Genomic DNA, 66,176 nt, shown 5'->3' with positions numbered 1-66,176 from the left:
ACCCTAAATGTAAATGGGCTAAAAGCCCCAATCAAATGACACAGGCTATCAGATTGGATAATAAAACAAGACCCATCAATATGCTGTCTGCAAGAGACTCATTTTAGACCCAAAGACACGCCCAGATTGAGAGTGAGGGGGTGGAAAACAATTTACCATGCTAATGGACACCAAAAGAGAGCTGGGGTGGCAATCCTTATAGCAGACAAATTAGATTTTAAACCAAAGACTATAATAAGAGATGAGGAAGGACACTATATCATACTTAAAGGGTCTATCCAACAAGAAGATCTAACAATTGTAAATATCTATGCCCCTAACATGGGAGCAGCCAATTATATAAGCCAATTAATAACAAAAGCAAACACCTCAACAACAATACAATAATAGTAGGGGACTTTAACACCCCCGTCACTGAAATGGACAGATCATCTAAGCAAAAGATCAACAAGGAAATAAAGACTTTAAATGACACACTGGACCAAATGGACTTCACAGACATATTCAGTACATTCCATCCGAAAGCAATGGAATACACATTCTTCTCTAGTGCCCATGGAACATTCTCCAGAATAGATCACATCCTAGGTCACAAATCAGGTCTCAACCAGTACCAAAAGATTGGGATCATTCCCTGCATCTTTTCAGACCACAATGCTTTGAAACTAGAACTCAATCACAAGAGGAAAGTCGGAAAGAACTCAAATACATGGAGGCTAAAGAGCATCTTACTAAAGAATGAATGGGTCAACCAGGAAATTAAAGAAGAATTAGAAAAATTCATGGAAACCGATGAAAATGAAAACACAACTGTTCAAAATCTTTGGGATGCAGCAAAGGCAGTCCTAAGAGGAAAGTATATAGCAATCCAAGCCTTTCTCAAGAAACAAGAAAGGTCTCAAATACACAACCTAACCCTACACCTAAAGGAGCTGGAGAAAGAACAGCAAAGAAAGCCTAAACCCAGCAGGAGAAGAGAAATAATCAAGATCAGAGCAGAAATCAATGAACTAGGAACCAAAAGAACAGTAGAACAGATCAACGAAACTAGGAGCTGGTTCTTTGAAAGAATTAACAAGATTGATACACCCCTGGCCAGACTTATCAAAAAGAAAAGAGAAATGACCAAAATTAATAAAATCATGAATGAAAGAGGAGAGATCACAACCAACACCAAAAACATACAAACAATTATAAGAACATATTATGAGCAACTATATGCCAGCAAATTAGATAATCTGGAAGAAATGGATGCATTCCTAGAGAGGTATAAACTACCAAAACTGAACCAGGAAGAAATAGAAAACCTGAACAGACCTATAACCACTAAGGAAATTAAAGCAGTCATCAAAAATCTCCCAACAAACAAAAGCCCAGGGCCAGATGGCTTCCCAGGGGAATTCTACCAAACATTTAAAGAAGAATTAATACCTATTCTCCTGAAACTGTTCCAGAAAATAGAAATGGAAGGAAAACTTCCAAACTCATCTTATGAGGCCTCCATTACCTTGATCCCCAAACCAGACAAAGACCCCATCAAAAAGGAGAAGTACAGACCAACATCCTTGATGAACATGGATGCAAAAATTCTCACCAAAATACTAGCCAATAGGATCCAACAGTACATTAAAAGGATTATTCACCACGACCAAGTGGGATTTATCCCTGGGCTACAAGGTTGGTTCAACATCCGCAAATCAATCATTGTGATACATCAATAAAAGAAAGAACAAGAACCACATGATCCTCTCAATAGATGCAGAAAAAGCATTTGACAAAGTACAGCATCCTTTCTTGATCAAAACTCTTCAGAGTATAGGGATAGAGGGTACATACCTCAATATCATAAAAGTCATCTATGAAAAACCCACAGCGATTATCATTCTCAATGGAGAAAAACTGAGAGCTTTCCCCCTAAGGTCAGGAACGCGGCAGGGATGTCCACTATCACCACTGCTATTCAACATAGTATTAGGAGTCCTAGCCACAGCAATCATACAACAAAAAGAAATCAAAGGCATCCAAATCGGCAAAGAAGAAGTCAAACTCTCAGTCTCGGCAGATGATATGATACTTTATGTGGAAAACCGAAAAAACACCACCCCAAAACTGCTGGAACTCATACAGGAATTCAGTAAAGTGGCAGGATATAAAATCAATGAACAGAAGTCAGTGGCATTCTTATACACCAACAACAAGACCAAAGAAAGAGAAATTAAGGAGTCGATCCCATTTACAATTGCACCCCAAACCATAAGATACTTAGGAATAAATCTAGCCAAAGAGGAAAAGGATCTGTACTCAGAAAACTATAGAACACTCATGAAAGAAATTGAGGAAGATACAAAGAAATGGAAAAGCGTTCCATGCTCATGGATTGGAAGAACAAACATTGTGAAGATGTCAATGCTACCTAGAGCAATCTACACATTCAGTGCAATCTCTATCAAAATACCATCCACTTTTTTCAAAGAAATGGAACAAATAATCTTAAAATTTTTATGGAATCAGAAAAGACCCCAAATAGCCAGAGGAATGTTGAAAAAGCAAAGCAAAGCTGGTGGCATCACAATTCCAGACTTCCAGCTGTATTACAAAGCTGTCATCATCAGGACAGTATGGTACTGGCACAAAAACAGACACATAGATCAATGGAACAGAATAGAGAGCCCAGAAATGGACCCTCAACTCTATGGTCAACTCATCTTCGACAAAGCAGGAAAGAATGTCCAATGGAAAAAAGACAGTCTCTTCAACAAATGGTGTTGGTAAAATAGGACAGCCACATGCAGAAGAATGAAACTGGACCATTTCCTTACACCGCACACACAAATAGACTCCAAATGGTTGAAAGACCTCAATGTGAGACAGGAGTCCATCAACATCCTGAAGGAGAACACAGGCAGCAACCTCTTCGACCTCAGCCACAGCAACTTCTTCCTAGACACATCGCCAAAGATAAGGGAAGCAAGGGCAAAAATGAACTATTGGGACCTCATCAAGATAAAAAGCTTTTGCACAGCAAAAGAAACAGTCCACAAAACCAAAAGACAACCGACAGAATGGGAGAAGATATTTGCAAATGACATATCAGATAAAGGGCTGGTATCCAAAATCTATAAGGAACTTATCAAACTCAACACCCAAAGAACAAATGATCCAATCAAGAAATGGGCAGAAGACGTGAACAGACATTTTTCCAAAGAAGACATCGAAATGGCCAACAGACACATGAAAAAGTGCTCAACATCGCTCGGCATCAGGGAAATCCAAATCAAAACCTCAATGAGATACCACCTCACACCCGTCAGAATGGTTAAAATGAACAAGTCAGGAAACGACAGATGTTGGCGGGGATGTGGAGAAAGGGGAACCCTCCTACACTGTTGGTGGGAAGGCAAGCTGGTGCAACCCCTCTGGAAAACAGTATGGAGGTTCCTCAAACAGTTGAAAATAGAGCTGCCCTATGATCCAGCAATTGCAGTACTGGGTATTTACCCCAAAAATACAAATGTAGTGATCCAAAGGGGTATACGCACCCCGATGTTTATAGCAACAATGTCCACAATAGCCAAACTATGGAAAGAGCCAAGATGTCCATCAACAGACGAGTGTATAAAGAAGATCTGGTATATATATACAATGGAATATTATGCAGCCATCAAAAGGAATGAAATCTTGCCATTTGTGGGGACGTGGATGGAACTGAAGGGTATTATGCTGAGTGAAATAAGTCAATCAGAGAAGGACATGTATCATATGACCTCAGTGATAGGAGGAATTCTTAATTTCAGGAAACAAACTGAGGGTTGCTGGAGTGGTGGGGGGTGGGAGGGATGGGGTGGCTGGGTGATAGACACTGGGTAGGGTATGTGCTATGGTGAGTGCTGTGAATTGTGTAAGACTGTTGAATCACAGACCTGTATCTCTGAAACAAATAATACATTATATGTTAAAAAAAAAAGAAGATAGTAGGAAGGGAAAAATGAAGGGGGGGCATCGGAGGGGGAGATGAACCATGAGAGACTATGGCCTCTGAGAAACAAACTGAGGGTTCTAGAGGGGAGGGGGTGGGGGGATGGGTTAGCCTGGTGATGGGTTTGAAAGAGGGCACGTATTGATGTGTGATGAATGGAGCACTGGGTGTTATACACAAACAATGAGTCATGGAACACTACATCAAAAACTAATGATGTAATGTATGGTGATTAACATAACATAATAAAATTAAAAAATGTAAAATAAAAAATATGATTTAAAGTTTAAAAAAATAAAATAAAATAAAAGCACAAAATGCACTTAGCTGCTAATGATCTATAACGTCTCCCTTATCTCCCTTATCTCAGTGCCCAAGTTCGCTGGGTTGAGTAGCTAAATAACTGGTACCTGTTGGTGACATTAATTTTTAAAAAAGACTGAATTAGGTGCCTGTCTCACATGCCACGTGCACCTGAGGACTGCTACCATTCATCCGGCTCTGGCTGTGTGCCAGGCACGTGGAAGTGCTCAAACGAATGAACTCAGGAGGTACTCCTATTATTCCACCCCATTTCGCAGAGGAAGGAACTGGCTCACTGAGGGGAGAACTGACATGCCCAAGGCCACAAAGCTAGTGGGTGGACCGACGCGGATTCCAGTGCAGGCAGCCCACGAGAGCACTGTGCTCTTTGCCACCACACTCAGTGGCAGGCGCCCCGTGACTTGTCTGTTTCTGCTATTAGCCACTGAGATCAAGCAGGGCAGGGACATCGTAGTTCCTGGAAAAGCAGGTGCTGAAGAAACACTTGTTGAATGAGGTGTTTGGTGCAGAATGCCTGGCATCTGACCAGCCCTAGACAGTCTATCGGAGGAATGAGCAGCATTCAGGAGCCCTGCGTGTCATTTTGATAGACGGGATCACTGAAACTGCCACGGGATTTGTACTTTTTCAACAGATCTCAAAATCTTACAGGTGCATCTTCTCTTGGGGTCACCGAGGCACAAGAACAAAAAGTGGCTACAAAAAAACAGAGAGAAAGCCGATCTTGAACCTTGTCCCCTGGCCCACCTGCAGACCTCAGTGTGGACTGAGCACTGGGGTCTCGAAGGAACTTCAAAAACCTGGCTCAGCCGCCAGGTATCTGATAACTAAAATCCCTAAAGAGAGAAAGGGGATTATGAAGCCTCATGAGGAGCAGACGTCTTTATTTGGGGCAGAAAAGTGGAGCGAGAATCACAGGCCTCTTCTGCTCCACCTGAGGCGTACAGGAGTCCTACCTCATAGCAGACAGGTAAGGCAGACACATTTTTGCAGCCGAGCTGCAAATGCAGCAGGTGACATGCAGTAGGTGATGCAGGTGGCATCAAGGAGTGAATCAGGTTCAGTGGGTGCTAGGGGACAGAGAAGGGGTCAGACCATCCTCAGCTGCAGTCCCGACTGCCCCTCAGGCTGGTTGTTGCCAGGACGTGGATTTTCCAAGAGTAGTTAGAGTCCCGACTTTTATGTGAAAGCTCTCATCTTACATTGGCAAGTAAGTCCAAGGCAATTTAAATCCTGGTGGGAGTCCAACTAAATATTAAATGTCTCTGCAGGCCACCAGATTGCCAGTCCCTGAGCAGAATCAGAAGTCATGAATCGCACCAGCTTCTCCCAGATGGAGTCAGAATGTAGTAGTAACAGAGAGAAGCGGGTGAGGAAACTGCTGGTCCCTCTGGTGGCCAGAGAGCGGAGTTCCTTCTGGGCAGTCATCCTACACCGGGCTGCAAAAGGGTCTTTTGGGAAGTTGTTCCTGTCTGTGGTGTTGGCGCCACCTGGTGGACTTCCCAGGAAGCACCGCAGGTTTAGTCCTCCATGTTGACTCCTAGGAAGGCCAGAGGGGTAGTTTAAGGCTGGCGGTGACAAGTAAAAGCCAGAGCCAAAGCAAATCACCATGAATGAAATGCAAGCCATGTTTCAGATAAAGCAGAAACTCAAGGCTCCAGTGGGAAAATGAGGTGGGGTCGGAGGGGACAGCAGAGCTGTCTTGCTGTCTTCTCGTGCCACCCAGTGCTGCTTGACTGAGCTTCCGGTCAGAGCTGATAGACTCCGCCCCTCTTCCGTGCGGGGTAGGCCCCCAGAGCCCAGAGCGTGGAAGCCACCAGTCATCATCTCGAAAGTGCCACCCTTAGTTATTTGAGCCTAAGAGATATTAGGTAGGTGGGAATCCAAAATTAGTGTTTGTGGCTGAGTTCATCCTGTCTCGTGAGGATAAGGTCTGTGTTTACGGCATTTCAGATTCATTATATCATATGTGTTCTTCAAGCTATTTGAATATTTTCCCTTCCTCTTTAATTTGCATTATGCATTCACTTCCCATCCCTTTATTTTTGGAAAAGGTCAAACTGTTTCTACCATAGAGTTTCCAAACTGTGCTGCACCTTACCAAAAGGGTTTTCCTAAAACACATTTACTTGAGGAAACCTGTCCACTGTCTCCTCAGAAAGTGTCCCCTCCCACCTTTGGTATCAATTTACTCCATAGGCATTGCATTTGCTGTCAGAGCTCCATGCAATCTTGTAGGCTTTGTGTTTTGTTTCCGCTAGTGAAAGCTCCTTAACCACGGGGTGCAGGTTTTGTCTTCTGGGCTTTTCCTTGAAGGCTCAGCATAGACCCTGCACACAAGAGTGCTGGCTGTGGATGCTCAGCTCTGATAGGCTGAACCTTCACATCCACAGTCACCAGCACTTTTGGTGCCGTTATTGCTATGAGAGCAGGGGAGAAAAAAATCTGGTATGATATTCGGTTTTGAATACTCGCTTCATGGCAGTGTGTTGAGAGTATCACGAAGCCAGCTGTAACATTTTATTTTGGTGTTACATCTGTGTACTGCATAACAGTTCTAGATCTTTGGAAAGCTATGTAAGAAATACAAAAGTAGGCCCTAAGCACAAAAGACCTGGGATTTCTAGTTCTTCACTCCATCGCTAACTTCCACTTCCAGAAAAGGGCACTTTTGTCTCAGGTTTGAGATTTTCCAAGTGTAGGATGAGACGGCTCTGGAAGAGTATCACTAGCCAGCTGTATGGAATGGAGCATCTGCTCCCTTCCCACCCCTAAACATCTGCAGTTCTGAATGGGAGAAGCCCGAGGTGTTCCTGGATGGCATTTGGAAGAAGGAGTGGTGTTGTAGTGTTAGTAACAGATAGGCACCGATTCTGCAGGGCAAACAGTTGGGGGATGGGGGGCAGGGACCCGGCTGTACAACAGGTCGTGCAGAAGAGAATTCCAGGGATGGTTAAGAGAGGCAACCGGGGCCCTTGGAAACTCCCAAGAGGCCTCGCAGACTTCACTAGGCAGAGACCCAAGGAAAAAAGCTATCCCTGCTTGTCTCCAAGAATGGTGACTGTCAGTGGGGGATGGAGACAAAGGGAAATTTCTAGGGTCCTTGTAAGATTAGAAATCCTGTTAAGGGGAGTTTGTTCAGAATATGTGGATTTTCCCAATGACCAGTATTAATCTACCCGTTGCAGCTCAGGACAGAATTAAACTGGGAAACAGCCTCCAGTGGCTTTGAGAGAAACAGGGAACTACAGAGAGCACAAGTGTTTATAGCAACATCAAAATGGCTATGACGCCATTGCCCTTTGCATTACCCATTGCTTTTGTGAAGGAGGCTGGTCTGAGGAGCAGCCAGGACCAAGGCCTGCCAATTCATTTAGGTGTGCACTCTCCCACCTGCTTCCTAGGCTCTACCTCACCACCCCTCCCCCAAGGGTACTTATGGCCCAGTCCTCACAGGAGAGTTATAGACCGGGTCGGGAATCAGGGGGGAGCTGCGAGGAGCGGCAGACTGGAGCCAAGACACCTACAGAGGTGGAGTTCTCCAGAGACCCCCCCCCCCGTCTGGAGATGGCACCCAGGGCCTCTAGCACCTCCCGAGGCAGAAGATGCTCACAACAAGAGTGAATAGCTGGCCCAGGAACGAAGCCCAGTCGTCATAGCAGGGACTTGCCCACCTCAGGAAGTTGGGCTGAATCATCTAGTTTATGAGACGGCTCCCCGTGGGACCCAAAAGGGAGAAAAAAGCCATCGACTATGTGTACTGTAGATACACAGATACACACGTCGAGTGCCTCTCAGGTTAGGATTTGTGTTTTATGCCACTACCACTTGTTACCAACAGTGTTCTGACAGAAGAAAGACGCGTTCTATTCTGAGGGCTGCTGGTCTCTAAATAAGTCAAAGTGGCCAGAGGATTTAGGTCAAGGTGAGTTTATTGTCCAAATAGCATAACCTAATTGCATCCAAAACCATTTGCAAATCCATCTTTAAGCTGGTCAGAATAACAGGCCATTATTTTTTAAAATCACTTAACACTGAACAGACAGGACCTCTTAAAAGGCGGCTGACTATACCATGTCACCATCATAACCAGTAAAACATTTTTTCCACACTTCCAAAAGCCTTTTGTTTATACTGATCATGCTACTTTAGCACTTGCTAGCATCCCGACCAAATAAACACCCACACCTCTTATAGAGTACATTGTGAGAGAATAACATTGACTCGATATGGCATCACACTCATTTTAAAGCAAAAAAAAAAAAAATTATAATAATAATAAAAGAAGTCCAAGACGAGAAACTGTAACTGAGAGAGAAAGAGATCTGAGGTACATGGTACAAGGGTAATGAACATAATGGAAAAAATCCAATGGCCCAGTGATTTGCTGGGGACTTAAGAGTTGGCCAACAGTACGAAACAAAAACCAATCAAAAAAAAAAAATGAAAACTTTTTTTTTTTTTTTTTAAGGACAGGCACCTGTCAAAATACACTGGATACTGCAATGGCTACAGTCAGTAAGGCACTTTTTTTCCCCAAAGTAGGCTGCAGGCAAAGGAATAAACATTGCAGCGACAAGCGTGCATGTGTACATTTGCTGATGGCTTCTTGAAACCTGAGCCAAGAATCGGGTCTGATAGTCCAGCCAAGTCTAAAAGCAGAGAGACACAAATGTAGGAGAATAGCTCTGGCTGAAAACACTGTTCTGGGTTGTTTAGAATCCAGAATCATGAAAAGCCACGGGGTATGAGAAAGTCATAAACATCCTCCTGAATCTTCCTGCCCTATTTTGTACAAATGGGCGACAGCATGAGTGGCTCTTCGAAACTGCTCGGAGCCCACACCGCTAGAAGCCTGCGCTCATTCTATAGCTACGGTTTGTTGGCTTAAGGGGACTTTACTGTCTCAGCACTAATTTCCCTTTTAAAGCTATTCTCAGGGTTGGACTGTCTCAAAGATAAACAAAGAGGAATCCTTTTGGCTTAGAAGCCAACTGGCTTACTCAGACTTCCTCCCCGTTCCTACCTCCCATTCCCACACTACCAATATTATCTTCTTGAACTAGAAAATCATTATTTACATGATATAAGGTGCAAGTCTCTTTCTTCTCCCAGCCCTGCCCCTGTGGCCCATGGAGAGAAACTTCCCCCGCCCTCTTGTGAGCAAGTCGTCCAATCCTGCCTCATGCTCTTCACCTCCATGCTAGAGCTCCCCCGGGGCAGTGTGGAAAGGCCCGGAGGGTGCCAGACCACAGGAAAGCTACAACCCCCTCTGAAGAGAAGCCCATCCTGCCGGCAAAGGGCTGCTTCTGGCCCTGGGCTGCCTGGGAAAAGCAGCAGACCAAGAGTCTCCTGTACAGAGCACGGAGACCAAAGGGGATCTTGCTGTTGAGACGTGGTGAGCTCTTCAGTGGGGTTCTGGGACAGTTCCAGAATAAAGCCTCCTCTGAGACAAGCCCCCTTCTCTGAGGAGCCCTCCTGTCAACACGGGAAGACATTCTAAGGAGGGACCTACCCCCTGCTCCCACCTGCAGGCTTCTTGGCTGGTAGGAACCTGCATGGAATTGAATTATGCTTAGCATATATTTTTGGCATACTAGGACTTTCCCCCCTGGGATTTGGCCAAAATAGGGGAAGGAATAAAATTTGGCAGGCTTAGGGGAACAATTTAGCCCCCACTGATGGAGAAAAACAGTTAACAACAATGACCCAAAAAACCAAAAACCAAAAACACAGAGAGGAGGAAGAACAGAGAGAAAGACAACAGAGTAGAAAAAAGACCAGAATAGGTCTGGAACCCCATTTGTGGGAGGTGAGAAGGAGAAAAAAATCTGTGGCGGAGGGCTGAACTCCCTCTCACGAAAACTCCTACCAAGGAAACCAAGATCTAAGGGGAGGGCATCAGCTACTTTAACAAATCCAAGCTTCCTTCTTTTGTTTAAGGAGGGAGTAGGCAGAAAAGCCAAACAACCTAGCACCTTCCCATCAGCAACACCACACCTCCCATCACACCAGGCCCCGAGGACCAGAAGGAGAAAAAGATCAGAAGGCCCCGGTGGCACCCAGGGCTCCAGGAAAACTGGGAAGTTGCAGACTGCAGGGAGAGCCTGTAGGCCTGTTCCCTTCCTTATTCGTCCGGTTCTGTTTGAGCTTAGGGACAGTCACCATTAAGTGACTTTGTACCTTGCTTTCGTTAGGCTCCAAGACTCCCAAGGACTTAGGGACCACACCTCCTTCCATTCCCTGTTACTCCTCAAAGGCCTGAAAGAGCGTCCTATGCAAAGTGAGCTCTTGACAAAACACTGGCTGCTCAGCTTTCCTCTCCAAAACTTCAGAATTCACCACCCACTGTCCTACCAGAAACTCCCTAGAATTTTAGGGTTGTGCTAACTCACCAAATCCTGAACCCTTCCAAACATACTTCAAGAGAGACTGACTCATCGGAATGGCATCTCTGCAGAGATGCAGCCTCTTCACCTCCCTCCCGCTCCCACTCCAATACTCATCTGCCCTGTTTTCCCCATCATGCCAATTCAATGCAATTTAAAACCTGAAAACCACCGAGTGCCACTTAGCAGAGGGGCTGGCCGGCCGCGGTGCGAGACAGGTGGGAGGAGGCACCCTTGTGATCCCGTGTGTGGCAGATTCATGTGCCCACAGATTCAGACCTAGAAAAGCCTCTGAGATGATCCTAAACTGGGGATAGCCATGTCAGGGAAGGGGAAAGAGAGATAAGCAGATGAAAGTCCTGCTTTAAAGAAAGGGCCACAGAGGAGGATCTCCAAATAGCCTGCTGGAATTCTTTTCAATCTGTCTCCTGATACCTGGTCCCTAAGTGCAAATTATGACTTCCTAGTTCACTGCATAAATGTTTGTGCTGAACATCTGCCCTGGGGGATGGGGGGAGGGGAAATCCCTTGGTTCAATTGTATTTTTTCCATCATGATGAGGATACCGGAGTCAAAATGGAAGCCTAATGACCTTCATGACTGAAAAGGTCCCTGGGTGTCAGACCCAAGGGCCAAATCCACCCCACCCTCCACCTGAGAGGGGCTTTCGGCCTCCTCGCCGACTTCTCCTTTCCCCGCACTAACGGCTCCCAAGCAGAAACTATGCGGTTGTGAGGTATTATGAAAACAAAAATGTGAATCATTTTCTTTTGTAGCTATTGATTTTGTCCAGTAAACCTGAGGTAAAGAATGCTCTGTCTTTGAAGAATGTGATAAGAGAGAGAGAGAGAGAGAAAACCAAAAGGAAAAAACAAAAAACAAAACAAAAACAAAAAAACCATGAATACGCTACCAGAAGAAAAACTATGGAAGGGCTTTTCCAGTACGAAGAACTCCTATCTTGACCACCTACTTCAGGACTTGGAATTTAAGCAGTAAAATAATATATTATAAAAATGTTTATAAAATAGCAGCACACTCTGTGAAACATTACAGCTAGGTACTGTTAATGTGAATAAGGATGAATGATCTTAGCTTCTTAGCAGCGCAAAAAAAAAAATAATCATAAAAAACTGAACACAATAAACTGAAAAATAAGAGACCCTTAGATTTTTCTCCATCTTCAACCCTCATACTACGAAACAAGGCAGAATCTGTGTATAAAATAATTCTTCAAAGCAGCCCTGTTCTGATTTTTTCTTTCTAACTTAAAAAGGCAAATATTTTAATAGCTTCATTACCTGTCAATTATAATTGTGCAAAAAAAAAAAAAGTTGTTGCTCCAACCTCTTCGCTAACTGAATGCCTCTAAGAAGTGGAGAGGAAAAAAATTCAAGTACGCTGAATACAACTTTGCAATGAAATTAACGAAAAAACGGAAAAGGGAACAAAATGCCACACTCTGATATTCAGCTGTCTGTCTGCACCAGCAGTAACTTTTCTTTCCATGTCCAGAGGAGAAGCATATAGGTGGGAATTAAGATCCTTCTTTGCCACCGAAATGGTAACAGATCTTTGTTTGTAGGCTTTTTGGAGGAATGTTGTGATGGGAATGTCGGTGGAAAGGGATGTCTCTTGAGTCCCGGTAGGGATACCAGAACTGTGTACCAGAGAATGCCAGATACCAGAAGTGAATAGTCCCCCGACTTGGGGCAGGCAGGGAGGAGCACAGGAGAAGCAGGGAGGAGTCTATTCAGCATGACTTGCATAAACCATCCCATCTATCCCTCGGGAACAAGTTTTCAAAGTGCTTTTCGAATGGAATGGTTTATAACAATGCTAAACTGTGGACCAGACATGCCAATCAGCACCAAAAATCAGTTTTTTAATAAAGGATGCCAAGGTCACATTACCCTCTTGAATACATGAAGAGAAAATATTCCATTCCAGATCCCACCCTTGGTCTCCATCTCCCTCCATTTCATATGAGTTTTGGTTATGGCCCAAAGCGAGATTGCCCCTTTTGATAAAAATATGGTGGTGTCTGCAATGAACCATGTTTGGAAGAAGAAGCAAGATGTCACAAGCACATGAAACCCAGAATCCAATCACCTGTGTCCAACTGGCAAAATAAAACATCTCTTTTAGGTAGCAGCTACTGTAGACAGCAAGAGATCATAACTAGAGATTCAGCTATGCTCCGGACTTAGTAACAAACAGGTGGTCGAGAACAAAGGTGCTTCTACATCCAAAATGGTTCAATCAGGTTGAGAGATTGTTTTGTACTCCCTCCCCATCGTGTCCCTTATTTCTAATTCTTTCTTGAGTTCATTGCTTTGCAATCTAATCATGCCATAAATGGCATACGCAAGTTCCTTGAAATTATCCTACAAGGGGTGTGTACATGCTAGTTCATAACATGAAAAAAAAAAAAGCCTCCTCTAATTTGTTCCCATATTTGCAGGCGTACATTTTCTCTAGCTACTCTGCAGGTTTTTCTGTAAGCATTTTACTATTACTTTTAACATAATCAAACAATAACTGTTCGCATATACAAGGGATTCCCTTCTGTTGTACTTCAAATAGGCACCAAATGCTTTTAGTTATTCCGTTTTTATAGGACCTTTTTCTCTCACTTCTAAAAGATCTTTCAATATGATCTAGGTGGGGGCAGAATTTTTTTTGTTGTTGCTTTTAAAGTTTCATCCTAAAACATAAAGAACAAAACACAACCAGAGAGAAGGAGAGAGCAGATGTGAACGCTATCTCTCCCATTCGGCCCGACTTCGTCCTCACAGGTCAATATCCCTCACGTCCGTAGGGGTGCTGGCCTGGTCCAGTTCATCCTCCGACTTGGACCCGTCCCCCTGGTCCTGACGGAACTGCTGCAGGCTGTTGAGCAGCACCACCTCAATCTGCTCCTGGCAGGCTTTGAGGCAGTCCTAGAAGGAGAGGGGGTCAGACCAGAGCTGTTAGCAAGATCAACAGTGTGCACAGCATTTATGAAGAAAATATACACAATGGAAGCCTCGCGGGCTTCATGCCGGTTTCCCAGTAGAAAGATGTGCTCCGGCAGAGCTGTGGGACCACACTGCTCCAAGTGGGGTCCACAGCCGGCAGCATCGGCACCCCCTTGTTGAAAATGCAGAATCCCGGCCCATTCCAGATCAATCAAAACAGAATCGGTATTTTTAGCAGAAGCCCAGCTGAGACAAACACACATGAGAATCTGGCCAAGATGCTGAGCCCTTTACAGACACGCCGCACCCGGTAACCCCAGCGCCAACTGGGGGCTTTCTGCTTGTGGACTGTGGGAGGTGACAGAGAAAACGGCAAAGGCTAGCACCGCAGACAGAGCCACAGAGTCAGGCAGGTGTGGCACCAGAGGGATGGATGAGAAGAGAGTGCACTGAACTGTACTCAGAAACCGCGGAGGTTCTTAAAAAGAAAAACGCCCGGTATTCAGCTTTACTTAACCACCCTCAATTCTCATATTACTACAACACGGAATGTTGACAGAACTCTGGACTTTGCAACTGTCCAATTTGGGAGTAAGTAAGAATTTGCAACATTGTTTGATATTAGTCTATATTTGGTAGGGAAAATTCAGAGTAAGTTTGCCCCAGGCAGAAGCTTCTGGTTAGCGGGGTGCCGTGGAATGCGTGGCAATTCATGGGTGTCACGAGGGAGGGGCTGGCTCCTAGCGGCAAGTGGGCTAAAGAGAATCGCTCTTAGCAGATATGCTCCCCGCCTCTCCTCTGCAATGCTCTGTTTCTGCACTCAAGCAGCATCTACATCTGGAAAACATGTTAAATCGACTCCGCTTGCGTCTTCCCACAGCTTAATCTAGGCTTCCCTTGTTGTTTGTTTCACTGTGCAATTCTCACTGCCTGGAGGCTACTGTTTGCCAAGCACAAAAGCATTATCTTTATTTTCTGAAGATCTAAAATAAAGTTGGACTGAACTACTCAGGGACACAGTTTCCATGCCCCCCAATGTTCCATTCCTATCTTGTCCATTCCACGTTTCAAACTACAGCTTTTTACGAAACTGAAGATTAGGAACAACAGCCGCAGGTTGCTAAGGGCAGAGATGGAGTATCACCCAGCATGCAAGACAAATGAAAACAGGGAGATAGTATTTGCGACCCGCCCACCATACTTGCAGGGAGCAACGAGGTCATTTCACTTCTCGGATCTGCTCCCCAACTTGTAAAATAAGGATGAAAAACACTCATAGGGTAATGGTCAACTCTTGAGATGATGTATCTCAGGTGCTCTATTCAATAAATGAACCCCATTTCTTATGAATGACAAGAAACCCGTCCTGGAGTCTGAAAGAATTCTTTCGATTTCTTTAAGATGAGATATGGATAAGCATTTGCTCCAGATTGCTGAAGGCAAGCACCATGTGTCTGGCACTGGGGGTGGATCGTGGAACAAGACAGACAGAACCCAGCCTCAGAGATCTCTGGGCCACCCTGAACAAGCTGAAGGGTCAGGGACTGGCAACATCTCTCAGACTTCTGTGGCATGCCCTGGCCATATCCTCTACCCTGTCGATTGATCCCCTAACCATCGACAAGAAACCTTCCCTGGGCTCCTCCTCCAAAGCCCACGCCCAGGGGTTGTGCTTCCAGGTCACTCACCACTCGCCCCCGTGAGCTCGGGGCGAAGGCTAAAGGCATAACGTTTCTAAGGGCATTTCCATTTCAGTAGAAGATATCAGAAAACCCGAAAGCCTTACAATCGATAAAGAAAACTGATCTTAAATAAAGATAAAGCTGGTGTGGGCAAACAAGGCAAACAAACGACTATAGGTAAACAACTCTCAACTCTCCTTGGGAAGGTCGTGCATCAGAGGTGGACAGTGGGGCCCACGGTCAGTTTTCCTTCCAAAGCCAGAGTAGGTGGCTTGTTCTCCATTTGAGCACCATCTGAAGAAGCCGACTTGTTCTGAGAGGCCATGTTGGTGGCATAACACTATCCTCAAAAGCCCCGTCTCATGTCTCGGGCGCCCTCTGCCCTCCCTCATTCCCCTGAACTCCTCACTGAGAAATGAGGGGCTGCAGAATTGAAATGAATATTAGTTTCCTCTTTCTTTTTTCTCGCAGGGAATAAAGAGTTGAATCCAGCCAGTTGTGATGGGATGCCCCTCCGCTACAGAGGTCCTTCAGGAGCTGGTGAAGGTTATGTTTAAAAGGAGGCAGGGGGAATGGGTCAGAACCCTCCATACCACAGGGACGGTACCCACATGCTTGCCTCCATGGAGGACAAATCCTATCCAAAGCATAGGGCATAAAGAGCTTTTTTCCCCCCCCCGAAGTATTATTAACGTATGTGTTCTATTAATTTCAGGTGTGGCATAAAGGGCTTTTGTTCTCTAAAGAGGATGGCAGGATTCTCAGCTGATTGAGGGACTGTGTGTGTAGGGGAGGGACAGACAATAGCTCTGAACCACTAAATTCAAAAAGAAATGCCAGTCAGGTGTCAGCAACGAGGCCTCTTTAACAAGACGGTTTCCCATGGCACAGCCATTTGGTGAAGACTCCCTGACATGAAGGTGAAGGTCGTGTGGAAGACCCTGCCCACCACTAAGAGCCCTAGTGCCTCCGGCCGATTCTGTCCAGCTTTCCTTCCTCTGAGGCTGTATTTCGGTGCCAGGGGGAGGTCATCAAGGTCAGCCCACCTTCCACCCCAAAAATATGACTAACGCAGGACTCCATGATTATCACTGCATTAGCCACACCAGCATCCCTGAGAAAGATCGTCGTCCACACAAGGAGACAAAGCTCAAGAAAGCGAAAGGACCTGATCTGGGGCCATATTAGAGTCTTCGCTTTTGGGACGCCGGCGATTCTACTGTTTCTGGCATTCAGCCTTCCCTTCCAGCAGCCTGAAACCTCAAAGAATGGTTCTAGAAAAATTCCTACAGGGAAGGCTGGGACCTTGGACAGTCACTTCTACTGGACTTTCAGAGCCATGGGACTGAAGATAACATGCCTCAAGTGTCACATTTATGTAAGTTCCAGCCAAGAACACACATACCGGCCTTCCTGAATAAAATAAAGGAAGGTTTCATGTAAAGCACTTTCCTCGGCCCTGTTTTCATTTCAGTCTAAATCATGACTGATGATGGCCAGGCTCTTGATCTTTGATACCTCCTACTTGAAGAGATAAATGACTATAGCAGTTACCCCAGAAATGAGGGACCCTGAACTCCATCCCCGGCTCGCTTCTAGATTCACGTGGGACAGAGCGGGAAGCTAACCCTCTCTGGGCTCAATCATGTCCCTCACTCCTGGAAAGCTCTCTGGGGCCTCGGCCTACCACTCCTTCAGGTTCCCCTTCTTCACAGCTCGGCTATGATCAGCTTGAGTTTTAAGTGCAGATCACCCATCCTTAACTGGATAAAAAAACTTAAGGGCAAGTGTCTGTCTTGCAAGAACCATGTCAAACAGTCTACTCTGTGATGGTGGAGAAAGAGACATCATCACGCCCCCTTCCTGGAGACAGAACTCACTCCCTGTATTTTAATACCCTCCTTTAGCATTGTTAGGAACCATCCTTGGACTTGCAAAGAGCACAAGAATTTTCTGTGAGCTGATGGAAAGTGAAGGGAGAAGGAAATGTGTGGTGGTGCTGTTACCTGAGCCAGACATGCCCACCCCACACAGCCCCGTTCCCGCCCAAGGAGCTCCCACTCTCCCAAGCAGCAGGGCAGGATGGCACACGGGACTGGGGTGGCAGGAGCGGTGACCTGGAGAGGGGGAACGTGCCTCAAACCCAGCAGGGTTGCTGGTGCTGGAAGGTCAAGCTGAGAGAAGGAAATAAAGAGGGGGGGGGCCAGTTCAAGGGCCCGAAAAGAAAAGGAGGCAAAGCTGGGGAAGAGCAGAATCCATAGTATTTCCAAAGGGCAGAATCACAAGACGCCACACAGAGGCAATTACAGAGTCGGGGGATTTGGGGGTCTGAACGGCTTCTGGGGCTCAAACAGCCACACGCCCTCATTGTACGGCTAGAGAACGGAACTGAAACTGGCTTGTCCCCCGGTTCCTTCGAGTTAAAAGCTAAGCCTGGCTTTAAACGGGCAAGCCTCCAGCTTCAGAACTCTTTCCCCTAAGACCCTCTGCTTCTTCCCAGCTCTAAGGAAAGACATACAGGGCAGAGAATCTCCAAGAAAGGGAGACGTAGCCCCAAGGGACTGGTGGGCAGGGGAGGGGGGGGCACCGGACAGCTCGTCCAGTGAAAAGATGCTACATGCATGCAAAATGCAGCAGCTCTGGGACCTCTGCTTTCCGGCAGCCTCCGAAAGCACCGGTCATTGTGTTAAGATGCCCCGAATTAAGCTGATTAAAAGGAAAGCCATAATGCTCGTCTGTCAGCCTGGACAGGTGGCACTCCACAGTGCTGGAGGTCGGGCAAACCTCCAACTCCGATGATGATCGGCTCCCTCCCTGGCCCCTGCCCCCCAGCCCGGAGCCCTGACAGCAGTGTTTGTGATCTCCAGCTCGTTACACGGGCCTCCGACTTCCTCTGCGTGCTGGCTCGGGCTCTGCGCCCTGCACCCTCCTCGGCCTCCATGAATGGGCTGACGGAACTCCTACCATTAGCCCCCAGTGTAACTGCATCACGCCATTGTCACCACACACGCACTGCACTCAACAGGGGGACAAAGGGCTGAATGAGCCCCAGACCCGCGGCCAACTCAGGCAGAGACAACTTAGGAAACTATCTCATTCTTCCTTTCTTCACAGGCTGTTTGGCTTATTTCCTTGCATACCAAATGAAGCCCGCAGAAGAAATAAGGCAGGAGAGGGAAGCATGAGCCTCCAGTTCGATTCCGTCCCCCTCCCCGCGCCCAGCTTCCCCTCCGGCCACTCTTCACAAGGTCCTTGACCACAGGCCCCGTCAGGTCCACAAAGGACAGCCCCAGCCGTACAGGGGCCCTCAGGAGAAGGTGTGCCGTGAGCGGGTCGGTGCCTCTCACTGAGGAGGACAGAGACACAGGGCTGGGGACCCGGACCAGAGCATGTAGTCAAAATCAAGACTTCCTCCCCTGCACAGCGAATGGGTTTTCAACAGCTCACTGGCGACCATGATCCTAACATGCCAGGATGACCCTAACACAGGGGTATACTGAATCTTCTCTACGTGCTATTTAAGTACGAGACAGAGTTTTAACGTAACCAATGTAGAAAAGGAGGAATATAGGGACCAGGGAACTAGCGTCTGCCTCCATCAAATTATCTCCCAATAGCTTCACAGCAAGGTCACGGCCCGTGAGCCTGACTCTTGCGTTTTTATCAGTCTGTAAAACTGTGTCACGTGAAGGTGATGTGTTTTGCTCAGGACCTTGGTGTGTAAATTAAGGCTTATAGGGCTTTCCCAAAGACCTGGGGAGACCAAAGACTCAGAAACACACTCTAAGCCCATATGCCTGGCCTTTGTGTCCTCCGTTCCTTCCTTCCGGCTTCCCTCCCTCTCTTCAGCATCATTCCCAAGCCTCTGCCAGGGGCTCTGGATAAAGAGCACAGTAAAAGTTGGGTCCTGTTCAAGAGGCTCTATAGACAAGGAACGCTGAGATAAATGCTGGCACAAAGCACGAGCCGAGTGCCGAGGGGACGGAAGAGGAACCCCGAGTCTGCCCGGCGGAGCAGGGAAAGGTTCACCGGGGAACCAGGACGCTCGAGCCCTCCTCTCAAACTCACCCTTGGCAACGGAAGCCCCGGTAGAAGTTTCCCCAAAGCCAGCACCGCCTCGCTGGCTGGCGTCTGTTTTTAGCAACACTTATGACTGGGAGGAAAAAGTACTTAAAATATACCACCCTCTGAGACTTTTATTCCCTGTAAAACTGTCAGGCTTCTCACTCAGCTTTCTCTTTGGAATGAAGCATTTTGGTTTATTTTGGCAACCAGACGGAGCAACAAAGACCGACTTTCTCAGAGCTGCCTGGGTCCCTCCGATCAAAGCTATCTGCCGCTGGCTAGTGAGCCGGAGAAACTTGTCTGCCTGTCTCATAGGAATCCAGGGGACCCGCTTTCCCCAGTCCGACCCCTGACAATGCATGGAGAGAGAACACCATCAGCTCGAGGAGACCACAAATAGCAAGGTGCACGGGGCAGGCACAGAACTGTAGGGACACCAGGTCCTGGTTCCCATTTGTCCTATTCTGCTGGAGCCAGCTTTAATAGAACATGGTCCTGGGCACCTGACTTCTCCATGGGAGAGTTCAACACAATCCTGTGGGCATTTCAGAGTGTGGGTCTGAAAGTATATTGTGTGTGTGTGTGTGTGTGTGTGTGTGTGTGTGTGTGTGTGTGTGTGTGTTCTAACTGTGGCAAAATAAACTGAACATAACATTTTACCATGGAAACCATTTTTAGGTGTACGGTGGCATTCAGTATATTCCCTTGGTCATGCTACCATCTCCATCATCCATCTCCAGAACTTTCTCATCATCCCAAAGTGAAACTCCATACCCATTAAAGAACTCCCCATTCCTCCCACCCCCTGGGCCCTGGTAACCCCGATTTTACTTTCTGTCTCCATGAACTCCACTATGCGAGGTATCTCCTATAAGTGGCCCCACATATGTGTCTCTTCAGGTCTGACTTCTTTCACTTAGCATGTTTTCAAGGCTCATCCATGTTGCAGCACGTGTCAGGATTTTGCTTCCTTTTTAAGGCAGACTAATATTCCACTGCATATACATACCACATTTTGTTTCTCCGTTCCAAGGACATTTTCTGTTGCCAAGTGCCCTCTTCCAGGAGGCCTGCGTTTCACATTAGGCCTAGCGAGCTTCTTCCTCTGGGTTGCTTTCCTCCCACATTTATAGTTCATAACACTTCAGCATTCATTTGCTGATGATCTTCATGTGCTAGGATTTTGCATGCTTTGCTTTTGATTTCCCCTACAGTTGCCGAGTTCCTTGAAGTCAGGAGATCATCTCCTATTTTCCATACATGACCCACCCATCCCAATTTCTGCCTTGGTTCCATCCATTCCTTGTTCATCATGCAAGTCTGCAACAAGTGAGCCTTTAATAAATACTTCCAGAAATGAACGGAGAGTAAGTGCTTGCAACACATCACTTCTTGACTCACGAAATGGTAAATGGGCTCAGGAAGCAAAACTTGCCTCCCTCCAGATACTAATGCTTTCTGAATTCCAGTGCTTTTCTTTTCCTTCACTCAGCCTCAGTACTTCAGAGAACATGGCCTGACGGATGGGAGGAGACCTATAGCACTTGGAAGTCAGGCACAGGTGGCCAGCCTTGCCCAATGTTGCTCAAGCTTTTTTACTAAGAACATTCCTAGGGGGAGAGTGAGCAAGCCTCTGGGGCCCAGAGGTAAGCTTAGAACTCACAGAGGTCTCAGATTTTTATCTGAAAAAGTGCTACGGAGTTTACATTCTCCTCTGTTCAGCTTGGTTGTTAATATTAAAATGTTGAACCAGAGGCCCGCTGGTAAGAATGGGGCACACATGCATCTCCAGTTCCACAGCTGGGAGACGTAGGAGACCTCTAGTATCCATTTGACCCAGGCTGATGGCTTTTGTATCCATTTGACCCAGTCTGATGGCTACCTCGGATGCACTGGCTACATAGTATCTGAAAGAGGCAAGCGGTTTCCCTAGTATAAGAGGAGAAATGGTTTGCAGTCTTGAAAAGCGGCTGAAGCGACTCCGTGACACTTCCGGAGTGACCTCTGTCCATGTGAAACCAGTAAGGGGTGATAAAGGGACACGTGGGAGAAGGCCAGAGACCCATGGAGCCACCAGCCAGTCAGGGCAGGTCTAGAAATATCTGAAAGAGGTTACAGTGCCTGGGGGTCAAACTGTTGTCACTGACATCTTTGTCTCTGGGGGTTGAGGAAGAGCCTGTCTTAAGCTCGTTGCCGTTGGGAGTCCTTTTTGTAAGGCAGCCTTAATAGGAGATACTCAGAAAAGGAAGGAAGCTTATCATTTCTATAAACGTTAAGTTCTGACCCAGATTTGCCTCTGGAGGATGGGAAAAGCACTCTTCACATGAAGCACGCTGGAAGGGTCTTCGCCATCTGTGTTTCGGAAACCATGTAGTACATGGTAGCACAGGTCTTTGTGAAAAGCCTATGTTTTGGACCTAGAATTTGAAAAGCATATCTAAGAACTGCTTCAGAATAGGACCCTGGGTTTGTTCCATGAGGCCCTTCACCACCTCCCTGCACCACTTCCTTGAGATGGTAATAAAGGCCAAGGCAAAATACAGGTGGGGAGGTGAGAAAGCCAGCAAGCTGCAGCCTTAGGCTCTCAGAGTTGTCAACGTTCTGTTCAGCACCCCCGATGGGCCTGTAAGCCACGTTATCTCTTGACTCAATCTATTCCCACAGCAGGGCATTCGGAATCTCCCTGGAACATCCAGAGGGGGGGCACGGTGAAGTCCCCCTGCATCTTGAGCCTCTCCATGGTGACACATGAGGGCCTCGCAGCTGACAGGCCAGTTGTCTTCAAAGCAGAGGCCTTTCGCAAACAAAAAGAGTCAGGAGCTACAGCAAGAGCGGAGTGCAACGTTTCCAGGCGGGGAGCTGGAGCTTCTGGGTTCTAGCCCCAGCTCTGCTACTGCCCTCCCCCTCCTTCAGCTGGCTACCTCAGCCCTCTCTGCACCTCCCATGGAGAGCCTCCCGCTGGAAGACGCTGGAAGACGCAGGAGCGGCCTCTCTGACCTCTCAGAGCCACCCTGGCTCGGACCTTCTAAGGACTGCAATTTCCTACCAGCTGAATCAGAGCCTCACTTGACCCTGGTCTCTCAAGACCTTTCTTCTAAGGAGCTTCATATTCTGGCAAGCCTCTGGGCGGTCCACGGGGCACAAGGATGGAAAAACCTATAGCTAATCATAGTTCCTTGAATTACTATGGCTCTTTATTCTTTTAGCAGTACTTCTTAATCCATTACCACATTAAACAAAAGGGAAGTGAGAGGCAGGTGGGGTTGAGAGGTGTGTCAAGGCCAGACACCGTGCTCGAGGTGGGGCACCTCTTGGACCCCCACCGCCCCCAGCGCAGTGGAGCCAGGCTCCAGCCCTCTCTCCACGGTGTCTCCGCCTGAGTGGGTATAAGCAGAGCGCGACACTGTGGGGGAGAGACAGCCCGAGGGCACGAATATAAATGGAAACGAGCAGCCTTTCAGACCCACGGGGAAGCCCACACCACAAAGGAAAACTAGTAAACAGCCCTCCTCCCACCTTGCATCTGCTAGCTAGGCTCTTTTCTCTGTTTTACGGCACACAGGCTTTCAAACCCTGAGGAGGAAGCCTCATCTATTGAATGTTGTACTATCTTGGATGTTGATCTTGGAAAACAGAAACCGCGACCAACAACAAAAAAAATACCTCCAACACATTATCATCAAGCCAAGTGTCTCTTTCCCTGAGCCGAGAAAAGAGACATCTGGTTTTAACCAGGAAGATGGCGTCCACCTACCACATCCGTGTTGGTGATCTTGGCCAGCAGGTCGACCAGGGCATCGCCAGTGAGCGAGCTCACGTCCTCATCCTGCTGGAGTCCACAGATGGCAGCTCCCACACTTCCAGTTGCAATCATCGATGGCGGGTACATGGCGAACTTAAAATCTGCGAGGACGAGAGGCCGAAGGTCAAGGCCCGGGAAGCACTTGGCTCGCGGGGCTCCCCAGCCTGAAGGTACTCAGAAATAGGATGGTGAAAAGTCAGCTGTACAGGTGACCCCTCACCCTACAGACACGTCCTCTCCCGAGTCTTCCTTCACAAGACACCCTTTCTTTATTTGCCGTCACTGTGGCGGGCCCGGAGCCAAAATGGGGAGACGGAGGCAGAGAAGGTGGAGAGCTTATCTGAGTGCACATAGTAAATTCTCAGAGGGGAGATCCAGGCCCCCACAGTCCTGGGGTTAGCACGTGTGCAAGGGGCAGGAAGGTGAGTGGGGTACATTCTCCCCTGGGGGTCATGGCAGGAGGAGGGCAGGGACGTCTGAGATGAGTCCAGACAAGGTAACTTATGTGCCATACAAGTGAGACAGACCAAGGGATCTAGGTGGTGGCGGCAGGAAAAGCATAAGCAAGTAAAATTTTATGAAGAACAGTAATCCTGATGTGATCTTGCCCTATTATTTTGTGGACAGTCAACAAGGACTAATATGGCACAAAACAAAAGATGACTTCATTTAAAAAAAAAAAAAGGAAGCGAGAGAAGCAGTAATCAAGGGGATGAGGGCCAAGTTTCACACAAATCCCCAACTTCTAGCCCAATGCCAACGACCCTTAGAACATGAGGACAGAGAAAGCAGGTATTAACCAGTATTAACCACTGCATCCTAATCAGATGGATGACTTGGTTAGATTTTATGGCTCTTGGGCCCAAAGGTCCTATTTTCTTGCTGGAAAAAAAGAGTGGTTTGCTAAAGAGAAGTACAAAATGAGGATAAATTTAAGGAGCTCAAACACTCATCCACTTTCATTTCTCCAAAAGCAAACAGAGGGCATGTTCCTATGCTCATATGCTCCTCAGCTTGCGAGACCAAACCCCTCAGGTTCCTCTGAGTGCTCCCGCAAAGAGGCTGGGTGACCAAGATCACCTACTTCCCAGTTATCAGGAGGACAGAAGGACACCCGCACCTGACTTCTGTTGCTGCCCTCTAATAGCTGCTAATGACCCACGTGTACAGTCCCGTCTGAGTTATATGCCAGCTAATTCACACAACCACCATATAAGCTGCGCACAATTACCCCCATGTGGTGGATGAGAAAGGGTAGGCTTCTGAGAGCTGAAAGTGCCCTTTCCCACTCCTTGTGCTGATATGGTAAAGAGGTTACTCCAACACTCATTTTAGTCAGTCCCGGAGTGGAGCAAATCCTCCACAATGTGCTACCTCTGGTTCTAGCATTACTCCAGAGTTTACTGCCTATACTTGTGGGGGGGGGGGAGGGGAAGGGCGGAGGCAGGAGGGAGGTACAGAGGGGGGGCATGGGTCACACTTCAATTTACAGCACCACCATTAGACTGAGCTGTAAAAACAATGTGACATAACATTTTCCCTTCTTCCTGAACTATAAAAACAGTGTAACATAATATTTCCCCTTCTTCCTGTCCAATGCCCTATTAAGCCACATATTCCGTTAAAGCACTTTGATAGGTGACCCCATTGTCCAGCAGCAAGTTGGTGGTGTTCGTAGCAACACGGCTGATTCACTGAACCATGCACACACCTCCCATCTTGGCCGAATCCCATGAACAGAGCAAGCCTGGCCTTCTGTCATTCTGTCTTTCTCCTTGGCTTTCTTTCCTTAGCCCACTCACCATTTCTACCTCTTGAGGGATGTATATCACAGCGTTCTGCCCCAAGCCTGCCGTCCACTTGTCTACTAACTCCTCCCGTGCCTTCTCTATCCCCATGGATGGTGCCAAAGGCGGCCTCCCTGCATCCCGCTCTGCTGTAGGTCTCCTCCACATGGGCTCACAGGAGTGTTTCTCTGCCCAATAACCTCGTTAGCTTCCCCCTGTGACATTCATAATGCAGACAAGACAGCCAGCCCATGGCCTTGGGCCCATAAAGGACCTGGGTGGGAGCCTCTGGCAGGGAACGACAGGAGGATATCCCTGGCCCTCCCTTTCCTCTGTCCCAGGCCTCCGACCAGGAAGCACACCTCACACATGCCTAGCTTTTGTTGTCCCACTGCACGCAAAAGTGACTCCTAATTTTAGCAAACTAATTAACTTCTGGAAGCCAGGGGGTATATACGGGTGGTCCCTGGGTGCAGCAGGGGCTAAAGTTGCCAGAAGGACTATACCTCGCCCCTTTCTTGTTTTGCTAGGAAAATGCTGAGGGGCATCCTCCCGGGGATACTGTCGCCTGTGTCCCAGAAATGGGGAGCATTGCGCAGGCCGGGTAGTGCTCCCCCCACCAGGAAAGAGCTGCGGGAAGCCGGGTGACCACTACGCTGCCCCTCTGCCACCCACCGCGGTAGCAAAGCACAGTCTTCCTTGAGATTCCCGAGCAACTGCGAGGCTCTCCTCCGGTTAAGTCCAAAGGTGACATTAGCATTACAAGCCCGGTGTGACTGTGGGACCTTGGGTGAGTCACTTCCTCCCCCAGCCCCTGGCACTCCGTTTGTCTAATAAAGGGTGGGGTTGGATCAGTGTTTTTCTAGCTTCTAGTTGCAGCTCACTGTTGGGTCATGAAACCCGGTGGTGGGTTGTTTTTGTTGCTGTTTAACTGAACAGGATAGAAAGTATCAGGAAGTAATCATGTAGTAAGAGTAAATACTGTCTTGAGAAACTTTCGTAGCAGTTTGATGTCCATTTATGTATATCCTGAGTTGTGTTATAAAATGTATTTCTTTCTTCGTGGTTTAGGTCAAAGGCTGGCTAATCCCCCAGGCGCCTTCCAGCTCTATTTTGCTCTTCCTTAAGGCTCTAAAATGAGAACCACTCCCAAGAAAAGAAGCAAGCATCAATAGAACGGAGCATGGCTTCCACTGGCCGGGGAGTCACAAGGCCTCTCTCACCACAGAGAGCAGTGACAGTTCTGCACGACCTCAGGGGCTGCCCCAGGACCCTGCTCAGGGACACCCCCCTCTCTGTTGGTAGGGGAAACAGCAGAGAGAAAAACACCCGAATAAAACATCTGAAGGGTCGTGTCCTCTTACTAGCTCTACTTACCTAACCTCTGCACTCACCCATGGAAAGTTTCACCCAACCCACTCAGCCACTCCTGGAAACCTTAAACTCTGGCTACATAACTGGACTGAAAACTGTTCAAACTTACCACTTGGATGGGGCGGGGGCGGGGGGAGCAGAAAAATCAAACGTCATGCATGCATGCTATGACCAAGATTACAACCTTCCAGAAATAGATGCATAAAAACGCATATACGCCCGTGCATGTGACTGAAGTAGGAGGAGTCACAGAAAACGTATATAAACGTACCCACTGTTGAGATGGAAGAAATACAAGTAATTTTGTAAAACTTCCTCCTCATATTATTTTATTCCAGCAAAAGTAAAATACCAAGTAAAAAATCTCTCTGCAATCTCTACATCTCTTGGTCAAAAATACCAATGAGCTATATGTTGGGGCAAAAGGCATATTCAGGGAGTAAGGGTTTATCTTTAGCCTCCGAGGTGACTTCCTGAGACCCCTCCTTCCTCCGCAGCCTTGACCAGTGATGGGTTCCAACAGAGTCGTCACAAGTGTTCCTCCCTGTCCCAGGCAGCAAGGATTAATCCCCACCCCCAGCCCCGAGGTAAAAACGTAGGAACAGAACCCAGCACGGTGCATTCTAAATGGCTAGGTGCACACTGCATGGGTAGCCAGTAAAGACACCTGTCAAATGAGTAAATTAAAAAAAAAAAAAAAAATCTTAAAAAAAAAGACACTTCTCAAAAGAAAGGGGGTGCTCGAGGGGACAGGAGCAGGAAGATACTTAGGAGGACTCTCTGAGGACATGGGAAGCATGTGGGCCAAACAGCTCCAAGAACTGGAAGCTGGAGTATGGGGAGGCCGCTGTCCTACCACCGGCCAGCTGTGTGAAGATGGCCCAGTTACCTGACCTTTCTGAGCCTGCATCTTCCCACCAGCATATCAGGAGGAGAAGTGTACTCACCTCATAAGGTTGTTCTGAGGACAGGACTAATCCATGTAAAAACACAGTGCCTGGCTCCTGGCAAGCCAGCAGTGTCCTACCACTATTCTGACCATGGGAACCTTCTCTCGGACTGTGAAGGATAATCCTGACCGTTGGGAGATGCTGTTCAGCATGGGCAGGCATTAGGAGGAAGGTGTCCCGCATCCCTCGGCTACAGGCAGATGCTCACAGTAGGCCAACTGTGCCGAGACCGCCGGGAAGAATGAGGTCTCTGGGCTGCCTGGAGAAATCTTCCCCTATCACTTGTGTTCTGTGTCCCAGAAATGACCTCATCGAGTCCCCAAAGCCTCATGCTGGTTTGTCAGGAGTGGGAGAAACCGAGGGCCCTCATATGATGAATGCAAGAATCCCAGCTCTATTGGTCGCTTACTCATCCAAGTAGTAGTGGTGAGGTGTTAATAAAAACCATCGTAAAACTCATCAGTTTCAAAACGCTGCTTCCTTTTACAGGTGAAATCAATGAATTCTTCTTCTTTTTGAGCGGCAGGGGAGAGAGAGAGAGCATGTGAGTGCAATTGAGGGGGGCAGGAGGGGGCAGAGAAAGAGGGAGAGAGAGAATCTTAAGCAGGCTCCACACCCAGCATGGAGCCCGACACAGGGCTCGGATCTCACGACCCTGAGATCATGACCAGAGCTGAAATCAAGAGTCAGACGCTTCACCGACTGAGCCACCCAGGCACCCTGCATCGATGAATTCTTGACTTGTCTAATCCCCGATCCTGGGCCTGGGGTTAAGGCTGAGACTCTCGGACTGTGAACCCAGGGCTCTTTATAACTTACCAGAATGTGAATAGCTCCTCAAGCCACCTCCCACATCCCACGAAGGAATACAGGGTGATTTTCCTATCAGAAGTGCAAGAAAAGCCCCCCAAAGCAAGCCCTGGTCAGAGAGATAGGTCCTAGCGATGGCACCAGCAAGCTGTGTGACCTGCACAACCCACTTAACTTCCCAAGACCACCATAGGCACTCCTGGGGTCCGACTGGGCTCCTTAATCTGGACAAGGGCAGCGAGGGCTCCACATTTCATAGACTTGGTATCTGCACGCCTTGGTAAGATTTCACTGAAGAAAGAGCTCTGAGCTAAGCTGGTCTGAAACCACAGATTAGATGGCCCTGCACATAAGTTTAGCGCGAATTGTTTTGGCTATGGTGACGGAGACCTTGAAGTCCAAGAGTGACCGCTGTGCTTTGGATCACCACTAGGGGGCGAGAGAGACTTGCTCGGAGGCTGAAGAGAAGCAGGGACGCCCCAGTCTCTCCCCCTCCTCCAACCTGCAGCAAGGTGGAAGTTAAAAAGGCCAGGATCGCGGATGCTCACTGGCCAACCGATGCTGGGAGCAGCACACACCTCACCTACCACCCCCCGGAATAGGATGCGCGCGTGGGGCAGGAACTGCCACGCCAAGCTGATGGCAACGTAAAGCCAAAGGCCTCGGTGGGAGGAGGAGGGGAGGGAGACGGCTGGAGAATAGCAAGCAGCCTGCGCCTCATTTATTTTACAGTCAGATGGCAAGTGAGAGAACCTTGTCCCACTGCCTGTCCCCACGGGGTGCCCGTGCAGAGGAGACTGCCACTTCCCCTCGGCTCCACACCCTGTCAGCTATGGAGGCAGTGCAGGGGCTCAGAGAGGGGAAGGTGGTCTAAATTCTTCCCACCTGGCAACCACCAGGGCACACCCCCCTTTTTGGATAAGGGGCCGAGTGAGTCACCTACCCTCTCTGGGTCCCAGCTATGATTACACCTCATGATGGAAGGTCATGAAGCATCTTTAGGGAAAGCCTGGAAGACTGGGAACACAAGCAGTATTATCATCACTGGGGCTCGGACCTTGGGGTCAGGAGCCTTGGGCGGCACGGCTCACGGGCATGGTGCAAAGAGTTTATTAGCCCAGCACCTTGAGGTGGGGCCCTGGGCAAAAAGAGGGACATGTGGGGTGCCACGGGCCTGGGAGGTTAAGCACCTCCACCCCACCCCCACACCAAGTTCAAACTCAATGTCATTGGCTTTTCTAGACTAACTGGAAGCATCTGTTGAGCATGATATCATGCATCAAGAATCTTCCAGTGCCCGAGTGCGATCCTGAGTCATCTTCCACGGTCCTTCTTTCCTCATCTGCAGACCTGGGGGACTCTACCGTCAGGGCTACAACCAGGGAGACACTGAGGCTCAGTTCTGCTTCCCCAGGATCCAAAGCTCCAGGAAAGGGGACGCCAGGGGCCGGCAGCTATGAAGGTCTACTTCTCACCCCAGTGCCTCCACGGACCGCGACTGGCCCTGACAGGGACACCGGGCAGTTGCAGGCGGTCTCTCCCGCCAGAAGCCATTCTGAGCTGAGGAGGGAGGGGGGTAGGAGGGTGCCTCTCTGCCCGGCCCTCTTACCCTCTGGCTGGCAAGGAGAACTGCAGCTTCCCTCCCCTTCTCACGGCCCCTCTCTGCTCTCCTGCCCTCTCTCTTCCCCTTTCATACACACACACACACACACACACACATACACACACGCACTCCCCACACAGACTACGGGACGAGTGCCAGCTCATTCACAACCAGCTCTCCCCATCAATTGGCCACACCCCCCAGGGTTGGCGACCACCTCCTCAGGGCCCACTGTAGGCCGGCCAGACCCTGGCTACAGGTGCCTCTTCGGCTTCCGGGCAGAATGTTCAGGGCTGGGGGGACCAGGACGGAGCTGGGAGGCGCACAGAGCAGAGGGGACGGCCTCGGTGTCACCACCTACCTTTGGTTCTCAGTTACCTTGCGCCCGCTACTTGCCAGGCGGTCTTAGGCCCTCAACCATCTGTCACACCCTGGCCCCACCCAAAGCGCAGCATCTCTTCTAACTGGAAGATCTTTCCTCCAAGAGAAGCAACCTTTGGCTTTGATGCCGTCAGGCCAACTGCTATGAAACTCCCGACAGTGAGGACGCTATTTAACCCAGTCCTTCACACAGACTCAAGCACAGATCGAGAAAGAAAAGCCTTGTGAGACAGACCCATCCTTCCCAGACTCAGGAAACTTCTGAGAAGCGCCCGCCCCCGCCCCCTTGCTCTGACCAGTCCACACCTAAGGCTGAGTACTTGGCTTGTGGTTTTTATTCGGTTGGAGTTATTCCTTCTATCCTTCCTCACTTCCTGTCCAAGTCTAGCTCAAGTCTCCCAAAAGGCAGTCTTTGTGACTTCCCGTGCCACCCCTTGGGCCTCTGTCCTCAGGGCCCGAGGCCCAGGCTCCTCACCCTGGCCCCAAGTTGGCAGCCACGCCAAGGATCTAGGCAAGAAGATCAGAAGCGGGGGATGGGATCCCCAATTTTAGAGAATGGGCCTTTACAGAATCTGGGGATCTACCCAGGCCTGGGTAATCCCACCCACCATCTCCACCCCAATCAGAGATGAGAATGGAGGGATGGGTGGACAGACCCCAAAAGATCTGTCAGTCAAGACACAAGGTCAAAGCAGAACTCTGGCTAACAGCTGGGCAATGGGGGAGCTTAGGGTCAAGGGGTCAGCTGTCCTAGGGCCAGAGAAAAAAAGGACTGGTTGACCCCTCCCCCACAGTGAATCATGACAATGGAGAGGAAGGGACAGCCCAGGCCTGGGAGACAAAATGACAAGTCAATGAGGGACTGACCTCTAGGGCCCCAGGCCAGACAGCAGAAGAGAGGAAGCAAAAGAATGGTTAGGCTACTGTCTAAAAGGCAGCAAGGTATACACAGGGGTTCTGAACAACAGCCCCCTCGGGGATACGGGCAGGGCAGCTCACTCTCCCACAAAGGGGCCCAGGGCACATACACATGTCATGGGACCGGTCTGGATCTGGAAGGGCAGCACCGCAGAAAACCAGTGGGACAAAACCCATGCCCGAGCATCCAATGTGCATGTCAGGGAATCCTACATTCCAGCCAGTGAAGGCAGAGCAAGGGGTCCTGCTGGAATTGGATATAGTTACAAGTGGGAGACGGTGGCATTTTCCCACAAGTAGGACCACAACACACTGTCTACACATTCCTCGGTTCACCAAGTACCTCCTTGCACGTGTCTCTTTCTGATTTTCCTTTTCCTAACCACCCTGAAAAGGCTGTAAGATCATGTATCCCCCAGATGTGTTTTGCAGATGGATGCTGAGGTTCAGAGAGGTTAAGCAGCCTGTCCAAGGTCAGCCAGTGAGAAGTAGCAAAGCCTGACCTTTTGACTGAGAACAGAGCATATACACTTTTGCATACTGTGTGATCCCTCTGTACTCGCTCCTGAATACCATGTAACAAGACAGTGAAAGGAGTTAACCGCCCCCCCCAGTCCCAACTACAAAATTCAACCACCTTTGGCAAACTGGGGCTAATCCCTCTGCACCCCAGCCCTCCCCACTCTCCCACCAAACCTCCCACCCCCAAACCAAAGATCTGCCCACATGGTCAGTTCTTTACCTATGGTGCCTCTCCCCTGGATGATTAAGGTTCCAGGGTCTCTCCCATGGCCACTACCAAGAAAAAAATGGTAGAAACTGGCCAAGGTTCAGTTTAATGAGACAGTGTCAAACTACTGCCTTTAGTTTATTAGGGAAATGCAAAGCAAATGGGCCAGTAAGAACTATGTATCAATTGTGGGATCAACAGGGTGGGTGGAAAGCTTTTAATATAGAAAAGCCAGTTGTGATTGCTATGTTAAAGCTTGCAACCAAAATCAAAATACCAGCACTTGAAGCGAGGGCATCAGAACCTAGTGCTCAGAACGTGCGTCCTTGCTGAGAGCCAGCCAGGTTTACTCCCCCGTCCAGCAGAGGGAACAGCTGCACATATGTGCCCTACAGTAAAAAGAACTCCTTTGGCCTCCCTTACTGCTTATCAGGGCAAGCCGCGTACTTATCTTGACAGTGTTCCTTTAACCTATATTTGCCCCCACCCCCCAAATTTCCTCTTGGGCTTATCTCCAAGCCATCCTTTTCCTCAAAAGATTAAAGATTTAAACACAACCAGACAGCAGTATATATAATCTTCAAAGAGCACTTTAGACATCATAAAGAATTATTTTAACAGGCACTATTTTTTTTTCCCCTTAACCACACCTGTCGTCATAAACCATTTATGAGTTTAGCAGAGAAAAAAGAATATACCAGCTCAGATAAAGTCAGGAAAACACAGCCGGGGCATGAAACCTGGTACTCTAGGTTACCCGGGACCACCCATCTCCTAAGCCCCCCAGGCCCACGCCAGGCAGTACCCCCGCGAGCCTCCCCTTGACCACCCCCCAAAGGGCTCTTCAGCCTGTGTCCACCCCTCCCAAGGCCCGCCCCTCCGGCTCCCGCCTGCTCCTACCAGTGGCACACAGAGCAATGAAGGTCTGCGCGTGCTTGCGGATCAGAGACAACTTCTCACTCGGCTGGGGCAGCTTACGAAGGATGTGCTCGATGAAGTCGTGAGGAGTGACGGCCGCCAGGTTCCACTTCAATTTCCCCAGCACCACCAGCTCCCACTCCTGAGGAGGGAGGGAGGGAGGAAGAAGGAAGAGTAGAGTATAAAACCCAAAGGCTGACCTAGTGTCCGGGCAGTGGGGGGGGGGGGGAGGGTATGTTGGGATCCAGACCCATTTTAAGGATGCTCCTGAGGCCGCCGCTGGATGGGGAGGCGGGCGCATTTGTCCAAGTGCCCCCCAAAGCTTGGAAATTGTTGGCGTCTCTTCTTAGGCTTCCAGTGGCAGGCGCGACAGGCAATGAGGGCCCAGGTAGCTGTTGCCAAGACTCTATTTTATCCCATTTCTTTTCCTCTTCAGCTTCCCCACCCCTGGCCAACCCTGACTTGCAGGCAGTGCTGTTGCCTGCCCACCCAGAAAGCTGAACCTCAGAAAAGATACTGCCAAGGTCATTGTGGCCCTTAGGTAGTAATTTATTGTCTATGTCTCTACTGCTGGATTAATAGTCTTTTTAATCCTCATGGAAAAATGATGCACACAGATAAAGCTCAAAATAAGGTTCCTGGGCCCAACTCCTTGGCAACCAATTAGCTAACTTGTAGTTGGTGCCAAAAAGTGCCATTTTTCTCTGCTTTAAAACTTTCCCCTCCACACCAAATGCAGAAGTCTTGGGGAAAGGACACTCAGCCACAGAGTGCCCTTTCACCTAAATGTTTCATAGGTCTTTGTCATCATGACTGAAGGACCCACTGGATGGTCATTAGCAACCCCATGTTGCGGGGGGGGGGTGATTGGGGCAAAGTGAAAGTGCTTGTGCACAGTCAACGGAATCCCTCCGTTCAATGCCGAGGGGGAACAATGCAACCCCATCTCTCGTGGGCTTCTCACCACCAGCCCACTTCGTGAAAAACTTCTTCTCTCCCTTATTGGGATACATTTGGGGACTTGTGTTCAAAGTAAAACAAGCCAAAAAGGAAACCCTAAAAGTATGTGCAATTAGAGGGAAAACGGATCTGTCCATTAATTGTCTTCAGAAGAAAGAGAGGCAGAGACCAGCGTGCATGTGCACCCTGCTCCCCCATTTGCCCTAAAAACCCCCAGGCTCTCTTCCATTTGCTAAGCCACAGCAACCACAGCCCCCAGACCCCTCCTGTAGCACCAAGTGGTTGTGTGATCTGGAGTGACTCCCTTCCCCTTGCTGGGCCTTAGCTTTCTCTGGTGTAAAATAGGACTCCTCTGGATCCCAGCCTCTAGGATAACGAAATAGGGAATGGGAAAAAAGGCAGGGTTTTGCGGAGCAATATTCATTAGCTTGTCTGGTCCTGGAAAAAACTGGGGTGTCCTGAAGAACACCACGGTCCACCATCACGTTGAAACAAATGAACCAAATAGAAGATTCATTTTCCTGGTCTCCCATGAGAAAACAAACTAGTAACGAATTCTAACAATTTTTCCTTTACATTCTTTTAAGTCTGCCTTGGCTTTTTACAGAGGGTTGGGATGGGAAAAAAAAAAAAAAAGACAAAATTATTAAACAACCAGTGTCTTCTAAGATGGCTTGAAATTCCAGCCCTTTCTTCTCACAGGGGAATGTGAGTATGAACCACTCGTCTTGGACTATTATTAAAGGAAGCAGATCTCCTAGAAGAAAGCACCTTTCTGGGCCTCCCGGACCAAACCAGAAGCAGCTGAAATCTGGCAGTGGTTCAAAGGTGAAGTCATTCATGCCCCTCTCGACATTCCCCGCAATTCCTCCCCCATCCTTGCACATGTCTGCCACTAGATGGCAGCACAGCCCCAGAAAGGAAGGCCTCTCACAAAGAGCTCAGTTCTAGCAGCCAGTCCTAGCCCTGTGGACTTTGTGCAGGCCTTGCCAGTACGGAGGGGGAAGGGGGGGCTAGAAGGGGGCCCCCTTTTCCAAACAGTTTAGAGAAAGGTGGGCAGACCACGGAAGGTGGGCCTGGGAGCCACTCTACCATTCCAGACTGCTGCAACATGGACGCCTTAAGTGTGAAGCTGCAGGGAAAAAGAGTTAGATGGGGCGGGGGGCGTTCGGGAGGTTTGCTGGCAGAAAACCAGAGTCAAGAGAGGACCCCTGTCATCGGACAGAGGTCACAGCCTCACTGGAGCTAGGAACCCAGACCTCAAGATTCCTCCAATAAGAGGCCACATTGTGACTTGGCTCCAAAGTCAATGAATTGATATTTAGTGAACAGCTACTATGTACAGGTATCTTGAGAGTTTACAGATAGTACCTTTGAACTCCGGATTCTTAGGGGACACATCACAACACACTCTTATCATATGAAGACCTTCCTACCATGTGAGAAGTCGAACTATTCTGTCAGAATTCAGTGGTTGAAAATTTGGAATTTAATTAAAATGTTATCACTGTGTCCCAAGTCTCCCCTACACACACACACACACGCACGCACCCGCACACACAACTGCAAATGAATTTCACCCACAGAAATGTCTCAGGCGATCTTATTCATGGATGTATCCTCAGTGCTTAGCACAGTGCCTGGCACACAGTAGGAACACAAAAACATTTCATATTAAAAGCGCTGATTCCTCCAAGTGTGAAAATTCCAGCGGTGTGGTAATTTGGGATCCAAAGGACTCGTTTGGGGAGCAGTGGGTAGAAGCTTATCAGGGGTGGAGAGAGCAAAGAGGGAAGGATGCACAGAAAGGGGGGAAGAAAGGAGAGGGTCATTACCAGCAGCTCCTGAGGCTTGATGGAGTTGTCAGTATAAATGCACAACTTCTCCGCCGTCAGAGGGATGGTCTCTTTGAGCTTGGAGGCCAGGAACATGCAGACAGCACCCAGGAGCTGAAGATGGGTCTTAGGAGTTGGGACTCCAGCCAAGAAGCGGTCCAGGTAATTCATGGCCAAAGGGAAGACCTCCTCTTCACACTTCTGTTCCTCGCAGACCTACAATGGGAGCGGGGAAAGGGTTGGGGGGAAAGGGGGTGGAGGGAATAGTACCAGGAAAAGACAAAAAAAAAAAAAAAATGAACAGGCATAACCTATGGAAACAAGCAAAAATATTTAATTTTTGAGTGGGGAGGGGGAGGGGAGTAGAATATGTGATAAGAATAAAAATGAGGAAAACGGGGTAAATCTAAAAAACCCATCGGCGCTGGGGTATTCCCCAGCAACGTAAAAAAAAAAAGAGGTGAATTGAAGATCCGACCCGGGAAGGCAAACACACGCGCAGTAGCCGCCCGGCTCTGCGACGCTCCCTTTGGCTACTGACTTCTTTGCTCACTCTAACTCACTCACACTCTCTTTTTTGGATTTCGTCATCTTTTCAAAAAATCAATAAAAATATTCTGGAAGCTCCGGGGGTCTTCTTCTTGGTCTCATTCGGACCCTCGGACCCTGCTCTATCATTCCCGACAATTGGAAAAAATGTCCGGGGGGGTCCCTGCAGCCCAGGCGCCGCTATTGGGGGGGTGGGTGGGGAGAGGTGGGGAAGAGAGGGGGAGGGAGAAGAGGAGGAAGAGCCGCAGTCTCGGCGGCTGCACTCGGAGCATGGGGAGACGGTTTCAAAAAATAATTAAAAATCGAGGAAATATCCTAGAAAAGACCTTTTGGCGTGAAAACCCCAAAGAGGATCCAGGCTTCCCGAAACGGAGATTTCGGGTGCCGGAAAGGTCTGTATCTCGACCCCTGGGGCTTTGGATCCCGAGGGGAAACTTGGAGGGGTGAGCGCCGCGGCGGGAGTGTCTGGCTGCGGCCCACAAGGGCAGAAACTGGGGATCGTGGTGACGAGCTGGGGGAAAACCGAGGAACGGGGAGCCACCGGAGAGAGGCACGGGGCGCTCTGACCTCTCCTTTAGGGGTGCCCCGACATCCCCCCCTACACACACCTCCTCCTCCCCCCCCTTCCTACCCCACCCAAATCTCCGCACCGAGGAAACTGGAAAGCCAAACTGTAAGTAACCTTCGTGAGGTGGGGGTTGGGGGAGAGGGCACTATTACAAGTGGGGTGGCCGGCATAATGGGGTGCGAGGGGGGAGCGGGCGACGTTTTCCAGCCTTTCCAACCGGAGTTTGCAAAGCAACATGGCGAAACCACGGCAGGTCCAGAGCTGTGCATACGTGGGCACACGGCTTGCTCGGCAAAGATTTGGAGCAAGGGTAAAAAAGTGGTTCTTTTGGGTTCCCCTAAAACACACGTTTCTCCATGGCGACTTCCGGGGCTCCTGAATTCTCCGTTTCTCTCCTCCTCCCTCCTCCCCCTCCCTCTTTCTCCCCCCCCCCCTTAAGTGCCAACGCGGAGTCGCGACCACATGCGGGGACCTGAGGCTAGGACGAATTTGCTCTGGCCTTTGGGGGGGCTGCTTTTTTTTACTTTGGGGCCCCGATTTCACACTCCTACTCCCTTCTTCACAGCACGGAAAGCAGCCGCGGCTTCGCAAAAGACAGGTCGGGATGGGGGTGGGAAGAAGAGGCAGCCACATGCAGGCACACGCGCGCGGGATGCTCCCCCACCCCCGCCCCAGGACAGCCTCATTTTTCCCAGATTTTCCTCCTCCCTCCCCTTTCACCCTCCCCTCCCCCAGTTAGTCTTGCATCCTGCAGGGAACAGAAATGAAGCCACGCGTCTCGCCAAAGGGCGCGGGGTAACCACGCGCACGGGAGCGGGGCGGCGAGCGCGAAGCCTGCCCTCTCCCAGTTTTAGGGTCCCTGCGCTGGGGGGTGGGGGGGCCGAGTATCCGGACGGGGACAGACGGAGTCTGTCTGCAGACCTACCTCCAGCATCCAGGTGGCCACCATCCTGCGCATGTAGGGCTGGATGTCCTTCTGCACGCATTTGAAGTAGGAGCACTGGGGAAGGTAGCGCTCCTCGATGGTGAGCAAGTTCTGCAAAACGCGGTCATCGTAAAGCAGGTTGGCGTCTGGCACGGCCCTGCGGACCGGGTCCACCTCGCAGCACAGCAGCTCCATGGCCAGCCGGGTGCCCGCTCGCTTCCCTGCTTTCTCCGGACTGGAAAAGTTGGGGGTTTTTTGGAGGGGGGAGGGGAGAGGGTTCCCCTTACCTCCTTCCTTTGGCTAAATAGGGGGTTTTCGAGAGAAAAGTTATGGGGCAGAGAGAGAGAGAGAGAGAGAGGCTGGGGGAGAAGAGAGGAAAGGGATGGGCGGTGGGAGAGGAGAGCCTCGGGGGCTGCTAACTCTGCCTGCCCTCCCCTTCAAACTTGTCTCGCTCTCCCCTGCTCGCTCTTCTCTGCTCTGCGAGGCAGTGACGCAAACTGGCTGGGCAGTTAGTTCTCCTCCCTCTCGCCTCGCTCCCCTCTCCGGTTCCTCCTCCCCTTCCCTCCCCTCCCGTTCCTCCCCTCCTCCTTTCAATCTCTCCCTCCCTCCCTCCTTTCCCCTCTTGTTATTAAGGAGAACAGCAGCTGGCCCGACCTAACTTCAAACGCGGTCCCCCGCCCCCCCACCCCTCTCCTTAGCTCTCCGAGGCCCTCTCCCTCTATCCAGCCCCGCATGCCAGGGGCCCCGGATAGGGGAACCCACAAAAAACACACCGATTCCTATTTATTCCCTCTAATTTCGCACATTCTGTGGGTGTATCATGCCAAATTACGACCCTCCAACTTTGGCTTTCTCAACATTGATCTTTCCACTCCTGCCCATGTATGTAAGATCCAAGAAATGACGGGTAGATCACTTGAAGATGGGGTAGGCTCATGCAATTTAGAAACAGATCCCTTAAGTGAAGACTAAGGAGGGCGATTTTGGAAAATAGCAACCTTGGATATCCAGAGATAAAGGCTCTGTCCCGGACGTTTGAGTTCCTGATCACTTCGAGGCTGTTTCAAAAGCCCGATTAAAGGGGCCAGAACAACGTCCCCCCTTCCCCCACCCCCGCATGTGTGTGTGGAGAGGAAGAAGAGGAAGGGGTGGGTGTTAGGAGGGAGGGGGCGGCTTCTCCGACGTGATAGAATGTGACCCTAGAGCAGAAACCCTCCCCTTCTTGGGGGCGCTACAGGCGCCACGGGGAGCAGCGGAGAGGCGTCCAGCGCTGCCGCAGGCCTTGGTGGTGGTGGGGGGGGGGGGGATGCAGGGCTATCATAGGTTGCTCCGCGGCCCGCGGCCACGCAGGAAAAACCCGCTTCCTTGCCCCTGCATCTGCTGACAAGCCGCCCGAGGTGTCTGCGCCGAGCGTGGCCACACTGATACAGCTTTCTAGGAAATAGCCCGGGAGGGGGAGGGGAGGGGGGCGAGGGAGGGATTAGGTTTGGCTCCCCCCCTCTCCCCCTGCGCAAACAACACCACCCCTTCCTTTCCCCGGAGGCCCAAGACTTCCACCCTGTGTCCTTCGCTTTGCATCCTCGCCGACCCCTCCGGGTTCACGCCTCACCCGCCAGCCAGGGCTTTCTCCCCGGCAGCGGGATTGCGGTGGAGACGCTGCCGGCGCAGTCGGCTCTGACATGTGCTCAAATGCATCCCCGGGTCAAGGCTGCTTTTACAGGGGATATGGTGGCGTTTCCTCACCTCCTTCCTCCCTCCACCCCACCCCCCAACTTTCAGTGTTATTTCACTTTGGGGGGAAGGGGACAGAGCCCGGCGCCCCCAGCAAGTTGGCCGAGCTGACACGTGCAGGGAGCATGGCGTGGGTCAGGGCTCGGGACACGCCGTGGTCGGCCGAGCACCTCCTTCACCGAGAAAGGGTGCCCGAACCCGGGCGTGGAGAGCTAGCGGGGTGGGGGGGAGGCTGGGTGAGCTGTACACTTGGTTCCCTGAAAGGAGGCGGGGGAGTGGAATAGAGAAGGAGGGGAGTGAATAAACCAGAGGTGCTAGCGATTAACTCGGGCCCCGGGGCCAGCCCCTTTAAACGAGGGTGGGGCGGAAGGGGTGGGGGGAGGGAAGGGGGGGATATCGCTTTAAAAGGGTGAGTAAGAGTTTGGGGCGCCGTCTCCCCTCCCTCTATTTGCATAGCCAATAGCTCTGGGGCTCCTGCTACTGCGCGCTGATTGTTACCGGGCAGATTACTTTTTTTCTTTTTTTTTCTTTTTTTTTTTTTTTTTTTTTTTTTTTTTAGTAGGACGCGTTCCCCGCTACATCAAAAGGAAGCCAAGGGAGGGCGGAGGGAGAGTGGGGACTGGGGCGGGCGAGGGCTCGGGAGAGGCCGGGGCGCCTGCGACCTTATCAATAGCCGAGAGAATTAGTATCCAATCTACCGTAGGTAAAGAAAGGGGAGGGAAGGGGGAGGGCGAGGAAAATGTCTAATTGCTGTGGAAGCCATTAGCTTTCGGGAAGAAAAAAGCTCACTGAGAAACCCAAGTTGCAACTCAAAATGAAACAGTCCTGCCCAGCGGATGACACTCAGGCTGAGTACAGTGTTCCTCGGAATAGAGTCGGTCCCTAACAATTACCTATTGATTTTAGTCAACTTGGACTTCCCGACTCAAGCTTGAGTCACTCCGGATAAATATATTAACTTACATTTTAAGACCCCATAAAGGAATTACTCAAACTTCACCTCAGCCACCTATGAGCCGTTCAAAGAAAGCTGCTGGGGAGGTTGGGGGGGGGGGGCCGGTGGGGGTGAGAGAGGTATTTTTAAAGTATAAATCGAGCCCGACAGGCAAGGACAGAAGTCGGCAAAGGCTTCCAGCCTCTTGACATCACTTGATAACTAACCCAGCATGGTCTTTCTCTCCACCTCCCTGCAGGAAAAGCATCCCCAGCCCTGGGGCTCCTGAAGTGGGGAGGAGAGGGGGAGGGGAAGAGGCGGGTGGTCGTCCTCCGGGCCTGGCCCACCCTGGGGAGAGAGCCTGGGTGGCGACGTCTCAAATCTCGGAAGCGAGCCGAGGGCCCTCTCGCCCCTTCCCTCCCCTGTACCCCCACCCCTACCCCCGTCTGGCTTCCCGGAGAAATTCCGGCGGGGCGCGGGACTGGGGGAGCTGTAGCCGCGAAGGGGAGGGGCGCAGAGGGGCGCGGGCAGATGCCCCCTCTCCCCGCGGCCTCTCCATTCACCCAGGCCCACGAGCGCGGACGCTTCCCGCGTGGCAGGCTCGCCTCAAGTTCCCCCATTCACTTCCCCTTCCTCTTGCGGACTGTTCCCGAACATTAACCTCGCATCGAATCCGTCCCCCAGTCGGGTTTCAGTCTCCAAAGCATGGGGTGGGGCGTGAGAGGGTGCGGAGGTTGGCAGGAATGTCTCCGGGAGGCTTGGACTGGAAACTGAGTTTTCCCTTTTGGTGGCCACTCCGACCATGTGTTAAAACCTTAATTTTTGCTTGTTAAAAAGCACTGCGCCTAGCACGCGGGAAAAGGCACGTTGCCTTCTGGGCAAACGTGCGCGTTTTCTTTGAGTATAGACTCAGGTTTAGAGGGAAAAAAAAAACCCAAGCTCCTGTGCTCTGACTTTTAAGTCAAAACTGGTCACTGTGGGAAAAAAGGGGGGGAAAATGTTGTTTCTTCCTTATCCCTTTTTCGCCCTCAAGAGAAAAAAAAATCCTGTCCTTTATAGGATCAGTGATAAACTTTAGTGAACATAAGTTTTATTGGACTTTTATTCCCTTACGTGCCGGCTCCCCACCCCCTATTCCCCGCGTTTTGGAGTTTCGGTTGGAAAGTGTACAAAACCCTGTAGGTGTAGGGTGCAGCCGGGTGTTGGGTGTTTATAGGCACATTTCTGCAGGAACCTGCAAACGCTAAGCACACATACTCCGAAGCTCACCTGGCAGATGCCGGCGGGCCAGGTGATCACACTGTCGGCTCAAAGGTTCAGAGCCGCGCGAGTTCGAGCCCCGCTGCCTCCGCGCAGGGGCGCTCCGGCAGGGTGGGGGGAGGGGAGTGAGTTCAGGCTCGGGAATGGGGACCACCGCCCTCCCCCTAAGTCCTCCAAAGAGTTGGGCTGGGTCTGTGTTTCTCCACTGAGGGATGATCAGGCAATGAAAACCAAAAACCCGACGGTTACTTAAAAGTAGGAGGCAAATGTCCTAGTCTCAGCTCCTGGCTCCCGGGATACCAGAAAAGAACTAAAGAAGGTACAGAAAGAGAAATGGGGGTGGATGGGAGAAGGGGTCACAGGAAGGGAATGAAAGCGAACTGGAAAAACGTGCGAAAGGAAAAGGACAGTTCGGGATGGAGGGCACAAGGCAAGGAAGGTGGGTGGGGACAAGCCGACGCAAGGCTTCCCAACGCCCGGGCCCTGGGACTCCAGGTGTGAATACGCTTCCGGGACTCTGTCGCCGCGCCCCCCCCACCGGTCGCCTCTCTGGGGCGCTCGGGATCCAGCGGGGGGCAGCGCTGGGCCCGGCCTGTGTATTAAGACTGCCCTTTCGGTGTGTTTCAGCTCGGACCGGGTCTGTGTGCCTGAGGCAGCAGATGCGATAGGCGTGGGTCAGGAAGGCTTGCGCCTGCCGTCTGTTCACCCACCTAGCATCTCACTCCCCTCCCTTGGAAAAAAAATAAAAAATAAAAAGACCCGAACTTCCCCCTCTTCCTGTCTGATTCAGCTGCAGGACACGCCTCACGAGGCCGAAAATAGCTCTGGAAATGCATTAGCTTTATAAAAGTGAATTTTCCAATAAGATTTGGGGCGGGGGGCTCCTGGCTCGCGGCGTCGGCGGGGCCCTGCCTCCCCAGAGGAAAAGGAACCGGTCGTCTCGGTGCTTCGCCCTCCCCCCGGCGCAGCCGGGAGGGGGCCGCTGGGCGGCGGAATCGCGCCTCCGCTCGGGGAGCCACCACGCGGCTTTTTCGCGGAATTTTGACGTCACCCACACGTGGGGGGAAGGGGCTGGGAGAGCGAGAGGAAGCGGCGGGGGAGGGGGCCGGCGGGCGGGGGAGCGGCGCGGGGCGGCGGCGGCGCGTCCGGCACCTCGCGGTGGGCGCGCGAGCCGCGAGGCAGGTCCGCCGGCCACGCTCGGCCCCGCGGGGCCGGAGAGGCGGTGCGGGCCTGCGGGCGGGCCGGGACTCCCACCCTCCTTCCGCACCCTCCCCTCCCCGCGCGCCCGCCACCGCCGCCTGCCACCCCTTTGGAGTTTATTTTTTCACTTTGAAATCGGGAGCAGCTCTTGGCTGCTGAAAAGGCGCATTTCTGGGGGTCGTGGTCCAGTTCCGCTCCATATCGACATCAGACTGAATATCGCGATGCTGGTCGCGACGCACGGCCACTCAGCTTTCGACCCTGTCTCCAGTGAAGGAGACGAGAATGTGCTTTTTCTGTTCGGGTCCTGAGTTCTGCGTTTACTTTCACACCAGGAGTTTTTTCACGCGCTACATATTCCTCCCCGCCCCCTGCCCCATTCACTATTTAAACACTAGCTAGGTTGGTTGATGCTCTAATAATTACATGTAAGATCTATCTCCCGAAGATGGATATGAGCGATATTGGAAGAATTTTACTGTGCGAGGAGAAAATCCGTCTAGAAATCTGCTTGTCCAGAGAGTTCCACAAATAGACGGGCAAAAGTGCAGGGCGACTCCCCTCCCGCTCGCTGGGTACCCATGTGGTGTCCGTACTCATGAAGAACCTTCTAGACTGCAGGAGCTGGAAACTCCAACTGCAGAGAGAGCCCATGCACCTTCAGTTTCCCCTAAATTTGGGCAAAGTCTTTTTAATCTTTCAGTCTGGGGGGTGATATCTAAAATATGTCATTTTCTGAACCCACAGTGACAATTCTGATTATATGCTGAAATTTACAAGGAGCTGCAGTGGGAATGTTTGGGAAAAAGGAGTAAATGTGAACTGGCTTTTCTCTCAATGAAGTAGACTGTTGCAGGAATCAGATGCAGAAAGCTGGGGGCTTCTTTGAAAATGTGAATTTGAGGTGGAATTACTTGTTTCAAATGTAAAGGAGAAGCTTTCTGTTCCAATCAGATATGAAGTGTAGAAGTGTTTCTTTTTTCAGATGACAGAGTTTGATTTTGAGTATTACTTTCTTCATTCGTTTTAGTACATTCCCTCTATTTTTAACTTATTATTTATTTCTTTTTCGTTTAATGGTTGCTGATCTGACCCAAGACACTCTGTTTTGTATCTTTTGAAAAAGAAGAAGAGTTAAAATTAGTGGTAATGTCAATACTTGCTGTTGAAGCTCAGTCTGAGGGAACTGTATTTAAGAGGGCTTGCTTTTTGGTGCCTGGTTTGATGGACACTTGGTTTGTGTATACAAAGGTAAAAAAATAGAATAAATTATTGAAAAAAGAAAAGAAAGAGCCAAGGGAAGTGTTTTAAAAACTTAAAAGATGAATGTCCTTTAAATTTTGCTCCTGCTTAATTTCAGACACCTAAATTGTGGGAGGTCAGGTTAAGCGCTTTGTAGATCTAAATTCTTAGTAAAATGTCGAGACTACCCCCACCAGAAATTTTTTTTGAGCAATACTCATTTTTATTTGTTTTCTAAACACTTCAATTTTGTCCAAGTTCATTCATTCTCTTTAAAAATGTCCACCTTCCGGGTGTGATTGAATATTCTTTTGATTTCATGGTTTTATTCAGCTGTGTATCAGTTACAACCAAATCGAAGCTATATAAAATATTTCTAATAAATATTCCTTATTTCATATTTTATTTTGCAATCTTTAAACACAAGGATTGCCAGCATCTGTTAGTATAGTTTATAACATAATTCTACAACATGCTGAGTTCATATTCTCCAAACTTTTATGAACTAATTAATAAAAACCGGAGAAATAGTTTTCTTGTTGGGGCTTTTTGGGATTTTTTTTTTTTTTTTTTGCTGGTGGCAAATTTCAGGAGGCAGATTGAAAATTTTTCTAAAATTATTTTCTTGGTGGTCCTTTTGTTGGCATAAAAAGGAATGAGTTTTAAAATGTGAAGCAGGTTGTTTTTAAAATTTTGTAATCTTCAAAATGTGTACTTCTGGAGAGATACAGTCTTTCTATTTTAGGGTTGACCTGAAAGCAAGCAGTTTGTATAAGTGTGTTAGACAATCCAAGCTAGGTTGGATTTAGACTCAGGAGGAATGCATTTCCTCTTTGCTCAGCCTTAAGTAAGGGCATCTGCTTTTACATGAACTTGAAACAAAGTCTGCGCCTATGCATTATGTAAACAACTTAGAAAAGCACAAATCCAGAGCAGAGGGGTTTATGTGGAAGGTGAAATTAGAGCAGAAAATCCTAATTTATTTCTGCTGTTAGTCATCTCAGTTCATACTTTCATTGTGGTCCCATTAACTGTAAACCAAATACTTCTTTCTTTGTGATGTACAGAGGTGAGTTCCTTCAAGCCCTATTTAGTGATGATGATGATGATTCCTCTCTCTCCTTTCAATGAGTGTGTGAAACTTCACATTCTTTTCTTTAAAAATTGTTATCAAATTGGAAGAAAAAAAAATATGAATACTACGTTAAGTTTTTGTCCTGGGAAGTAACACCAAAAGCATTCAATTTTGCACTTTTGAAAATAAAAAGTCACCAAAATTTACTCTACCTATTGCTTAGAGGGAGAGAAAAACACACACGATTAAAAAGGAACAAGAAAATTCTTTTGCCTAACTTACAAATGCTTTCCTTCATCATACCTACATATGTTTCCTTTTTGAGACCAGCCAGTCAGTCCATCAGGCAAATTCAGAGACCCAGGACCAAAAAATTCTTTTCTGGTGTCAAGGAAGATGTCCCGAAGCAAATGGTTTGGGTTAGTCTACATAAGGTTTCAGATGAAATGTCTGACATCTGGCCACCAATTATTTCAGGATCATGAAACATTATTTAAAAAAAATATATTTTGAGAGAAGGGAGTCTAGACCTGTACAGGCCATTTTGTGTGGGGGTCTTCCTGAAATCATTTAAACTCGGGAAATTTAGTTGTATCAAGTAGCAGTGCGTGAGATCTCTACTGTGTAATTCTAATAAACTGGGCGAATAGTTTTTCTACCCCCCACTTCTAAATTTATAATCTTCTAATTCTTCTCTTTTTAAACAAAATGGTGTATCTTATTTAAAATTTCCCTAACAAAATACTGAATAAGGCTCAAATTTACTTGCCTTTATACAAGGTAAGTTCATATAAATACTCTTTGTAGTGTAATTACCAACAATTTTTTGTCATCCAGCAGATGATTTAAGTAAATCAGTAATGGCACTCCAGTGAAATTGGCTACATTTGGGATGAAAATCATACTTAGCTCAAGAAATTGAAGTCTTACCTTCCATTTAGATACTTAAGACTTTACCTAGGCTGCCTGTATGTTTCACTCAGTGGAAATCTTTCAGCTTTAGGAAAGCCTTGTTCTCTACTATAGATTAGATACAGTCTTGCTTGGAAATAGGGGAATGTACTATAGGACCTCATGACATTTTGTCCAGTCACAGAATATGCCTCTGTGTTTAGGAGTCTGTGATTGAAATTCTATATAGTATCCATGCTGAGCGATCACATATGTGTTAAACTGATGACATCATAGGTCTGTGCACAGATACATCAAAGCAGGTCGGGGGCATGCTTCAGATTTGTAAGGTAGAATTTTAATGGTTTAAATGGAGTAGTCAAATATGCAGAGATTTCTGTGCTTTGGAGAATGCCTTTAGCTTTTGTGATGTATTCCTTCATTTTTTAAAGTAAAAACTGAGTCCTTACCATGTGCCAAACAGTGTGCTAGGGATTGGGAATGTCGTGGACATAATAGTTAGACACTCACTGAATGTTTTGGAAGGCAGGCAAGAGGGAAAAAGAGTTGAAGAATACAGTCCCTAACCCTGAAAAGCACATTTTCTAGTGATTAAACATGAGAAATGAGTGCTTTAAATATAATAAAACTATAGAACAAAAGGCACAGAATGAGATGCCATGTTTTACGCATCTTACACAACCTACTGAGCCAGGGATAGGAAATTTATCTTCTCTCTAAAACTCGGTCCAGTCAAGTACTTATTACTTGAATTGCACAGTGTTTTTTACAATGTTCTTAAATTATTCTCAAATTATGTTCTTAATTTGTTTATACTCTGTTGGGACTAGTTGGTTGGATGTCTGGATTACATGTTTGGGGTTTGGTTAGTCCTTTTAAAGTTGCCAAAGATGGAGCTGCTTTCTTGGTCCATCTGAGAGCATTCCTTTCTTAGAGTAGCTGTATTTCCCAGAGCATCTGTTTCTCGTCTGAATGAATCCTCCCTGAATCCGACAGGGTATCGATTAGTGTTTCACTCCTTTGGTTAGGAAGTGGAGGTCAGAGCAGATCATTTACTTGTCCCAGAAGTCCTCCAGACATTGACAGAACAGAATATAGACCTCTAATTAGTAGCTTGGATGTCTTCTAAAATTGATGCAGAAAATATTGCCCTTGCCACAGCATCATGTTGGTGAAATGGCACTAGGCTAGAATTCAGAATATTTGCACTCTGGTTCCTACTTTACCACGAAGCAGCACTGTGACCTGCAGATGCCTTAAATGTTTCTATTTCTGAAGTTCCTCATCTACAAACTTAGCTAGCTGCAGTAAATGATCACTAAGTTCCCCTTTGGCTTTAAAACGTTTGTTATGTCCCCATGGCTTTATCATCAACATCATCATCACCATCATCAATAGGAATTTTATCTTCTAGCATCTTTTATATATTTTATGTTTTACATAACAATTCTTAAATTGTGAATTGAGGCATAGTCTCACTCCCTAAGTATCTTGGGAAATGTTAACTCATCCCAGATCGGAACCTTTTAAATTCAGTTCCCTATATAGGTGAGCACTTGGATGCCTGTTGTCAGCCAATAGAGAATGATGTTTTCATAATCCTAAGTTGATAGAATAAGGTGGCATTCTTCAAAAAAATATATGGAATGTAGGGGTGCCTAGGTGGCTCAGTTGGTTAAGCAGCCGACTCTTGATCTCAGCTCAGGTCTTGATCTCAGGGTCGTGAGTTCAAGCCCTGCATTGGGCTGCATGCTGGGTGTGGACCTAACAAACGTTGTGTGTGTGTAGGTGTGTGTGTGTGTGTGTGTATGTGTGTGCATAATGAAAACATATATGGGGAATGTAAAAATATATGGAATATATACTTGTTCCAGAGTGCTTAAGCACAGAGTGCTTACCCAGAGTGCTTACCCAGCACAAGGGGTAAAGCAACCAAATGCTTTATTCCTACAACTCAAACACAGCCCCCATTCAAGCACATATAAACATATCGTTTTGAATGGACCCTAACTTGCATGTCCTTCTTTAGGTGACTAAGTGACAGCTCAGACCCTTATGGGCATCTTTAAAAGAAGCATTTTCTGAGCTAATGGAGCTCATGCGCATCAGGTGGCTACTTTGGTGAAAAGGGATTACAGCAAATTTCCAGAGTCACCGTCTTTACACAGGACATCCCTCCTTGCTTTCTGGCATGTCCTAATAAACTAGGAATAAGCAAATAAAACTTTCTGCTGTGTTCCACTTTTCTTCATCACTTTTCATTGCTTTGAACATGTGAAAAACTTCATTCATTGGGATTCTTTGTACTCCAATGAAATCTACTTAGATTTAAATTATTTGCTTTATAACATTATGTGTTTATAGACATGTTTCCTTCTTAAAATGTGGCTACAGAGAGAAACTTGAAACTTGTGATGAATAAACAATTACACTTGGAATAGTTTCTAGACAGTGTTCTACATTATTTTTTTAATGTATGATATATGATGTCATGAAGACGGCACTGGACTGAGGGATGGAAGGGGTGGGTTCTAGTCCCCATTGTGCTACAAACTGTGTAACTTGGGGCAAGATTTATATGGGATGACAATATTTTAGGGTTGGAAGGGAACTTCGTGGGTCTCTCAGTCTATACCCCATCTATCACAGAGGAACCTCTTTAGTGTCCCTGCCAGATAAAGATGATGCCTTTGATCAAACATTTCTGCTGATGAGAACCACATGTCCTATAAGGTATCCTCATTGTCTATTATATGTATATACATTGCTTTCTTAGGTTGAACAAAATACTTCATCAGCATCTAAACTTAGCAGCATTGGTGTCTACTTACTATTGATGGGCCTTGAACTAGGTCCTTTGCTATATAGACTCTTCCCAAGAACCGTGTACCATTAGGATCCTGAAGGATGATAGGTTAAATGACACACTGAAGGTCACACAGCTAGTTAGGGGCCCAGAACTTTCTGCTGCCTGGCAATCTCTGCCCACAAACGGTGTCTTTGGCCACTGACACAAGGCAGATTGACCATCTCTGTCATTTATGCTGACGGTTGGCCAGATATCAGAGGATGTCATCCCTTCACCCATTCTCCCCGAGGTTAGGTTAGACTACCCTTTCTCTTCAGCTATTCAGTTGGATGCTGGCCCCTCATTAGCAGGCTGTCCTCCTCTGGATCTGACTAGTTTGCTGATATCCATCTTAAAGTGTGATATCTTTCTTAATGTGTGGCTAATGAGAAAGAACAACATGGAGCAATTTCAGAAACCTGCAGACCATTAAAATGGTTACAACAAAACACACTAAGACCATGGACCGCCATTTGCCTACCCTCACCCACTTTTCTGGTACCACTTTTCTGGCATCCCCAGTGCTTTTGAGGCAGACTAGTCCAGACAGGTAAGAGAAAATGGTCATCCCATCTTCTGGAGGCTGATCTTATTAATGAAATCCAAAATTGCACTCCATTTTCTCATCCATAAATTGGGTGAATTAAACTACAGATGATCTTATCTTATGTTGTGTAGCCCTAGGGAACAAAACTAGTATCTCTGATAAGACAGTAGGAGGAAGATTTCTGCTCATATAGTGAGCTTTCTCTGCAATCCATTCCAACATGGCAAGGGTAACCTCCAGTGATTAAATAAAGGGCCTCATTAGGGCTGTTACAAGGGGATTGATGAATCATTTATTTGCTCTGAGCCTAGGTTTCCTCATCTGTAAGATGGAGATAATAGTATCTACCTAGCAGAGTGGTTGTAAAGAGTAAAGACAGTGTGCTTAGCCCAGTACTCTGGCATACCATAAGTGCTGAGATCAAGTTAAGCGAGGTTTATTATTATTGTCAAACTGTACTATGTCATGTTCTCTCAGAATTGGTTCAGCTCTAGTACATGGGATTATTAATGTATTTCATACACTCTATGAAATCATGAATATTTCTGTACCAGATCTCACCTCTGGGGTGTCTCAACCCACTTTTTACCACCACCATGGATCAGTTACTCAGTGGCTGTTGCCAACATGTTTTGATCACAAACCGGTCCATCCTAAACTCCAAACTACCTTGTCCTCTGAGAGACATACGCCAAGAGGTAATCTTATAACCTGAATAGAAAGGACAGGGGAAAGCCCAACCACACAATCACAGAAGTGGAAAGAACCTTACACATCAAGTCTACCAAAGTGAGGTAGTTGGTACCTGGAGGAGCATTGTGTATTTTAATGGTTTGAGGTTTATTTTAATAGTATTAAAAGAAAATGTAACATATCAAACTCATAATTTGGCAAAAACTATAGTAGTGTTTAGAAAAAGGATCAAATTTTTAAAAATTAAGTTGACAAAGTGATATATAGATATAGGGGTTTAAAAATCAGGACGGTTGTATACAAAAATTGAAATTTGGGAAACTCCAAACTCCAATTCCTCCTTGGAAAACTAAGGGATAGCAGCTCAGTTACACCCACATACATATAGGATGTTAGTGACAGTGCTGGGACTAAGGTAGCAACTCTCATTTTAAAAACTAAAGAAGGTAAGGCTTTGCATGGATCTTTTCATTTAAGCTGTATCATTAAAATTTCCCTAATCTTTCTGTTTCTTCTGTCAGTATTTTATTGTGTTTCCAAATTTATTCTGTTCTCCAACTGGCCTTAGATACTTATTGCTCATTTTAATTTAAGTTTTTAAATTTTTATTTATTTATTTGAGAGATTGAGACAGAGAGGCAACAGAGAGCATGAGCAAGGGGGAGAGGGAGAAGCAGTGCAGGGCTCGATCCCAGGACCCCGGGATCACGACCTGAGCCAAAGGCAGATGCCTAACCAACTGAGCCACCCAGGCACCCCGCTCATTTTAATTTTAAAGATTTTCCCTACTTTGAACTTATGGACTGGGTGCCTTGTTTTTTTACCAGTCCATAACTGCCTGTGCCTTTTGCCTCTCCAAGTAGGATTTTCTTTTGTCCTGTCACCTTTTCAAACTTCTCTGCCTTTTTAAAGGCAGAGAAATGTCATTATTTGATTTATTTAGCAGTTTTCTGGGAAAGCTCCAATCTCAGGGTTTGTCATTGTTTTACCTGACTCAGAGCTTGCTCTCCATGAACAGCCTTATTCCCAGCATGTTTGTCCAAAACAATCAGTGGCAGTTGTTTAACATTTAACAGTGGGCAATACCCATTGGGGTTAATAAGAGGCTGGCTAAAAAAATTAAAAGGAAACACTGGAACATGTGCTGTCCATAGGGACTTTGAAAAGCTCTGACATGTTCTTGGGAATCCAGAAGGCCACATTCATGTGTATGGCTTTGCATGTGCCCAGGAAACACCTGAGAAAGCCCTAATTACTTGCCACCAGCTGATCTTGAGCCTCTGTGCAAAAAGAAAGCTAAGGTAGATTTTTAAACTGTCTGCCAGATTGTTGAAGGTGTGCACACACATACACTATACACTAGAGTCCCTTGGTAAAGGCTCAGAGACATATTGGTTCAAGGCATTTAAGGAAATCTTTGTCTAATCATTATTTGACCATGAAGCAGGCTAAACAGAGACTTCCGCGGTTGGGCATGACCAAGAATACAGATTTTACAGAATTAATCCAGGAAAGTCACTAAGTAAACAAACAGCAACAAAAACAATAAACCTAGTAGTGCATGTGTGAGAGTGGTGGTGGGGGGGATCTGATTTGCAGAGTTGCTACCTTGTATTATTTGAAATGTCTAGTTTTCATAAAAAAATTATGAGACACACAGAAAAATAGGAAAATATGGCCAATACACAGGGTGAAAAACAATCAATAGAAATCATTCCTGAGGTAGCCCAGATATTACATTTATTAGACAAAGATACTAAATCAGTTATTTAAAATATAAATATGTTCAAAGCACTAAAGGAAACCATTTCTGAAGAGTTAGAGTATAAAAAATAGAAAATAGCAATAAAGAGAAAAATTATTAAAAAGAACTAAATATAAATTCTGGAGTTGAAAGTATAATAACTAAATTGAAAAATTCACCAGGTGGCTTCAACTACAGATTTGAACTAACAGAAGAAAGAACCAGTGACCTTGAAGATAAATCAACTGAGATTACCCAGTCCGAGAAACAGAAAGAAAAAGGAAATGAAGAAAAATGAGCAGTCTCAAAGACCTGTGGGGTACCATGAAGTATACCAACATTCACATAATGGGAGTCCCAGAAGGAGAGGAGTGAAAGGGTCAGAAAAAAAAATTTGAAGAAATAGTGGCTGAACACTTCCTAAATTTATTTTAAAACATTAATCTAGGGACACCTGAGTGGCTCAGTCAGTTAAGTGTCTGCCTTTGGCTCAGGTCATGATCCCAGGGTCCTGGGGTCAAGTCCTGCATCAGGCTCCTTGCTTAACAGGGAGCCTGCTTCTTCCTCTGCCTGCCACTCCCCTGCTTGTGCTCTCTCTCTCTGACAAATAAATAAATAAAATCTTTAAAAAAAACACATTAATCTACATATCCAAGAAACTCAACAAACTCTAAGTAGAATAAACTTAAGGATAGTCATACACCTACACACATCAGAGTCAAATTTTCAAAAAGACAAAGAAAGAATCTTGAAAACAAGAAAAAAGCAATTCATCATGTACAAGGGATCCTCAATAAGTTTAAGAGCTGACTTCTTATCAGAAACCGTGAAGGCCAGAGGCAGTGGGATAACATGTTCAAGGTGCTAAGAAAGACTGTTAACCAAGAATTCTCTATCTGGCAAAATTATCCTTCAAAAATAAAGGAACAGTTAAGACATTTTCAGATAAACAAAAACTGAGAGAGTTTGTTGCTAACAGATCTTCTGTACAAGAAATACTGAAGGGAGTTCTTGTGGTTTAAATGAAAGGACACTAGATAGTAACTCAAATCCACACAAATAAATAAAAAGCACTGGTAAATGCAACCACATAGTAAATATAAGAAGCCATATAGATGTAGTGTTTTTTTTTTTTTGTAACAACTTTCTTCTACTTAATTTAAAAGCCAACTGAATAAAGTAGTAATTATAAAAGTGTGCTGATAGGCTTATAATGTATAAAGATGTGATTTGTGTGACAATAATAGCACAAAAGAGCAAAAGGGAACTTTCCAAAAGGGAACAGTACTATATTGGAGAAAATTTTTTGTGTACTATTGAAATTAAGTTGATATTAATCCAAACCATATTCTTTTAAATTAAAATGTTAATTGTAAGCCCTAAGACACCCACTAAGAAAAGAATTTTTTTTAAAGGAAATGAAAGAAAAATGAAACAAGAGAATTTAAATAGCACACTAGATAATACTATTTTACACAAAAGAAGACATCATTGGAAAAATAGAAGAACAAAAAAGACATAATACATATAAAAAACAAATAGCAAAATGGCAGATGTAAATCCTACCTTATCAGTAATTACATTAAATGTAAATGTACTAAACATTCCAATCAAAAGGAAATGATTGGCAGGATAAAGAAACATGATCCAACTATATGCTCTCTATGAGAGACAAACTAGCTGCAAAGACACAATTAAGTTTAAAATAAAAAGATGAAAAAATATATAGCAAACACTAAAAAAGAGAGCTGAAATGGCTATACTAATACCTAACAAAATAGACTTTAAAACAAAAATTGTTAGTGGACACACACAAGAAAGAACAATTTATAATGATAAAAGGGTCAATTCATCCAAAGACCTAACAATTATAAATATATATGCACCTAATATAAGAGTCCCCAAAATACATGGAAAAAAAATCTGTTTTGTATTAAGCAGAAACCTGCCCCCATTGCTTTTACTCTTCTGTCTTATTTCTGTCCTCTGGAGCCTCACACAAAGTAGATCTAATCTCTATGTGACTTGAGAGTTTTTCAGATGTTTGAAGCCAACTTTCATGTCTTTTCTCACTTTAATCTTGTAATGCAACCTAAATATATATATATATATAGGATAAAGGTTGCATATGTAGGATATATATATATATATATTTTAACAATTTGAGTATGTTCTCTAATAAAGAAAGTTACTGCAGTGTTAAGAGTGGAACCTACATTGATAGAATTTCAGAGTTGGAAGGAAACTAAGATTACTTTTTCCAAACCTCTAATTTTATAGACGAGTAAATGGGAGCCCAAGCTGGTTAGATCATTGAACTGGTTAATGGCAGACCAACATCCATAATCTTGATTTCCAAACTCCTCATCTAATGTTGGAATAATCCAACATTTTCCTCATATGATTGTTTTCCCCACTTTGGATGCTAAAAAGGGTTGCTGGATCTGGATGAGTGAGCAGCTAACTAACTTTTCTTTCTTCCCCCTTCTTTCAGTGGAATTTGGCATCCTTCATCTCAAATTTGCCATAGAAGAAAAAAAAGCTAAGAGTAATGGAAGGAACTACAATGGGTATTAACAGACGTGGATGCTTATATGGTTTTGGTCATTAACCAACTTCTGAGACCTTGGTTAAGTCACTCCAAAAAAATAATAAGAATTATTATCTATTCAACATCTACTATTTATGAGGCACTGTGCTAGGCACTTTACCCACAAGCCTCTCTCTATATAAGTGTTCAAATATATCTCCTATCTTGTCTGTAAAATAAACGGGTTGTCTTACATGTTGTCCACTGTCTCATCCAGTTCCAGAATTGAGTGATTGTGAGGAGGTATCTTTATTAGCATAGTCTTCTAGTTCCCAAGGCTCCAACTTTCTCCCCCTCTTTCTTGTTTCCTAGCTGGCAGTGTAAGGTCACCATTGAATAATTGCTCTAGACTTGTCACTATGGTGACTCCCTAGGTTGTGGTTTCTTACCCTCTACTCTTCCAAAGGACTTTCCATTTTCCACAGGAATTGGCTTTACTCTCACTGATCCCTTTCAGGGTTTCTAGGATTGTATTCTCTGCCCCCTTCTCTCTTTAGATTCTCCTCATAGGCCTTTGATTCACTCTGATGGCTTCTTATTTCACCCATGGGCTCAAGAGAAGTCAACTTGGAAAAGGTCACACAGCTTCTATATAACTAGCAGACTTAGCTGTCTGATGTCATTGACTTTGTTATCTCTGCTATGATTCCTGTCTCTAAAAGTTCATTTGATCTAGGGGCACCTGGGCGGCTCAGTCAGTTAAGTGTCCAACTCTTGATCTCAGTTCAGGTCATGGTCTCAGGGTTGTGAGATCGAGCCCCATGTCACACCCAGCATGGAGCCTGCTTAAGATTCTCTCTCTCTCTCCCTCTCCCTCTGCCCTCTCCCACCCCCAAATAAATAAATAAATAAATAAATAAATAAATAAATAAAACTTCACTTCAACTAATTGTTTTGCACTTGCTTAAGACCTAACTCAAGCCCTGTCTTTTCCATCATCACCTCACTCTGGCCAAATGCTCTTGCCTCTCAATTTACCTCTCAATGTGTTATCTGCACCACACAGCCTGTTCACCTTGGGACTTATGCTTTGGGGGACTCTACGGTTTAATGGTTATGAAGGTGGGGTCTGGAGTCAGTGGGCTAAAGTATGAATCCTGGCCCTACTGTACATCCTGCTGAGCAGAGAGGCTGACGCGGGGCTGGGATCCCAGAACCCGGATCCATGAGCTGAGCCAAAGGGAGATGCTTAACCATCTGAGCCACCCATGCACCCCAACTTCATTCTTTGTAAATGCAGAATGGTTTTCAACAATAAGAATGTATCATAATGTAAGTACTTACAATCAGTAGGCATTTGGGTACCCTCTCTCACCAATTTTGCCTTTATAAAGAATGTTCCATCCAGCATCATTGTAGTTGGTTTCTTTGAACATTCAGGTGTCCATGGGAGGAGAAAAATCTTGGGGTCTTAATTCTATAAATTAAGTGGTCTGAGATAGAAAGTAAACATCTTGAAGTTCCTATCTTCAGCAAACTTACAGTCTACAGGACATCAGACACATGCACACATAGTTTTCACTTTAGTAAAAGGGAGAGGAGTTCACCTCAACATTATGGGAGTGCAGGAAGAGAGAGAGTAAAGGGTTCAGTTGAGTGGATGAATGACAAGGCTGCGTGGAGGAGGTGACACTTGAGTCTGGGCTTGGAGCATGAGAAGGCTCTGAGGTTTGGTCTGCTTATCTTCTTAACCATTGCCTGGCAGTGTGCCTGTTCTTTGTCTGGATTCTTTGTCAGATCATTTGGTTGGATGAATAGTGGCAGAGATGGAAGGGAAAGATGCTCTGACAAAGCTCAGGAACAAAAGTGGGAAAAATGCGTTGTGTGCTCAGAGGGCTAAGAGCAGGCTGGTGGGGCTAGAGCATCTGGAGAACTGGTCACCTCGGGGGGAATGAGGGGATGGAGAGATATCAAAGGCATGGACTACAAAGCACCCAAGAGGGATTTAGGTTTGCCTGGAAGAAATTTTTCTGCAGGATGTGTGATGAAGATTCAGTAGAGAATTTAAGGACAGAGCAGACAGTTCTCTGATTGGGATGATAGGAGCCAGATAGATGGATCCACGTTGTTCCAGGCAACCCAGCAGCTCCAGGTTTTACTGAATCTGTTAGTATGGCAGTCTTCATGCTTCACGTTTGGGGATTGTTTCTGCTTTGCACTGAAGTGAAACAGCTATGTGGGAGAAAACCTGCAAAGTTTCAGGAAAAAAAAAAACCTACCTACTTTTAGCTGCCACTGTGTCCACATCCATAAAAATCCTCTCTCTGCGCCATGGATTTCAAAATGCACTTTATCTCATTTGTTCCATGAAACATCAGATGCGACTTTAATGGCCTAACCCCAAAAAGATAACTTGACAGCCCTCAAACATTCAGCAGCATTCCAAATAACCTTTTGCTGGAGCCAGCCTTCTCCGGGGCCATGTGGATGTCAGACACACACAACGTGAGTCACGCTGACATAGCTGGGATGCCTGGATTGCGATGGAATCTCGGAGGTACCAATCGCAGGCCAGAGAGCCGCCATTGGCTGGAAGAAACAATGCCAGAGTGTTCACATCTCTGCAGAAGGAAGGGTGTTGATGGTGTCAGGAATGACGACTGCAGCCAGAGGAGGACCACGCCCCTGAAGCGGGATGGGCACAGGTTGGTAAGGCTGGCCCACTGGGCAGATGCATTCCAGAGGCTCAGGCCATGGTCACACCCTTCTTTTCCTGACCCCCCCCCAACCAGGAAAATGAAGAAGGTACAGATTTTTCCCTAAAACGACTTCCTGAACAGAGTAGCCTGCTGTCTTCAGGGTTTTAGAAATCCAGAGTCGATAACCATCGCCAAAATGTATGAGGCACCCAAATCTACCAGGCACTGTGCTAAGGTTGAATTCTCACATCGCCACGGTGAGATAATTTTCACCTTTCCCATTTTACGAAGGAGGAAACTGAGGCTAGGGAGCATTAAAAACTTACCCGAATCCCACAGTCAGTAACTGGCAGACTCGGGACTTGAACCAATCTTTCAAAAGACAAGGCCTGGGCTTCTGGCCACAGCATTCAAAGCCACGTGGCTCGTCCTAGTGATCTGTGTCCCCCACAGCAGTTACCCTCCCAGACGGTGGAGCTCTGAGTGTGGGGCAAGCAAGAAGAATTCTAAAGAGGATTCTTTTTACTCCCCTGGTTTCCTGGGGGTCGAGTAGGCGTGTTTTAATGTGCTGTTTCATTCCGCATGACTTTACTTCCATGACTGAGCCGTGCGAGGAGACCCCGGGCAGGCCCGCGAGGGAGGGCTTCGATGTCCCGGATGTGGCAGCTCTCGGCGGGGGCTGCAGACTGCAGGCAACGTGGCAGGAGCCTGCACTGGGGAGGCGGAGTTGCGGGGATTCTTCTATTCTCTAGTGAGTTAGGTCATCATCACCTTTCTAGCCTGGGTCTGTCTGTGTTTGTGTGTATCTTTTTTCAAAGATTTCTTTTTTCTGTATGGTGATTAACATAACAATAAAAAATTATTAAAAAAAAGATTTCTTTTTTTCTTTATGGTTTAAGCCTTTTCCTGCCATACTATATGCCAAGTATGGTTCTAAATCATTCACAGAAAGCCATTCATATGGTCCCGTAGCAGTACAACGAAGTGGATACTATTATTACTCCCATTTTCAGAAGACGAAGAAACCGACCTTTAGAGACGTTAAGTGATATCTCCAATGTCTTCCTTGGTTCGGTACCCTGCTGTCTTAACCATGATAATAACATTTTACTAATAGTGCCTCTCGGGAGCCTGGGTGGCTCAGTCGGTTAAGCGGCTGCCTTCGGCTCAGGTCATGATCCCAGGATCCTGGGTTAGAGCCCCGCATTGGACTCCCTGCCCGTTGGGGAGTCTGCTTCTCTCTGCCCCTCTCCCTGCGCGTGCTCTCGTGCTCTCAGATAAATAAATAAATAAAATATTTTTTAAAAAAAATAATGCCTCACTCCTTTCAAGACACTGTTTCAAGTACTTCTTTTATAGTAACTCATTCAGCCCTCACAACACTATGATAAAGACTACTATTAATAAACGGGTAAACTGAGGCACTGAAAGGTTGTGTCATTTGCCCAAGCTCACCCAGCTGGTAAGAGGCAGAGCTGGAATTACATTTGACTGCTTACATTTTGTGATAAAATAGGAAGACATCCCTCAGTTTCTGTTTCGCTTTCCACTTGAGCTCTCCTGTGATAACTTGGACCGGGAAGCCAGGATGCTGAGAATAGAGTCTCTGAGCGGACTGGGAGGGGGTGCCAGTGACGGCTGTGTCCCTGCACCTCTGGGATGGGGGCGGTGGAGACCGCAGCCACAAGCCAGAAGCCCTGCCAAGGAAGGCCGCAAAGCCCACTCGTGGGCTGGCACCCCCATGCTGGGCAATGCACAGGGACGAATCGTGGCTTCTAGAAGACCAGCAGAACATGGTCTTTGGGAGAAGAGAAAACCCAAGGGAAGGGTTGGCATGACCTCAGCATTCAGATCTGAGAAGGGCTGTTCTGTGGGATAAGGGATGTAGGTAGCCGCTCTCCCAAGAGCCAGGCGAGAAAGAGTAGCTTTCTGTTTAGGTGGCAGCAGGGAGGTTTCGGGGAGAAAGAGGGATACATCCCTGACAGGCTATGGAGCTTCTGCCCGGAGGAGAGGCCTGTAGAGAGAGACGATGGGCCACCCTGAAGCTGACCTCTGCATTATTTCTGCCCTTAACCTTCTGAAACCCTATCCATCTTTGGAGCTTTGACTCCTCTGCTACCTCCTCCATGAAGCCCTCCTGATGGCCAGAACTCAGTTTCAGGGGCCAGAAAGCCTGGGTACTCTGAGATCTAGGCCAGTCCAGGTTCATTCAGGACAGGGGTCCCCAGTGGGCTGAGACCAGTCATTCAGGTGATTGGTGCCTCAGACACTCTGGAATCCAGCCCAGTCAGTCCTGGGAGCTTTGCTCCCAGTAACTCCATTCTTACAGCAAATATGCCCTCTCTGCTGTTCATTCGGCCTTAGGTGGTGGGTGCCTGTTACCTCTCTGGTATGGCATCTCCTGGTGTTAGCAGCTCCTTGCATACATACATTTTTCAGATGCTCATAGCACACTTACTGAGCACTTACCATGTGCTGAGCATGACTGAAACAGCTTTCCAGGGCTGATATCATTTAATCCCCCCAACAATCCTGTGAGTCAGTGTTACCATCACAATGCATTGCAGAGAAGGAGACAGAGACCCAAGTCCTTCATGGCTAAGGAGCACGCCAGGACTCAAACACAATGTCGAAACCTTGGGCATCAAAGTCTGAGATTTGTTTCTGACTTGTCCTCAACAAAAAGAAGTCAGGAACCTTCCTATGCCTTTGTGTATCTCTTAGAGCTCCTAGCAAGTGCCTGTACATAGTAGTTGTTCAATAAATGTTGGTTTATTGACTGTACAAAGACATTTATAGTCTCCTTTTTCCATGATCAGTACTTTTGGGAGGACAAAATAATGTCAAATCCTTGTTAGACAAACTCAGGTACTTAAAGAAGTGAGAGATTTGTAGGCAGTGTCCTAGAAAATTTTATTCAAAGTCATTAGGGTAGCCGTGATATAATAAAAAGCAGATATTTGGTCTTTGTCCCTGGTTCCTAACACAGAGCTCCTAAATCCCTTGGAATTTCCTGAGTGAGAGGAGTGATATGAGCATTCTTTACTCTAATAAGACTACTCTTGGTGGCCCCAACCAAGTAGCTTGAGGATGGGAACCCATCGCCAAAAAGATCCGGGCATGATTAGAGGGTTGGAACTTTGAGGCCCTTCCCCCAGCCTCCTGGGAGGGGAGAGGGGCTGGAGATTCAGTCAATCACCAATAGCCAGTGATTTAATGGTGAGATAATTTACCACTATCTCACCTAGGAGGGGGGAACACCCCAACTCCATGGGGACAGAAGTTTCTTCCAGACCTCACCCTATGGACCTTTTCATCTGGCTGTTGATTTGCATCCTTTATAATATCCTTTATAATCAACTGGTAATAGTAAGTAATAGTGAGTAACTCAACTGTTGTTGAGTTCTGTGAGCCATTCTAGCAAATGATGAAACCTGAGAAGGGTCTTTTGGGAACCCCTAAATTTATAGCTGGTCAGTGAGGAGCAGAGTTGGCAACCTGGAGCTTGTGACTGGCCTCAGACGTAGGGCAGTCTGGCGGGGCTGAGCCTTTAACTTATGACGTCTGTGCTAACCCCAGGAATTGAATTTTAGTTAGTGGGAGCATTGGTTGGTTTGTGGGGAAGGCCCCCACATTTTGTGTCAGAAGGGTTGTGAGTAAACACAGTTCCTAGGAGCAAACAGAAAAGGGAAAAACAGTTGGGAATGAGGGGTACAGGGAGATGACCCATTTCAGCAAATCAAAACCACTCTATTAACTGCTCTTCCCTGTCTGTCTTCCACTTGTAGGAGACTATACAGTAAAACTGGCTCATACCAGGATTGATGTTGAAAATGCACCTTCCAGAAGATGCCAAGGCACCAGTGTCCACTTGACTTGATCTCTGCCTGTCTGTCTACATCTCCAGTCCTGGACACTAAGACCGGGTGCCCAGTGGCGACCTCAAGTCAGAAGAATCCCCTAACTGAGATCACCAAGAAGGTTGCATTCATTTCGCTGTGCTTGCCAAGACAGGAAATTCACCTCTTGGTTTTGAGAGATTTTTTGTAAGAAGAATTGAAACATAAAGAATTTTTTTCAAGTTAACATCCAGCTTGTAAAAATGATGTTTGGAAGAACTTCTCCAAATGCTGCATGCTTTGGTCAATCGACCTTCTACTGTAACAAGCAAATCGGAAGACACAAATAAATTGGGGAAAAGGGTATACACTTCACCAAAAGATTCGTTGTTTATCTAGACACTTTATCTTGGTACTTCCTTAAATTGAGAGCACTTCTGGTACATTTTAAATGGTTTCACTAACTTGTGAGTGAGCTTTATATATTCCATTCAGAAAATCTGGTGAAGTAACTCACATTCTGAGGAGCTGACATTTCATAAATCACTTTCCTTGATGTAAGATGAGAAAAGTGATACCTGCCTGAATGGATTCACTTATTTCCTATGTGGGTAAGATGCAACATGTGCAAAAAAAAAAAAGTTTTTGGTCACCATAGAAATGTAAAGAACCTGGCTATTAAAATCTGTCTTTGAAAAGGTAAAAAAAAAATCTGGGGAAGTGTACTCGATATTGAAATCTTTAAAAATCGTATCGTGTTAAAGCCGAAAGGGGCATTTGTGTCTCTTTTCCTCACTTTAAGATGAGGAGACAGCAGCCTGGAAAAAATTAAGTGACTTGGTCACATAGAAAGGCTTTGTCTGTGCAGGCTGTCCAATTTCAAGTTTTTTCCCATTACTCTGCATCTTCCTTGTATCCAAAATATCTGGCAGTCCCTGGTTAAGACTATTTGGTCCTCAGCTGCTGTCAGGGATGCTTACTCATTCGTTGATGCCCCTTTTGTATTTTTTCCCTTTTATTATTGAAAAATTTCAAACAGAAAATAGAGAATATAATATAAATAACTCCCATGTGCCCCTCACTCAGCTTCTACAATTATTATCATACGACCAATCTTCTTTTATCTGTACTTTTATCTGTAGGATACCTCAGCTCCCCCTCCTGCACAGATGATTTTAAAGCAAATCCAAACATCATATAATATAATCTATAAATACTCCATGTATAACTGTATAAGAACCTTCTCATAAAAAAATCTATATCTATATGTATCCATAATACAGTTATTGCAACTAAAAAAATTAATGATAAATCCTTAATATCATCAAAAACCTAGTTTTCTGTTCACCTTTCTGTGTGTGTGTGTGTGTGTGTGTGTGTGTGTGTGTGTGTGTTTCTCTTTTGCAATTGATTTGTTAGAATCAGGACCCAAACAAAGCTGGAAATCAGGTTTCAGGTATCAGGTGGAATGATCAGCTGATAATTCAAAGGTCTTGCCCTGGAATGTTTGCAAACAAGGGGAAATAAATTACATGCTAAGAATACTTTGTAATAATCATGGATCAAATTTATATATGCCTTTACATTTCATGAGCTGCTTTGAGCCATGGCATTTGCCTCAGACAGAGGAAACTGAGGCCAGGGGTTTGTACAGGATCCAGTTGATGGTCAAGCCAGGACCACCCAAGTTGCCTGACTAGGCTCTTCTGACTGCAACAAAGTAACATTATAACCATAGACGCTCATTAACCTTCACAGCAACCCTAGGAAATAGGTGCCTTTATTCTCATTCTGCAGATGAGGAATCCCAGGCACAGAGGGGCTGAAACATTTTCTCAAGGTCACCCAGCACCAGCATTTACACCCAGGTCTTTCTGATTCCGGAGCTCAAGCTGGTAAGTTCTGTAATATACCAGTATTGCAATGCAAGGCAACTATAATTTTCAGTGTTGAGAAAGTTTACCTATTGACTTTATCTTTCTTCCCTTTCCTAATTTGGCTTTGATAATGAAAAAAAAAAACTACATTCAAAACGATTTCTACTTTTCAGACATTGCATAAACATGGAGGTGATTTTCCTTTATCTGAAGTTCTACAGGACTCCCAGCTAAATAATTAAGAGCTGAAAATAAATCCTAGGCTCCGGACCTGTCTGCCCCAACCTCACACAGCCAATGGCTAGCGACACACAGTCCCCGCCTTGGCCTGGCCCTGCTCACTCTGTCTTGTGCTTTCAGGAGCAATCAAAGCCCTTTTTAGAAAATATTTCCTGGGCTTCTGTGGCCTCGGGTGGACAGAGTTTTCCACTAGGCTTTTTTTTTTTTTCCCCCGGCCACACTGGCCCTTAAGAAGATGTTACTCAAGGCTCCACACCTACTTCAAACATTTTTAGGGGCCCTGGCTGGGGCCTCGTGCACGATTGCCAGGAACCCTACAGAGAGGAGGAGCCCAGCTTTGGGCCTTGCCTTGGTCACAGTGTTTACTGGGAGCTCCAGAGGCCTGCTGTCAGTGTGGCGATTCTTTTTCTCACACTTCCCCAAACAGCATATTCTTGGTAGGCAGCTGTAGTTCGCAGGGCCGTCTTTCTGCCCCCAGTTGCTTTTCCCATGTTTGTATCCCTGGTGGGATTTCCTCCACCCCCTTCCTTTTTTTAAGGGCTTTCTCCCTAAGTCTCTCTGCTGGGAACAGCTGTCCTCTGATATTAGATAGAATGTTTCCTGTGCTCACCACAAGCTTATGAACAAAAGGTTTTAAGAACCCTGATAAATGAACAAGGTCTCTGAGAAGATGAAATGTTACCAACATTTCAAACAATCACAATCCTTGTGCATCTCGAAGGCTTTGCCCTTTCAAAGCAGTGCGGGGTGGATATTTGGTTGTGGAGCCTTGGAGACTGGGATTTTTTTTTTTTCACTCTCCCCATCGACCTGACATGGGAAAGTCGGTCAGAAGATGGCCCTTCACCGGCATCAAAGCCCCAAGCTTGCTTTCCCATCGGCTGTTTGTCTCAGAGTGAGGCCTCTCTGGAGGCTTTCGGGGAGTTCGGTCAGCAAGGAGAGCAAGGCATGGCTTTCTGGGTTCTGTTATCTTCCAGGTGCTGCTGTGTGTGGTTCTAGCCTCATCTGAAGGCACAGACAGTCCCCGACTTCCTATGGTTCAAGTCACAGTGTTTCACCTTTATGATCGTGTGAAAGCCATACCCATTCGGCAGAAACTGTACTTCCAATTTTGAATTGTGATCTTTTCCCGGGCTCGAGGTACACAGTGTGATGCTCTCTCACAGTGCTGGGTAGTGAGCAGCAACTGCCAGTCAGCCATGTGATCCCAGGGTCAACAGCCCATACACTTAAAAGCAATTCTGGACCCAGACAGCTACTCTGATTTTCACTTTCAATACAGTATTCAATCAATTACACGAGATATTCAACACCCTATTTTAAAGAGGCTTTGTGTTAGATGATCTTGCCCATCTGTAGGCTAATGTCAGTGTTCTGAGCACATTTAAGGTAGGCTAGCCTAAGCTACGATGTTTGGGAGGTTGGGTGTATTAAATGCCTTTTCGACTTACTGTGTTTTCAACTTACGATGGGGTCATGGGATGTAGCCCCATCGTTTAAGGTGAGGAAGATCTGTACTGGTAGCCCCTCTGGATTACAAGCTACCCATCTGCAGGCGCTGTGCTGAGCATTGGACATTATCCTATTCCATCTGCAAAGCAATCCTATGAAGTCTGTATATATTACCCGTAACTTTCAAAGGAGGACTCCGAGGCTTGAGGAAGTTAAGCACTTGACCCAAGGTCATTGCAAGCGAGGCATAGAGTCAGTATTTGAACCCAGATTTTTGGGACTCCGAAGCCTCTGCGTCCCTGAGTGTCCAGCCAGGCATGACTGGACAGGGGTCTCCCAGACTGTTCGGCTGCCCTACCTGTATTCAGGATTTCATTCTAAACTGAAGGGCTTTCCCGTCTTTAAACTCTTCTCCTCACCTCCATCCCCACCTCCCATCCACACCTTCTGAAGCGTCTTCCTCAAGTCCCCATTTTAGTTCTCTCCAGACCCGAGGATACTTGCTCTGGTTTACTCGCAGCCCAGCCCAGCGTCCCAGCTCAGACTCTCCCTCCCCAATCCCAGTTTCTTCCTGGTACTGCTTTACATGGGAACAGAAAGGTCAAGGCTTGAAGTAAAATGACAGATGGAAAGAAAAGCCTCTCCCAGCCCTTGGAGCTCCGTGAAATCCTTCATTATGGGATTTCCCTTGTAAGGGCTGCGAGGAGAAGCCTGAAGGCTCACGGCAAAAATCTATAACACATAAAGGCACTGTATATACAGGCATTGCTCATCACCGTGAAAACATCTGACAAGCAGTCCCAAGGGTGGGGGCAGCGGGGTGATGGGGAGGAGGAGGGGGAGAGGAGAGGAAAGAAAAGAGGAAAATGACCAGCATCATGATTTCATTTCCTGCCTGTTGGCCCGGTGCCTGCTCTCCTCGGCAGAGATCCGAAGAGGTCTTTTTAAAAATGCAGCCAGAAGGATTTAGGCTAGACCAAAGAAGAACATCAAAGCCACCTGAGCCTAGACCCAGGCATAGATCATCAAGGCATGTCCTTCTCTGGCAGTCTCTAAGACTAGGTTCAGACTCATCATTTGGGGGAATTTAGGGATGGGCGGGCACGAGGCAGGGGCGTGGACTCCACGGTTTTGGTCCTGTAGATTCAGGAATGAGTAGTCGTGGGTTGCCTTTGGAAGGATTCTCTTCCCAAGCTAGAGTGGGGTCAAGTCAGTAAGTCCACACAAGAAGCTGCCAGGTGGTGGATGCCTATGGGGCAAAGCCCAGAAACTCCCATCTCTAGCCATACATGCTACACCCCTTTTCTTCTTCTGCCCTCATACTTCCCAGTCTTTTCTAATTTCCTGTATACTTTGAAGCTTCCCATTACCCCCATGGAAAAACACAGACAAAGCATATTTCCTTCTGGGATGTTCGTGTTGATAAAGGAAAAGACTTGCCCAGGATACAAAGTTGATCACAAATCATGTGTCTCTGGTAAGCTTGGGAGGCGCTTCATTCTTGTGGGGAGATGGGGGGCAGGTTCCAGAGCGCAGACGTGGTGGAGGCTGCCCAAGAGTGAACTGCTTTCCCTCCACTGCCCCTCGTGCCCCCTAAATGGGACACCTCCAGACTCTTTATGCAAGAGGAGGCTATGAAACGATCAAAGACATTTTCACAGCCACCTCAGGGAGTGCACTGTGCCACCTAGAGAAGGTGTGGTGGGGGCAGCGGGGCATGGGGAAGGTTCCACAGGTTCCAGTCCAGCTAACCAGCAAGGGAAACTTGGACCGGTCATTTTACTTCCTTTGGTCTCTATTTTTCCTTTGGCCAAAAGGAGTTAATCTAAATTACCCTGCTTGGGAAA

At 47.1% G+C, this 66,176-nt stretch overlaps 1 protein-coding gene across 1 annotated transcript; it reads right to left on the bottom strand.

Moving 5' to 3' along the window:
- Positions 1-8,214: 8,214 nt before the first annotated feature.
- CCND2 (cyclin D2) lies at positions 8,215-38,009 on the bottom strand. The gene is made up of 5 exons (XM_028120980.2): positions 37,507-38,009; positions 35,465-35,680; positions 32,652-32,811; positions 23,151-23,299; positions 8,215-13,631 (listed from the first exon to the last, which is right to left on the bottom strand). Exons 1-5 carry the CDS (start codon positions 37,699-37,701, stop codon positions 13,482-13,484), a joined length of 870 nt encoding a protein of 289 aa, XP_027976781.2. The 5' UTR covers positions 37,702-38,009; the 3' UTR covers positions 8,215-13,481.
- Between the last annotated feature and the right edge of the window lie 28,167 nt (positions 38,010-66,176).

This window comes from Eumetopias jubatus, unplaced genomic scaffold (genome assembly GCF_037043125.1).
Source record: "Eumetopias jubatus isolate StellerSeaLion01/CBP00866 unplaced genomic scaffold, mEumJub1_p1.0 scaffold_8, whole genome shotgun sequence".
NCBI lineage: Eukaryota > Metazoa > Chordata > Mammalia > Carnivora > Otariidae > Eumetopias > Eumetopias jubatus.
Note: the sequence above shows the minus strand (reverse complement) of the source record. Positions and strands in the feature narration are given on the sequence as shown.

What these genes read in the sequence shown, in the direction of transcription:
- CCND2 (XM_028120980.2), bottom strand. Translation starts at nt 37,701, where the DNA reads ATGGAGCTGCTGTGCTGCGAGGTGGACCCGGTCCGCAGGGCCGTGCCA. An exon ending in TGGCCACCTGGATGCTGGAG is followed by an intron (nt 35,681 to 37,506) that starts GTAGGTCTGCAG and finishes CTCCCATTGTAG; the next exon opens with GTCTGCGAGGAACAGAAGTG. An exon ending in TCAAGCCTCAGGAGCTGCTG is followed by an intron (nt 32,812 to 35,464) that starts GTAATGACCCTC and finishes CTCCCTCCTCAG; the next exon opens with GAGTGGGAGCTGGTGGTGCT.